The sequence below is a fragment of the Heteronotia binoei genome, chromosome 11 (genome assembly GCF_032191835.1).
Source record: "Heteronotia binoei isolate CCM8104 ecotype False Entrance Well chromosome 11, APGP_CSIRO_Hbin_v1, whole genome shotgun sequence".
NCBI classification, from domain to species: Eukaryota; Metazoa; Chordata; class Lepidosauria; order Squamata; family Gekkonidae; genus Heteronotia; species Heteronotia binoei.
This window is the reverse complement of record NC_083233.1, coordinates 75,845,354-75,916,856: the sequence shown is the minus strand read 5'-3', so window position 1 is coordinate 75,916,856 and position 71,503 is coordinate 75,845,354. Positions and strand designations below refer to the sequence as shown.

The following is a 71,503-nucleotide window of genomic DNA, read 5'->3' as shown; positions in this document are numbered from 1 at the left end:
ATATTTAGTCGGCCTCCTGTACATTGGAACTCTACTTAGTGTACTTTATTTGTAAAATTGTTAAATATTGAGAATGCATCCTACATGTAATGCATCCAACATGTAATGTGTGAGTAATGTGAACTATGCTTTCACCATTAAAGATTGGGTTTTGTAACAAAATGTAGTAATTTTGTCACTATAACCTAGGCAGGTTGTTTTTGATATATAATCCCCAGGTGGGGACAGGGGATCCCCCGGTTTGGAGGCCATTCCCCCACTTCAGGGTCATCAGAAAGCAGGGGAAGGGAGACAAATGTCTGCTGGGCACTCCATTCCCTATGGAGGCCGATTCCCATAGGGTATAATGGAATATTAATCTGTGGGTATCTAGGGCTCCGGGGAGCTATTTATTTGAGGTAGAGGCACCAGATTTTCAGCATAGCATTCAATGCTTCTCAAAACCCCATCCAGATTTCAAAAGGATTGGGCCAGGGGGCCCAATTCTATGAGCCCCCAAAGAAGGTGCCCCTATCCATTATTTCCAATGGAGGGAAGGCATTTAAAAGGTGTGCGGTCCCTTTAAATGTGATGGCCACAACTCCCTTTGGAATACGAGCCCAGATCTCACACAGGCTTGTCACCAGTCATGACTGTATCTGATAACTCATCATCCAGACCTTTAATGGCATAACATGATTTGATATCTACATTTTATATTTATCCTGTGACATCTGATTTCAGTGTTCAATATGTATTCAACAAATAGTATTTGAAGGTACCTTGGTATTTCCTAGTTCATATTGCAGTGGTATGTAGCATTGTGCACTTTGCCCTGGAGGTCTCAGGTTAGCCCAGTTGGGCCCTGGTTACTGCTTTGATGGGAGACCACCAACTCAGTGGTTTTATGACCCAGGGAGATAGCATTGTGAGGGGGCGTGGGAGGGTAGCTTGGCTTCATTGTGATGAGCCACCCTCTGGTTACATTTCCATACTCAGTTTCAGAGCCTGTTGGTGGCCGTCTGTTAAGTTAAAAAATTTACTTGAGACATTCTGATTTCACACTCCTTTAGTACATCTTTGTTTCTCTCTTTTCCCCCAAGGTCCTGTGGTCATAGAGTGTTCACTGACATACACAGACTCCAAATACAGCAGTAGGCAGAGCTGTGGGCAGGACGTGTCGGACCCAGCCCTGCCCAGGGTTCCTGTGGTGTGGAGCTTCCTCCTTGTGAGATGTCTCCCAATCAGTATGTCATACCACAGAGGGGGGATTTGAATGTGGGTCTCCCAGATACTCTGCCGCACCCCCTGGCTTTCACCAGGCACACTGGCAGAGTCTGGTTAAGAGTGGGCATGCCTGCCTTTGCCCTCAAGCCCCTCCAAATCCCAGTTTTCCCTCCTGAGGGGTTCGTTTTAAGCAGGCTTTTCCCCAACCAAAGTAGAGAATCCTCAGCGCATTACAAAAGAGACCATTCCAGGCAGTAAAGAAAGACAAGACCAATGTGATACAGTTAAATTATAAAGAAATTTATTAGATTATATATAAATTCTAATTTCCACCAGTTTAACTCATTGTATCAGTTGCCATCCAACACAGGGCAGCTGACAAATGAAGGCAGTGCAGAGAAGGCGAAAAACCTGGGACCACCAAGCCCCTCAGGCGGGATCCCAGGGGAAAATTCCTTCTCGACTCCAAGAAAGGCAATCAGCTGGAACCAGCCTGCACTGTCAGGTTAAAATGGTGGGGGGCCTCTCTGGAGGACGTTGCAAGCATCACGTGATGCTCAGGTGGGGCCAGAATGAAGATAGGAAGAGAGAGTTGCCTCTCTGGGGGACGTTGCAAGCATCAGGTGATGCTCAGGTGGGGCCAAAATGAAGATAGGAAGAGAGTTGCCTCTCTGGAGGATGTTGCATCAGGTGATGCTCAGGTGGGGCCAGAATTAAGATAGGAAAAGAGTTGCCTCTCTGGAGGATGTTGCATCAGGTGATGCTCAGGTGGGGCCAGAATGAAGATAGGAAAAGAGTCAACTCTCTGGGGGACGTTGCAAGCATCAGGTGATGCTCAGGTGGGGCCAGAATGAAGATAGGAAAAGAGAGTCACCTCTCTGGGGGACGTTGCAAGCATCAGGTGATGCTCAGGTGGGGCCAGAATGAAGATAGGAAAAGAGAGTCACCTCTCTGGGGGACGTTGCAAGCATCAGGTGATGCTCAGGTGGGGCCAGAATGAAGATAGGAAAAGAGAGTCACCTCTCTGGAGGACGTTGCAAGCATCAGGTGATGCTCAGGTGGGGCCAGGATTAAGATAGGAAGAGAGTCACCTCGCTTAGGAGAGGACTGTGCCTCTCTCTGGGATCGTTGCAAGCATCATCCGATGCTCAGTTCTGGCTAGGATGGGCGGGCATTTTTATAGCCGGACATATTATGACCTAGGAGGACCTGAAGCATTATGAGCTTGGGCAGGGTGGCTAGGCTTCATTGTGATTGAAGAAAGAGGCTCAGGTGGCAGAGGTCAGAGCAGCTTACCATCTCCTTTTTAATGGCATTTTTAATTTATTTAATATAAAATCTTACATAGTAGGGATCGTAAAGTATAGAAACAGCAGATGTGCTTTCATGCCTACCTATGCAAACAAGTCACTTCTATAAAATCTAAAGAAGCTTACTACTTAATATTATAACAAAATCAAATCCCTGAATTAAAAAAGGCAACATTTCTTGAATATATGTGTTATAACAACATTATGCATTCTGCAAGCCGCTGGCTGGCTCTTTCTGTGGAAGCATGTGGATCAGTTGGCTGGCTTGGCTTGGAGAAGTGAGTTTTAAAGAAAGAAATGCCTTCTCCAAGCCATCCAATGGGGCAGGGGGTGGGGCGGGGTTTCAAGAGCCACATAATCAATGCTCCCTCCAAGCTGTGGAGTCTTGTGAGCAAAAATGCTACTTTGTGAGCTCCTGGCATTAAAATTGTGAGCGAGTGATTTGGCTACTGCATAAGTTTAGTGTGCTCCGGAGCCATCCTTCCTGAGCCAAGACAAAAATGTGCGAGCCGGAGAATAAAGAACCATGAGCTAGCTCACACTAACTCAGCTTAGAGGGAGCACTGCACACAATATGTGTGAAAGAGCCACATGTGGCTCCAGAGTCACGTTTGGCCACATCTTACCTACAGGATCACCATAAATCTGGCTGCCATGTGACAGCCCTTTCCACCACCACAAATGGCAAATGTTTTAATGCTCCTGTTATTTAAAACACTCAGCCGATATTTCTCAAGGTGGCTTATATTCACTGCCACAGGAGGTGGCGGCGGCTACAAGCATAGCCAGCTTCAAGAGGGGATTAGATAAAAATATGGAGCAGTGGTCCATCAGTGGCTATTAGCCACAGTGTGTGTGTGTGTGTGTGTGTGTGACACAGTGTGTGTGTGTGTGTGTGTGTGTGTGTGTGACACAGAGTGTTGGACTGGATGGGCCATTGGCCTGATCCAACATGGGTTCTCTTATGTGACACAGAGTGTTGGACTGGATGGGCCATTGCCCTGATCCAACATGGCTTCTCTGATGTTCTTATGTGACACAGAGTGTTGGACTGGATGGGCCATTGGCCTGATCCAACATGGCTTCTCTTATGTTCTTATATGTCTCCATTAAGAAAACCTCTCCCCAAAATGAGAACAGCATCATTTAAATCCACAAACCAAGTGATAATACCAACAGCATTGGGATCTCTTATAGCTAATCAGCAAATATGAGTAAGAGAAACCAGCGATGAACATTTGATGTAATTCAGAAAACTCAGGAGCAATAAAAAAGATGGTGCAATTTATGGTTGCACCATAAATGGGAGGGATGGTGGCTCAGTGGTAGAGCATCTGCTTGGGAAGCAGAAGGTCCCTGGTTCAATCCCCGGCATCTCCAAAAAAGGGTCCAGGCAAATAGGTGTGAAAAAACTCAGCTTGAGACCCTGGAGAGCCGCTGCCAGTCTGAGAAGACAATACTGACTTTGATGGACCAAAGGTCTGATTCAGTATAAGGCAGCTCCATATGTTCATATGGTTAATGTAATAAAAGATGCTAATGTATTATAATCATGACAAAAGAGTTAGTCAAGCCAATTAAAATGGGCATCATCGGAATAGCACTGATGCAGAGAAATGCCTTCATCCTCATGCAGAAACCTTTGAAAAATTGCCACCAAACACACGAAGCTGCCTTCTACTAAATCAGACCATTGGTCCATCCAGGTCAGTCTTGTCTCTGCCCAGACTGGCAGCGGCTCTCCAGGGTCTCAGGCCAGTGGAGGTCTTTCACATCACCTCCTGCCAGGGCTGCATTAACAATTAGGCCAAGTAGGCACAGACCTATGGGTCCCCACACCTTTTGGGGCCCCCAGGATGACTTTCTCCCCCAGTTTCTCCCCCGCTTGCAGCCCTCCCAGCCTGCATGAGCAGCCAGTAACTGAGCCACTCTTTGCCTGAATTGCCTGGTGCAGCTGCTCCAGGCGTTGTTGCCAAGTTTGCCTCTCTCTGCCTCTCCCCCAGATTTGTCAAAAGGTGTTTTTACACTGACAGTTTGTGACTCTCTATCACTGCATTGGAATCTCACCTTTTACATTACCTAAAGTTCTCACAACTGTTTTGCATCGTTGCTGCCCAAGCATCTACATTTGTTTCAGTGAGATGAGTTCTGGCGCTGCTGTTGCAACGTTTTTTTCCTCAAAACTAGTTTTGATCCCGTCATTTCTCTACAGGCGTTTCAAACTTGGTTTTTATTATTATTATTATTATTATTATTATTATTATTATTATTATTATTATTATTATTATTATTATTATTATTATTATTATTATTATTATTATTATTATTATTATTATTATTATTTATATCCCGCCCTTCCCACGAAGGTGGCTCAGGGCGGCTCGCAACAGATAGTCAAACATAAAATTACTTGTATTGTAGAAGTTTTCCTGCGTTTTAAGAGGCTCCTCCAAAAGCCACAAGGTGCAGCAATTTGCATGAGAACCGACAGCACGTGAAATTTTTACATATCATCGCTTGCCTCATCTTGTAATTTAAATTTGTATTGTTTTTGCAGTGTTGACACAATTCCCAAGCAAATTGAAACACTTTCAGCAGGAAATATAGAAGTTTGGCTACGCAAAATGAGTGCAGCAAATTCACCAATGTAAAAGGAAAACAATTAAAGCGGAACTGGGGCAGGCGATTTGAAGATTCTAAAACTCTGGATCAAACTGAATGTAAAAACACCCAAAGGGGCTTTTGAGAAGGTGCCTGCAGGCTGCAGGGGGAGCTGTGGGCAGTGGGGCGGGCACTCTGACTCAGAGATAATTTGTGAGGGGGCCCCCAGGATTTTGACTACCTAGGGGCCTCCACAGGGTTTAATCCAGCACTGCCTCATGCTTGGTTCTTAACTGGAGATCCCGGGGATTGAATCTGGGACACCTTCTGCAGGCCAAGCAGATACTCTACCATTGAGCCATAGCCCTTCCTCACTGAATGAATCTAAGGAGAGAGTCTCAAAGCATTTAGAGCTTCAGCAGAAAAGGACTCACCTCTATGCTGGGGATGACTTCCAGCTTTCTGTTCCTGGCTGTTTCAGGCTCCAAAGCTTCCCCTTTGGACAAATGGATTGCCAGCCTCTGGGTGATAAGAAAAAAGGCAAAGCAACTGTGTATAAACTTCTAAAACAATCTTAAGAAAAATACACAATACTTATTACACTCATGACATCACACTAATATACTTTACTGGACTAGACCTTTTAACAGCGTGCTTTGCTGCCAATAGTAAGAGCCCCGTGGCGCAGAGTGTTAATGCTGCAGTCCTAAGCTCTGTTCACAACCTGAGTTCAATCCCCGGTGGAAGCTGGGTTTTCAGGTAGTCAGCTCGAGGTTGACTCAGCCTTCCATCCTTCCGAGGACGGTAAAATGAGTATCCGGCTTGCTGGAGGGAAAGCGTAGATGACTGGGGAAGGCAATGGCAAACCACCCCATAAAAAGTCTGCCGTGAAAACGTTGTGAAAGCAACGTCATTCCAGAGTCGGAAACGACTGGTGCTTGCACAGGGGACCTTTCCTTTTTCCCTCTGCTGCCAATAGTTCACTGAAAGATACTTCTTTGGTTTCCACCTTACTTACATTAGATCTGTAACTGTTCTCATTGCTGTATACACACTCACCCATGGTTTGCATGTTATGAACAGAACAAGATACACTTGGTATTCACTTCATCTGCCTGAGCCTGAAAAGCTGTGGCTTCCACCTGGATCTCATGCACTGCCAATGCAAATTAATCTAGACAACCACCATGGAAAACCGGAGAAATGAAGAAGGACCTTCTCAGGGGCACCATGACAATTATGGAACAGCTTCCTCCGGGAGATGCATTCGGCCCCCTTGACTTTTGATCTTTAGGTGAACATATGAAGCTGCCTTCTACTGAATCAGACCTTTGGTCCATCAAAGTCAGTATTGTCTTCTCAGACTGGCAGCGGCTCTCCAGGGTCTCAAGCTGAGGTTTTTCACACCTATTTGCCTGGACCCTTTTTTGGAGGTGCCGGGGATTGAACCTGGGACCTTCTGCTTCCCAAGCAGATGCTCTATCACTGAGCCACCGTCCCTCCCCTATGGCAGATGGAGATAGTTTTGTTTAGGACCACATTTGATTCAATTACTAGCAGCCCTAAATTGTGATTTTAAAGTTTGTTTTTTTTAATGTATTTTATTTGTATGGCAAGCTGCTTTAGGCTTAGTAGGAGTCAAGTTGCTCCTTTAAGACCAACTTTTATTCCGAATGGAAGCTTTCATGTGCTCTAAGCACACTTCATCAGACGACGAATCAGGTACAGCGAGCAGAGCCACAGATAGCTGGTTACCGGTCGGCGGTGGTTTAGAATGCAAAACGGTACAAATTTAAAATCCAACGACAGAATCGTAAAAATAACAAACGGAGCAAAACTTTGATCTGGGTAGCACGAGCGTGAGAAACCAATGAAACAGTAACGTCAAACTGTGAGAATGTCTGTCAATTTATTTATTTATTCTTCGCATTTATATCCCGCCCTCCCCGCCGAAGCTGGCTCAGGGCGGCTAATAACAATTAAACACCAAACAATAAAACAGTAAGCAAACAATTAAAATTAACAGTCAACTACCAGTTAAACAATTAAAACAATTTAAAACAGTTTAAATGAATTAAAACAATTTTTGGTGCTAGAGCTGGTACCATACATTCAGCGATGTTGGGCATCTGCTTATTGTTGGGCATCTACTACTACTACTAATAATAATAATAATAACTTTTATTTCTATCCTGCCCTCCCCGCCTAGGCGGCTCAGGGCGGCTAACAACACTTACACATTAACATAAATAATAAAACTTTAAATTTAACAATTAAAATTAAACATAAAAACCAGTCAGTTAAATTAAAATACATGATTTTCATTAGACTAAATATATATGAGTATATCTGGCAGCGATAGAGCTGTTATGGCGCTGGTTCTGCCAGTTTAGGTAGTCTTATGGATGGCGGTTCTTACACCAGCAACTCAGCAGTCAGTGTCATTATAGGCTTGCCTAAAAAGGGCGGTCTTGCAGGCCCTGCGGAACTGGCCGAGGTCCCGCAGGGCCCGCACCTCCTCCGGAAGCTGGTTCCACAATGCCGGTGCAGCCGCTGAAAAGGCCCGTACTCTAGTATGTTGGAGTTTGACCTCTCTCGGCCCAGGGATGGTCATTTTGTTTTTACCCACTGACCTCAGTGCCCTCTGGGGTTCATATGGGGAGAGACGGTCCCTTAGGTAGGCTGGTCCTCGGCCATATAGGGCTTTAAAGGTGATAACCAACACTTTGTACTGGACTCGGTAGATAATCACGCTATTGTTATAAGCCTGGGCCAAAATGAGGGCATTTCTTTCTCAAAAGTTTTTCCCATCCAACTAATTTACCTTTTAACATGTAACATACATATAGTTTGCCATTAGAAGAAAAATACACTAGCAATACTTGGGCTTAGTGAGGGGGAAAAGGTAGCTAATAGATATTTTAAATAAAACCGATTTAAAAATTGACAAAATATAAACAAATGTAAAAAGAAGGAAAATGGGAAATGTTTGCTTAACCATCCCTCCATTTTTCCTTCAGATCGAAGGTGGGGATGCTAGAAGAAAGGGCTTCTAAGGATGACTGCACCTGGGGGGGCAGGTTCATCGAGGAACAGGTGTATAAGCCTTTGGACACCTGGATAACTATTCGTTTCCTCCTGGCCGTTTTGCCTCCTTTTGGCAATTTGGAACCATCTCCAAATGAGCCAGGTTCTTTGCCTCCAGAGACGCAAAACTCAAGGAGGGAGGTAGAGTTATGCAAGCCATATGAACTGCTAACAGATTGTTACAAATAATTTTTCTTGTAAAGCGTTAGCCCCAGCGGGGACAGCTAAGGATGTGCTAAGACAAGACGAGCTCTTAAAATTGCTCTCCCCTTCTGGAAACATCAGACAGAACTCTTTCTTATTCACCAGGCAGCAAGAGGTGAGTTGCCCTGAGTGCCAATCTGGATCCCAGGTGAGAAGAAGAGGAAGAAGGGTGTTCTGTGTTTTGCTTTTCCTCGGTTTGGGGCCCTGGAAACAGCAGCAGGACGCAGTTAATAATATTAGGCGGCACACATCCCGATGTCGCCAATACTCCTGGAGCTTACAGTAGGCCCTGTACTAAGAGCGCTGCAAACCCCCAGAGTACTGGCTACATCAGGGGGGAAGTGTGGCCTAATATGCAAAGGAGTTCCTGCTAAAGAACTTCTTGTTGAGGGTGAAAGAGGAGAGCACAAAAGTAGGCTTGAAACTCAACATCAAAAAAACTAAGATCATGGCATCCGGCCCCATCACACCTTGGCAAACAGAAGGGGAAGACAGGGAAGTAGTGACAGACTTCACATTTCTGGGATCCAAGATCACTGCAGATGGTGACTGTAGCCATGAAATTAAAAGACGTTTGCTCCTTGGGAGGACAGCTATGGCAAACCTGGGCAGTATAATAAAAAGTAGAGACATCACCCTGCCAACAAAAGTCCATATAGTCAAAGTGATGGCATTCCCAGTAGTAATGTATGGCTGGGAGAGCTGGACCATAAGGAAGGCTGAGCACAGAAGAATAGATGCTTTTGAGCTGTGGTGCTGGAGAAGACTCTTGAGAGTCCTTTGGACTGCAAGAAGATCAAATCAGTCAGTCCTAAGGGAAATCAACCCAGACTGTTCACTGGAAGGTCAGATGCTGATGCTGAAGCTCAAATACTTTGGTCACCAAATGAGAAGGCAGCACTCACTGGAGAAGATCCTGATGCTAGGAAAGACAGAAGGCAAAAGAAGAAGAGGACGGCCAAAGATGAGATGAGTGGACAGTGTTACTGACGTAACAAACACGAATTTGAGCAGACTTCGGAGGATGGTGGAAGAAAGGAGGGCCTGGTGTGACTTTGTCCATGGGGTTGCAAAGAGTCGGACTCGACTGTGCAACTAAACAACAATATATGGTTCTATTCAGTATAAGAGAAGCCAGCATCTATGTATTTATTAGGAGCATCCACATTATTCATTTTTCCCTTGACACAGACTCCAAACAATATACCTCCCCCTTGCCCCAAACAGAGCCAGCAATATTTAAAAATCCATCAAGAATAAAATTCAAGAGGATTGGATACAGCCAGCTTCACCACTGGAGGAAATGGGAGCAGAGAGTCCCCTTGGACCACCAAATATATTTATGCCAAAGACCATGGGGTTGTGGAAGGATGAGGCTTGCACTGGAATGAGGAGCTCGTTTCCTCTCATGCTTTCCCCAAAAATGACCATGCCTCCCTTCCACAGCTGTTTTGGCTCTTGAAAAGATGTGCAGGGGGAGGGTGCCTTGCCCCGCCATGCTACGGGCCCTCGCAGCATTTTGAAAACATGCCTTGCGGGCTTTAAAACAGCGGTGTTGACATCCCTTGGTGGACATGAGGTTGCTGTCATGTGTAATTTGGCTCTAGTAGCAACAGCAATGGCCCTGAAAAGGACTATCAGGGGTGGCCAATGGTAGCTCTCCAGATGTTTTTTGCCTACAACTTCCATCAGCCCCAGCCATGCTGGGAGTTGTAGGCAAAAACATCTGGAGAGCTACCGTTGGCCACCTTTGGACTATATGTTCTGGACAGCTGCAGTGGAGTTCAGAAGGAGTGACTTTTCCATTTTCACTGCTTGCTCTGTCCAAAAAAGTATCCAGGACTTTATTGTTTGGTACACACACACCTGCACCTGTCTAGTGGTTGGCTGTTTTAAGAATTTTGTTGAGCTTGGACTAGAGATAGGGTGCTTTTTTTCTTCAGCACCATGCCTGCTTCTTTACATCGTTTCGCTAGGAACTGCTGTTAGATTAAAACGTTATCATTCATTTTTATCTTGTTTTGTAATCAGTTTTTTAAAATGACTCAATAGTTTGGTCCTACTTGTAATCTGACTTGAGTTCCATGGAGAAAAGTGGACTGCAAATTAAAATAAATGGTTGAATAAATGCATCCATTCTGTTCCGTCTGATTCATCCTCCTTTTACCTTTCCCGGGCAGCTCTGCATGTACAGACAGCGATTGTATGTGATTCACCCCTCTTTGTTCGTCACCTGTCCTCTTATCTCACTGGTTCTGAATCATTTCACATTTGCTTAAAAACATACACACATTTGTTTAAAACCACACACACAAACACAAAGCTCAACGATTTTTCATACCAGGATGTATGAGTTGTAAATTGTAACAGACATGATGGGGCTGGAGTTAAGGTTGCTACCACCTGTCCAGACTTTGCATAGATCTTTTATATTTCAGGAGCTCTGGATACACTGCAGACAGTGAATTCGTATTTTTTGGTGTATACTCAGGTCCCTCCACATTTCTGTGGTGGTGAAGATGGACAAAAAAAAAAAAAATTAAAGAAAAGTCCCAGCCAATTCTGCACCTGCGTTGTGCCTTGCTCCCTCTTTAATTTGCCATTTGTAGAACGATACAAAAACATTCCAAAAGTTTTGTGAATGTATATTTCTTTTAACAGTCGCCCTTTCTCTTTAAAACATACAACAAATATTAACAAGAGCTTTTAAAAACCACTCTACTGGAGTATCTTTGTGATGTCACGAGCATTTGTCAGTTGACACTTCTGTGGTAAATTTCCAGAACTTTCTCCCCACAGCCCCCTTCAGGCTTGATTCTGAAAGGGGAAACTAGGAAAAGTTTTACTGTATCTCTGTCATTTGTGCATACCTCTTGTCAATTTTAAAAAAATCTTTGTTAACATCTTTCTTCAGGGCTTTTTTTCTGGGGGAATGCAGCAGAATAGAGTTCCCTCTTGAGAGTTCCAGCACCTCTTTTCCCAGGAAAATCGCCCTCTCTTTCTTTAATGTACAGGACTGAACATAATTCTACAAGTACAACAGCAGAAATTTCATACACAGATATGTTTGTTCATAGTCAACGACCAGATCTTAAACCACAAACACATAAAATGCCACGTTAGAGCCATAAGACAATAGTAAAATCATTCATAATACAATATACAGGTATCACTATACTAGATTAAAAAAGAGAAAAAATCTCAACAATCCACTACGTGATCTGTTAAGATTTTCCTAAACCTTACAGCAAGCCAACATATACGCACAGACATACAGACACACACACACACACAGAGACACTGCCATCTTTCCAAACAATCAGGGTCCACAAGGTGGCGAACATAAAAAACACTAAAACTATTACAGTTAAAATACAGTTATACTCATTAAGTTACAAACAGAGTTATACAGTTAAAAAGTTATACATTATACAATATAATTACACATTAAGTTCCATCATTTTCATAGTTGATTCAGTATAAAGAAACAAAGTATTTTATAACTACCCCCGTACAATATCCCCTCAATTCCTTTCCCAGATCTTTAATGTCCACCTGCATGAGGTATATTTTTGTTCATTCTCTCCCGGTCCCATCAATGGAAGGAGTTCACCTTGGTCAAACATAATGAAATAATTGCCCCATTCTGCCACAAGCACCGTGCTTTGTTCTTTGTCATTCATCACCTTTTCTTGGTGGTTCCGGTCTTGGGACAGCCATTTTCAACGGGTGTTAAGTTGTGGCAGTGACAATAAGGGCACAACTGAGGATCCGAAAACACACTGCTTGTTGATCCTGGATTGCTCAGTTGTACTACTGGCTGCCGGAATGAAATTGTTAGAACTGGCAGCTGGGGAGGTTTCCAAACCTCTCGGAGGTGATATTTTTCAAATTTCTTCTTTGTCTTTTCCTCTCTCCATCCTTCTGCAGCAGCATTCCCACCCCAAGTGGTCCAACCTGCCAAAAATCTATGGTGAGAAGCTTCAGATTTCTTCTGAAATTCTTGCTTTGCCCGCAGCAGGAGGCCATACTTGCAGACGGTGTCGTCTGGTGAAAGCCGGAAAATTCTCTGCATGCCCATTTGTCAAACTTTTCACACAGCCGTAACTGCAGCTACTGGACATTCCAGCTGGTCGGGGTGATTAAGAAGTTATCGATCAAATCACCTCCCAGTTTGTTAGTACTAGTTAGCCATAATGGATCATTCAGAGATGTTTATATATGATGCAGTCAAAGGCCTAGCCATTTCTTGGACCCTTTCCTAACGTGTGCAAAGGGGGGAAAAACATGCCAAGAAAACACAACTCTAGTGGTATAGACGAATTATGCAATTAGGGGGGGAAAACGAATTAGGGGGGAAAAACATGCCAAGAAAACACAACTCTAGTGGTATAGACGAATTATGCAATGCTTTAAAAATGTGCATATATTTGTATCTCTTCCCCTACCTCTGTTCACCTTAGCCATAGGGAGGAATCAGCAACTGCATAGGGCCATACAAAGCCTTAATTGCACTGACCCAAATTGCAAATGCTGATCTTTAGAGGAACAGCCCTACTTTGATGTAATGGGTTGGATGTAAATGACATTTTTGTTCCCTTCAGCTAAGAACATAAGAGAAGCCATGTTGGATCAGGCCAATGGCCCATCCAGTCCAACACTCTGTGTCACACAGTGGCCAAAAAACCCAAGTGCCATTAGGAGGTCCATCAATGGGGCCAGGGCACCAGAAGCCCTCCCACTGTTGCCCCTCCCAAGCACCAAGAATACAGAGCATCACTTGTCCCAGACAGAGAGTTCCAACAATACGCCGTGGCTAATAGCCACTGGTGGACTTCTGCTCCATATGTTTATCCAATCCCATCTTGAAGCTGGCTATGCTTGTAGCTGCTGACACCTCCTGTGGCAGTGAATTCCACGTGTTAATCACCCTTTGGGTAAAGGACTTCCTTTTATCCTTTCTAACCCGACTCCTCAGCAATTTCATTGAGAGCCCACAACTGGTATAGTCAGATCCAGAAGAAAATACATTCTATAGGTGTACCCCTGGACAACCTCTGTATGCTAAGTGAAACGAAGGCATTCAGAATCCTGAAACAGAGGATCTTGGATATTGAGAAACAGTCCCTTTGTTCTTCTGGACATAAAACTTGTTCCCCTTTAGCATTTGAGATCTTCCCAGATCATGGACCGCCTGCTGCCTACCTCTCCCAGATTACTTCACCCCAGTTATGTCGCTCTTTTATGTTAGCAAGACTCAATGTTGTACCCTCAGCAGTACCGTCTGGGAGGTGTGCCAACATCCCTTATCAGGATAGAGTCTGCCCATGTAATGGAAGGCACCTTGAAACGGTCGCCCATGTCTTACTTCACTGTGATTTTTAAGGGGAAGAGCGGGACTGGATAATCAAACCTATTATGTCTAATTTTTATGGATTACCTGAAGTGAAGTTAGTTCTTTTTCTGCTATCTGACCAATGTTCTCATATCACAAGCCTAGTTGCAAAGTACCTCTTGGCTGCCATACCAATCTGGGAGCAAAAGACTAGCTCCCCTTCTTAAGAACATAAGAGAAGCCATGTTGGATCAGGCCAATGGCCCATCCAGTCCAACACTCTGTGTCACATAAGAACATAAGAGAAGCCATGTTGGATCAGGCCAATGGCCCATCCAGTCCAACACTCTGTGTCACAGTGGCCAAAAAGAAATATATATATATATATATATATACACACACACACACACACACATTGTTGCTAATAGCCACTGATGGACCTCTGCTCCATATTTTTATCCAATCCCCTCTTGAAGCTGGCTATGCTTGTAGCCGCCACCACTTCCTGTGGCAGTGAATTCCACATGTTAATCACCCTTTGGGTGAAGAAGGACTTCCTTCTATCCGTTTTAAACTGACTGTTCAGCAATTTCATTGAATGCCCAAAAGTTCTTGTATTGTGAGAAAGGGAGAAAAGTACTTCTTTCTCTACTTTCTCCATCCCATGCATAATCTTGTAAACCTCTATCATGTCACCCCGCAGTCGACATTTCTCCAAGCTAAAGAGTCCAAGCGTTTTAACCTTTCTTCATAGGGAAAGTGTTCCAAACCTTTAATCATTCTGGTTTGATCATTCTTGATGTTTGACTGGTTTTTATAGCTGAAACTCCATGTAAATTTGCTATGCTGTATCTTTTATTTCTATGCCAATAAAGGTATTTGGAATTGGAGAGCCCACGAGTTCTTTGAGCTAGCCTCCCTCCTCTCCCAGGACTGGCCCTAGACTGTCTATTACCCTAGGCAAGACTAGCTTCTGGTACCCCCCCTCCACCCGCCCCCCTGCACTGATAATGTCACCAAGTCACATGGAGAGCACCCAATTCGGTGCCCCCAGAACGCCGGCACTCTAGGCGATCACCTAATTTGTCTAATGGCAGGCTTGACCCTGAATGCCCCCTGTCTCTCAGTCTAGCTGGCTGATGAATTGGGTGCTGAGTTTGAAACCCTGCTCAGCCATTTGTTTTCTTAAATCCTTCTCATTCAAAAATCCTTCTCATTCAAAAACGCGCTGTCCTGGTTGGCTCAATCTCATCAGATCTCAGAAGCGAAGCAGAGCTGGCCAGAATTCGTGTTTGGACAGGAAGTCCACAGAGGCAGGCAACGGTTTAAATGTTACATGGTTCTTTGGACAGTAGTTGTGCCGTGCATAGGATGGTTTGCTATCTGTATCACTGAACTGTTTACCAGCACACAGAAGCTGTAAATTGTGGATAGCACTGAAAGTTATTTTCTACAGGAAATGTATGTGTTGTTCTTCTATCCCCAGGTAGGCGCAGGAAACCCCTCGGTTTGGACGCCCTCTCCGCCACTTCAGGGTCATCAGAAAGCAGGCCAGGGTGGGGGGAGGGAAATGTTTGCTGGACACTCCATTATTCCCTATGGAGACCGAGTCCCATAGGATATAATGAATTGATCTGCAGTTATCTGGGGCTCAGGGGGGAGGGCTGTTTTTTGAGGTAGAGGCACCAAATTTTCAGCATAGCATCTGGTGCCTCTCCTCAAAACACCCTCCAGGTTTCAAAAGGATTGGACCAGGGGGTCCAGTTCTAGGAGCCCCAAAATAAGGTGCCCCTATCCTTCAGTTTGGGAAAGCCAGTTTGGTGTAGTGGTTAAGTGCATGGACTCCTATCTGGGAGAACCGGGTTTGATTCCTCACTCCTCCATTTGCACCTGCTGGAATGGCTTTGGGTCAGCCATAGCTCTGGCAGAGGTTGTCCTTGAAAGGGCAGCTGCTGTGAGAGCCCTCTCAGCCCCACCCACCTCACAGGGTGTCTGGCTCCTGAGAGCCAGTTTGGTGTAGTGGTGAAGTGCCCAGACTCTTATCTGGGAGAACCAGGTTTGATTCCCCACTCCTCCACTTGCACCTGCTGGAATGGCCTTGGGTCAGCCATAGCTCTGGCAGGGGAAAGGGCAGCTGCTATGAGAGCCCTCTCAGCTTCACCCACCTTACAGGGTGTCTGTTGCGGGGGGGAGAAGATATAGGAGATTGTAAGCCGCTCTGAGTCTCTTATTCAGAGAGAAGGGTGGGGTATAAATCTGCAATTCTTCTTCTTCTTTCGAAGACCCGCCGCAGCATCCCTTGCCGAGCAGCCCGTGCAGTGTCTTTAACCTCCTGGGGTTTACACTGTGGGAGGCGATGCTTTTATGTCCTTTCTGTTGCTGCTGTCTATTCTCCCGAGCACATGTGGGAAGAGAACACCCACAGATTTCCCTCCGCCCTTGCTGCTGAGATAGGTGACGCTTCTCTGACTTCAGGAAGGCTCGTTTTACAACATCCGGGCTTCGTTTCCCCCCCCTTCCACAAGCCTTTTTTGTGGTGTGCAGCAGTTTAATGCCATTGAGGCCAGAACGGAAGCCAAGGGAGCAGGCATCGGATTCCTGGGAAGAAACCCGGCCTGGCAGCACCCAGACCAAAACCGGAGAGCCAGTTAGGTGTAGTGGTTAAGTGTGCAGACTCTCATCTGGGAGAACCGGGTTTGATTCCCCACTCCTCCACTTGCACCTGCTGGAATGGCCTTGGGTCAGCCATAGCTCTCTTATCTGGGAGAACCGGGTGTGATTCCCCCCTCCTCCACTTGCACCTGTTGGAATGGCCGTGGGTCAGCCATAGCTCTCTTATCTGGGAGAACCGGGTTTTATTCCCCACTCCTCCACTTGCAGCTGCTGGAATGGCCTTGGGTCAGCCATAACTCTGTTATCTGGGAGAACCTGGTTTGATTCCCCCCTCCTACACTTGCACCTGCTGGAATGGCCTTGGGTCAGCTATAACTCTCTTATCTGGGAGAACCAGGTTTGATTGCCCACTCCTGCACTTGCAGCTGCTGGAATGGCCTTGGGTCAGCCATAGCTCTTGCAGAGGTTATCCTTGAAAGGGCAGCTGCTGTGAGAGCCCTCTCAGCCCCACCCACCTCACAGGAGATAGTAGTAGGAGATTGTAAGCCGCTCAGAGTCTCTGATTCAGGGAGAAGGGCGGGGTACAAATCTGCAATTCTTCTTCATTATTTCCAAATGGAGGGATTTAAAAGGTGTGCAGTCCCTTTAAATGTGATGGCCACAACTCCCTTTGGAGTTCAATGATACTTGTCACAACCTTGCTCCTGGCTCCACCCCCAAAGCCCCCAGATATTCCTTGAATTGGCTTGGCAACCCTAGTAGCTGTGTTGGTATGAAAGAAAAAGCCCAGCAGGAATTCATTTGCATATTAGACCACACCCACTGACATCACACTGTTTCACAAGGGGCTATTTTGTAGAAAAAGCCCAGCAGGAAATAATTTGCATATAAAACCACACCCCCTGACACCAAGCCAGTCGGAACTGTTCCTGTGCGTTCCTGCTCTTAAAAAAAAGCTCCGATTCAAGGTATAAGCTTTCATGTGGCATGCACACCAAGTTGGTCTTAAAGGTGCCCCTGGACCAAACTTTGTTCAATTATTTGGTACTTATAAGAGCCCCATTGCACAGAGTGGTAAAGCTGCAGTACTGCAGTTGGAGCCCTCTGCTCACGGCCTGAGTTCGATCCCAGCGAAAGCTGGTTCAGGTAGCCGGCTCCCGGTTGACTCAGCCTTCCTTCCTTCCGAGGTCAGTAAAATGAGTACCCAGCTTGCCGCTCAAACAAATGCTTCTGGAAGTGTTTTCCTTCGATTAGACCCTGCTTAGCGATGGAGAAATGATCCATATTAAAATGCAGTGTTATTCCTCTTCTTGAGTAGTCAGAAGGATTTTGCCAGTTGTTAACTACATAACCTGCTAGCAAAGGGTTTGGGGCTGACCTTGGAGGTTTTGGCTCTGATATTTTAATTTCCAGGCAATTATATACAAGAGTTCGATCCCGGTGGAAGCTGGGTTCAGGTAGCCGGCTCAAGGTTGACTCAGCCTTCCCTCCTTCCAAAGTTGGTCAAATGAGTCCCCAGCTTGCTGGGGGGAAAGTGTAGATGACTGGGAAAGGCAATGGCAAACCACCCCGTAAAAAGTCTGCCGTAAAAATGTTGTGAAATCAACGTCGCCCCAGAGTCGAAAAACAACTGGTGCTTGCACAGGGGACTACCTTTACCTTTATGAAGGCCTTATGCGGCTGCTGCTTACAGACTGGCACTTTGCCCACAGTTTCAGGAGACTTCTGCCCTCCACAGGCCGCAAATCTCATTTTCCGTCCAGCCTTCTGAATAGCAAGATTGAGCCTGGCGTGTTAGCGACTGCAATAGCCGACGTGGCCTTTGTCCTTTGTCAAAATGTTGGATTCTGTATACAATTCCTTTAAAAAAAAGAAGAAGAAAAAGGAAATCTCTTTACAGTAGCAGACTTAAAACCGTGACAGAGAGGGTCCAAAGCAGTTGTTCAGGGAGGTTATTGTGTGTGCTGCCCGCGGGCTCTTTGACATTTATAAATCTGCCAAACTTTTCGGCAGGGTTCCCTGCATACAAATCACCCTCGTTAATTTGCGGGAGGCACTTCGTTTCAGCCCAGGGTGGGATCCCGGGCACCGCGGCCTTGGCACTGACCCGAACTTCAATAAATGTCACCAGGCACACTTTTAGTGGCAGCTCAGCCTCTTTTACGACATATGAAACGGCTGCTGCGCTTCCTCTCGGGCCAGACCCGTGCTGGAGGGTGTGCTTTGTGAGTGGAAGATCTGGGGTTTGATCCCCGGCACCTCAAGTTAAAACCAGGGGTTTCCGTTGCAGCTCAGTAAGGATGCCAGCCTCCTGGTGGGACTTGGGGATTCCCCCGGAATTACAGCACATCTTCAATCTACAGAGTAGGGTTGCCAAGTCCAATTCAAGAAATATCTGGGGACTTTGGGGGTGGAGCCAGGAGACTTTGGGGGTGGAGCCAGGAGCAAGGTTGTGACAAGCATGATTGAACTCCAAAGGGAGTTCTGGCCATCACATTTAAAGGGACTGCACACCGTTTAAATGCCTTTCCTTCATTTGGAAATAATGGATAGGGGTACCTTCTTTTGGGGCTCATAGAAATCGACCCCCTGGTCCAATCTTTTTGAAACCTGGAGGGTATTTTGGGGAGAAGCACTAGATGCTATGCTGCAAATTTGTTGTTCTGAGGATAAAATGAGAGAAACCATGTATGCCACCCTGACCTACTTGAAGTTAGGGTGGAGTGAAAGTGTAAAAGATAGGCATCTCAAAGGTTCTGGGAGGCGTAAAGTCGCAATTGCATGTTTAGGTGATTTATGACCTGCTTTACATCGTAAGATAAGAGCCCCATGGCGCAGTGTGTTAAAGCTGCTGTACTGCAGTCCTAAGCTCTGCTCACGACCTGAGTTCGATCCCCGGTGGAAGCTGGGTTTTCAGGTAGCCGGCTCGAGATTGACTCAGCCTTCCACTCTTCTGAGGTGGGTAAAATGAGGACTCAGCTTGCTGGGGGGGAAGCGTAGATGACTGGGGAAGGCAATGGCAAACCACCCCATTAAAAAGTCTGCCGTGAAAACGCTGCGAAAGCAGCGTCACCCCAGAGTCGGAAACGACCGGTGCTCGCACAAGGGACCTTTCCTTTTCTTACATCGTAAGACTGTCCTTCAGTTTCGTTAACAGGCATTAGAATCACAGAAGCAGAATGGGAAGAGACCTCCAGGGTCATCCTGTTCAACCCTGGCACGATGCAGGAACTCCACCAGTACCTCCTCCCCACACAAGTGCATGCCCTGCTCCGTGCCCAGCCAGAAGATGGCAAAAACCTCCAGGATCCCTTGCCAAACCGGCCTGGAGAAAAAACTGCTGACTGACCCCAATGTGGCAATCAGCAATTTCCCTGGGTGTGTAAGAAAGGGCCACGAGAACTCAGCACTGCTGCCACCCTCCCTGCCCTCCTTTTCATGATCTGCCTAATTCATAGAAACAGCATTGCTGGCAGATAGCAAGCTAAAATAATAATAATAATAATAAACTTTTATTTGTATCCCGCCCTCCCCGCCGAAGCAGGCTCAGGGCAGCTAACAAGACATGGTATCCCATGATTTACATAAAACAATTTTAAAATACAGTTGATACATACATTAGAAAACATACATTACCTCTTTTAAAATACAGTTTTAAAATACCAATTTTAAAATACAGTTGATGCATACATTAGAAAACATACATTAAAAGAGGTAAATAGATCCAAGCGGGCAGCCGTGTTGGTCTGAAGCAGCTGAACAAACCAGGAGTCGAGTTTCACCTTTAAGACCAACCAAGTAAAAATTGGGTGGTTTTAAAGGTGCCACTTGACTCCTGCTTTGTAACAAAAGTAAAGGTGCAACATTTTCATGGCAGACTTTTAATGGGGTGGTTTGCCATTGCCTTCCCCAGTCAGCTACACTTCCCCCCCCAGCAAGCAGGGGACTCATCCCCCCCCCCCATAAGTAATTGTATTAAGAAATTTAAAAAGGTACAGAATAAAAAAAAGAAGAGTCACCAAATAAACTGATACAGCGACGAAATGCTAGATAAAATACAGTTTCAATATAAGCATAACATGGTTTAAGAGTCAGAGTATGCAGATTAAGACTGATTTGTAATCTTTATTCTTATCCCTTTTTATTCCCTATTCCCAATTCTTTGAAACTAATAAAACTTTTAAAACTGGAATTGAATATAAAGCCCTAGAGTATACTCCAGCAACACGTGCAATAAACACTAATGCTCGGAAAGAGTCTGAGAGTACTCAGTCATTGCTGCATAATGTGTATTGGACCTAAAGCAAATACCATAGCACCAGGAATACTATTTAAAACTGGGATTCCAGAAAGAAGAAGAACTGCAGATTTATACCCCACCCTTTTCTCTGAATCAGAGACTCAGAGTGGCTTACAATCTCCTATATCTTCCCCCCCCCCACAACAAACACCCTGTGAGGTGGGTGGGGCTGAGAGGGCTCTCACAGCCGCTGCCCTTTCAAGGACAACCTCTGCCAGAGCTATGGCTGACCCAAGGCCATTCCAGCAGGTGCAAGTGGAGGAGTGGGGAATCAAACCCGGTTCTCCCAGATAAGAGTCTGCACACTTAACCACTACACCAAACTGGCTCTCCCAAAAGCAGGAGCCCCTATCCTTCATTATTTCGAAATGGAGGAAAGGCATTTAAAAGGTGTGCGGTCCCTTTAAATGTGATGGCCAGAACTCCCTTTGGAGTTCTATCCTGCTTGTCACACCCTTGCTCCTGGCTCCACCGCCAAAGTCTCCTAGCTCTAGTCTACACGCTTAACCCCCACACCAAACTGGCTCAATGAATGACGCTGAATGAAACAGATAATAAAAATAGATAGATAGATAGATAGATAGATAGATAGATAGATAGATAGATAGATAGATAGATAGATAGATAGATAGATAGATAGACAGACAGACAGACAGACAGACAGACAATAATTTTTAAAAAGTAAATAATAAAATAAATACAGAGACATAGCTAAATTATAAATTAACATTTATAGAATACATTCTCAAAAGTATATAAAGAAAATACGTAACTATCATGACAGTTATGGGTACTCCTTTTACCAACCTCGGAGGGGTGGAAGGCTGAGTCAACCTGGAGTCAGCTACCTGAACCCAGCTTCCAGCAGGGATCGAACTCAGGTCGTGAGCAGAGAGATCAGACTGCAGTCCTGCAGCTTTGCCACTCTGTGCCACGGGGCTGCTGATAGACATCTAGCCTCTGCTTAAAATCCTCCAAAGAAGGAAAGCCTGTTCCCTTGAGAACTGCTCTAACTGCCACTAGTGGAGCTCTGACCTAGATGGACCAGGCTTAGCCCAAGGTCATCAGATCCCAGAAGGCTACGCAGGGTTGGCCCTGGTTTGTATTTGGATGGGAGCCCACCAAGAAAGTCCAGGGTGGCTGTACAGGAAGCAGCAAGCCACCTCCAAATGTCTCTTGCCTTCAGAACCCCTATGGGGCCCCCTAGATCGTAGCCAATGCACTGCATCCCCCTCAAGGGTTTTTCAAGGCAAGAGATGTTCATAAGAACATCAGAGAAGACATGTTGGATCAGGCCAATGGGCCATCCAGTCCAACACTCTGTGTCACATAAGAACATAAGAGAAGCCATGTTGGATCAGGCCAGTGGCCCATCCAGTCCAACGCTCTGTGTCACATAAGAACATAAGAGAAGCCATGTTGGATCAGGCCAGTGGCCCATCCAGTCCAACACTCTGTGTCACATAAGAACATAAGAGAAGCCATGCTGGATCAGGCCAGTGGCCCATCCAGTCCAACACTCTGTGTCACATAAGAACATAAGAGAAGCCATGTTGGATCAGGCCAGTGGCCCATCCAGTCCAACACTCTGTGTCACATAAGAACATAAGAGAAGCCATGTTGGATCAGGCCAGTGGCCCATCCAGTCCAACACTCTGTGTCACATAAGAATATAAGAGAAGCCATGTTGGATCAGGCCAGTGGCCCATCCAGTCCAACACTCTGTGTCACATAAGAACATAAGAGAAGCCATGCTGGATCAGGCCAGTGGCCCATCCAGTCCAACACTCTGTGTCACATAAGAACATAAGAGAAGCCATGTTGGATCAGGCCAATGGGCCATCCAGTCCAACACTCTGTGTCACATAAGAACAGGGCTCTTTAGCTTGGAGAAACGTCGACTGAGGGGTGACATGATAGAGGTTTACAAGATAATGCATAGGATGGAGAAAGTAGAGAAAGAAGTACTTTTCTCCCTTTCTCACAATACGAGAACTCGTGGGCATTCGATGAAATTGCTGAGCAGACAGGTTAAAACAGATAAAAGGAAGTACTTCTTCACCCAAAGGGTGATTAACATGTGGAATTCACTGCCACAGGAGGTGGTGGCGGCCACAAGCATGGCCACCTTCAAGAGGGGGTTAGATAAAAATATGGAGCAGAGGTCCATCAGTGGCTATTAGCCACAGTGTGTATGTGTGTGTGTGTGTGTGTGTGTATATATATATATATATTTGGCCGCTGTGTGACACAGAATGTTGGACTGGATGGGCCATTGGCCTGATCTAACATGGCTTCTCTTATGTTCTTATGTTCTTATGGATCAGGCCAATGGCCCATCCAGTCCAACACTCTGTGTCACATAAGAACATAAGAGAAGCCATGTTGGATCAGGCCAATGGCCCATCCAGTCCAACACTCTGTGTCACATAAGAACATAAGAGAAGCCATGTTGGATCAGGCTAGTGGCCCATCTAGTCCAACACTCTGTCACACAGTGGTAAAAAAAGAAAACCAGGTGCCATCAGGAGGTCCATCAGTGGGGCCAGGACACTAGATGCCCTCCCACTGTGCCCCCCCAACCACCAAGAGCATCACTGCCCCAGACATAAGAACATAAGAGAAGCCATGTTGGATCAGGCCAATGGGCCATCCAGTCCAACACTCTGTGTCACACATTGGTAAAAAAAACCAAGTGCCATCAGGAGGTCCATCAGTGCGGCCAGGACGCTAGAAGCCCCCCCACTGTTGCCCCGCACAAGCACCAAGAATACAGAGCCTCACTGCCCCAGACACAGAGTTCCAACAATACGCTGTGGCTAATAGCCACGGATGGACCTCTGCTCCGTGCGTTTATTCAGTCCTCTCTTGAAGCTGGCTATGCTCTGTCACACAGTGGTAAAAAAAGAAAACACAGGTGCCATCAGGAGGTCCATCAGTGGGGCCAGGACACTAGATGCCATTCCACTGTGCCCTCCCCAAGCACCAAGAATACAGAGCCTCACTGCCCCAGACATAAGAACATAAGAGAAGCCATGTTGGATCAGGCCAATGGCCCATTCAGTCCAACACTCTGTGTCACACAGTGGCCAAGAAAACCAGGCGCCATCAGGAGGTCCATCAGTGGGGCCAGGACACTAGAAGCCCCCCCACTGTTGCCCCGCGCAAGCACCAAGAATACAGAGCCTCACTGCCCCAGACACAGAGTTCCAACAATACGCTGTGGCTAATAGCCACGGATGGACCTCTGCTCCGTGCGTTTATCCAATCCTCTCTTGAAGCTGGCTATGCTTGCAGCCTTACGATCCGATCCCAGGGATAGCAAAAACCAGTGTGCACTCTCCTCCTGGGGTCCCCAACAGGTGCCCGCAGGCCCCAGGGCGCGCAGGGGTGTAGCAGGCGGCCGGGCAGTTAGGCAGTCTGGGAGAGAGTGGGAAGGGCGTTGGCCCATCCAGTCCAACACTCTGTGTCACACAGTGGCCCCAAAAAATCCAGGTGCCATCAGGAGGTCCATCAGTGGGGCCAGGACACTAGAAGCCCTCCCACTGTGCCAGGGCCAGATTAACAATTAGGTCAACTAGGCACTGGCCTATGGGCCCTTATACATTTAGGGGCCCTGGGCTGGCTCCCCCCTTCCATTTCCCCCCTGCTTGTAGCCCTCCCAGGCTGCTCGCACAGCCAGCAACTGAGCTGCTCTTTGCCTGACTTGCCTGGTGCGGCTGCTGCTGGCATCGTTGCCAAGTTTGCCTCTCTCTGCCTCTCCCCCACCCCGCCCCCCTCCCGATGTTTTGTCAAAGGGGCTTTTGAGAAGGTGCCTGCAAGCATTGGCAGACTGGCCTGGGTGCCAGCTTGCCCAATGGCGAGTGGCCCCCCTTAAACATTAGACGATGTTTGAAAATGTCCTTTTAGCAGCTTGAAAATAGAAGTTCCAATCTTCGTACTGTAATGCAACCAATGCAACTAAAATTCACGGCAGCTATTAAATATTTACATTTCATATCTCCTGACGCTGCCAGTAAAATGTACAATACATGTACGCTTGCAAGCAAACCTTTTACTTGCACCTTTCCCCCCCCCCCCCCCACTTCTGTTTTGTTTTGGAAATGTTATTTATTTCTTATCCAAACGAAACGGCAGCCTCACAATTGCGGGCGGGCCAATATTTTCAGACCCAGTCCGCCGCTGCCTGCAGGTGGGGAAGAAGTGGGGCAGGCGGCAAAGGAAAAGGCAGGGCGCGCTCTCCTCCCGGAGTCCCCGAAAGGCGCCCGCAGGCCCCGGGGCGCGCAGGGGTGTAGCAGGCGGGCGGAGGGGCGAGTGGGAGGGGTCTGGCGGGAAGGCCGGGCCAAGTTCTCCCTGGCGGCCGGCGCTGGAGGCGAGCCAGGCGGCAGCAAGAGCAGGAGCGACAGCCGCCGCCGCCGCCTCAGTCCGCTCGCAGCAGCCGCAGCCTCCGGAGACGCGCCGCGGCCTCCCCGAGCCAGCCCAAGCAAGCAAGCAGCCAGGCGCCGCAGCCGGAGAAACGTAAATGGCCGCTGATCGGGGGCGGTTTGGGGGCAGGGGGCGGCGCGGCGAGGCTTTTTGCAGCGGGGGGCGCCCCTGCCTGGCCCAAGCGGCGCCCCTTGGCGCTGGAGAGCCCTTCCAGCCCCGCCGCCCGGAGGAGGCCGACAACCAGCCCGGCCCTGCGCCCCTTCCTCCGCCTTCCCGGCTCCGAGGGGCCTCCGGGCGGCGCGGCGAGGCGAGGCGCGGGGGGAAGGCAGGCGGGCAAGGCCGGCGGCGCAGCCGAGGGAGGGAGGGAGAAACCGGGCTCGAAAGGCGCCTCTCTCGAGGAGCTGGAGGAGGGGAGGGAGCCCGGCGGCCCCCTTCCCCTGCGCTCTGCGGGCGCGCTCTTGGAGAACCGGCCACGATTCCGGGGGCGGATTGGCCGGGCTGTTCCGCAGAGAGCCCCCCTGCGCCCTCCCTTCTCTCGCCTGGATTTTTTTTTTGGGGGGGGGGGTGGGTTTCGGGGAAGGGGTGCGCGGTCGCTTCTAAAGCTGACTCTTTTGGGGGGAGGGTGGGGGTGTAGAATCCATCAACATGCCGGTCGTTTTGAAATCCGGAAAGTTGTGCAGGACATTGCACGGTTGTGCAGGACACAACCAGTGTTCCCTCTAAACTGCAGAGTCTTGTGAGCAAAAACTCGACGTGGTGAGCTCCTGGCATAACAGCGGTGCGCTCCTGGCATGAAAGTGGTGAGCTGCTGCATCAGTTCGTGTGCTCTGGGGGCCATTTCTCTGGAGCGAAGACAAAAATTGGGCGAGCTGGAGGCTGAGAATCTGTGAGCTATTCTCGTGCGAACTCAGCTTAGAGGGAACACCGCTTGGGAGCGAAAATTCTACTTGGTGAGCTACTGGCATTCAAGTTGGCAGCGAGTACATCGCTGGGTGTGCTCTGGGGCCATTTCTCCTGAGCGAAGACAAAAATGGATGAGAGCCGGAGGCTAAAAATCTGTGCGCTGGCTCACGCGAACTCAGCTTAGAGGGAACACTTGATTACAACTGGTTGCCATAGAAAAATCTCCCCCTTCCCCCAGCCCCTTTTAATGGAGGAAGGGGGGGAAGCAAAGGAATAGAGAAGGGGTTTCTTCCCTCTTTTGGGAGGCCCAGCAAGGGACCTCTTCTGCTCTGCCCAGTTGTTAACTATACGGCAAGGTTAATAAGAACATGCACCCCCCCATCACCTAGTTGGCCCTCTTCAGAAATATGTTCCAAACGCCCTGTTCCTGCGGTCTTGTGAATGTTTCCATTGATAAGTAGAGATTTTGCGCTTTTCGTTTGCAGAAAGTGTTTTCTGAGTTTTCGACCGCATAAACATTGTATGCAGCTTTTCGGATTTAAAAACGACTGGTGTTTTCTGGAGTGCTTCCCCCCCCCCCCTTTTACAATCTGGCCTTCGGAGCCTAAAGTGGAATTTAACGTTAACGTTTCTATTCCATGCCATGACTTGGGGGGCCAGGGCTGACGCTTGGGCAAAGAGACTGAAGCTGGAGTTGAATTCCTCAGACAGCAGCCTCTCCCCCCCCCCCCATGTGGCATGGCAAACCCCTGTGGAAAATTGTGCAGCTTCAAAAAAAAAAATAGCTTGCAATATAGCACGGGGGGAGGGGAGGGCTTTGCAGAGGGATGTCCACCTACTGCGAAATCCTTCTTTAGCCATTTTTGAGGGAGACAGAAATACCTAATGGGAATTATTTTTTTTTTAAAAAATCTCATTGCTTTGACAGCGTTTTTCAGATCCCGGCTTGCAACTTTAGCAAAGTACATATTGATTGGTTGCATGCGCTGTTGCTTTGCTGCTTATCTGTGGGTCTCAAGAGGAGGAAAGCCAGCTGCACTGGGGGGGGGGTGCTGTTTTAGTCCACTGATGCTCTTGTCTTGCATGATCCATCGATTAGTCATTAAGGTGCCGCTAGACCAGGGGTGGCCAAACTGCGGCTCAGGAGCCACATGTGGCTCTTTCACAAATATTGTGTGCCTCTTGAAGCCCCCACTGCCCTGTCTCTTTAAATCACTCTGCCAAGTCAAGCCAGCTGACAGCTTGGAGAATACATTTAAAGTTGCTTTCTTTCCACCTCCCTCCCTTGCAGCTCTCAAACATATGAAGTTTATTCTATGTGGCTCTTACGTTGAGCAAGTTTGGCTGCCCCTGCGCTAGACTCCAGTTTGTTTATCTGTCATAGCAGAAGGCCTGACAGCTAAGGACACACTTTATGCATTGGACGAAATGACCCATAGTCCGCAAAACCTTACGCGTCAGGAGATCGGCTAGTTTGCAAGGTGCCACAAAATCCTTTCTTCCTTTTCCTTCTGGTGGTGGAAAGGGCTGTCAAGGCACAGGTAATTTACGGCAACTGTGTCGGGTTTTCAAGACAAAGAGACATTCGGAGGTGTCTTGTTGTTGCCTGCCTCTGTGTAGCAGACTGCCCAGGAAGTCCCTGGCTGCTATGCAGAGGCAGGCCATGGCAAACCACCTCTGTTCATCTCCTGCCTTGAAAACCCTACAGCAGGGGTGGGGAACGTCAGGCCCAAGGGCCGTTTGCAGCCCTCGAGATCACTTGGTCTGACCCTTGGGAATTGCTGGGTCAAGCCGAACCACATGGCGGTCTCCCTGGGGCTGGTGAGGATCGTGGGGACCAGCCGCACTGTGCAGCAGTCCCCCCCCCACACACGGGGCCTGGCTGGCTGGCTGGCAGGGATTGCAGGGCCCAGCCACACTGCGTGGCCTCTCCTCCTTTTTTATTTCTGTTCCTTCCTTCCTTCCTTCCTTCCTTCCTTCCTTCCTTCCTTCCTTCCTTCCTTCCTTCCTTCCTTCCTTCCTTCCTTCCTTCCTTCCTTCCTTCCTTCCTTCCTTCCTCCCTCCCTCCCTCCCTCCCTCCCTTCCTCTCTCTCTTTCTCTCCCTCTCTCTCTCTGTGGAGCCTGAGGGATGGGCATTGTGAAGGGCTGCTGCTGGGGTATGTGGATGCCATTAAAGGTCTGCTGGGAGCAGCTGGAGTTTTTGCATGAAGGGAGGGATGCACTTGATTATCCCAGATGGTGTGGCCAAAAATGCTAATATTAGGGGATGTGGTCTAATATGCTAATGAGTTCCCGCTGGGCTTTTTCTACCCAAAAAAGCCCTGAACCTAGGCATTTGCCTTGGGCAGCAGGCCGGAGAGAGGGTGCACCAAATTAGGCTCACCCCGCATGACTTCAAAAAGAAAAACAGTTATTTGCATTAATTTTGCTGCTCTGAATCATTCTCCCTTGGCGGAGCACTGTTTTTTAAGTTGATAATATTGTATGGCCCGTGAGTGATGTTATAAATACCCAAATGGCCCTTGGAAGAAAAAAGGTTCCCCACCCCTGCCCTACAGGGTTTGCTGTAAGTCAACTATGACTTGACAACACTTTCCAGCAGCAACTTAACACAAGTGCAAGGTTAAAAAAGGCAAAGGTAGTCCCCTGTGCAAGCACCAGTCGTTTCCGACTCTGGGGTGACGTCGCATCACGAAGTTTTCATGGCAGACTTTTTACAGGGTGGTTTGCCATTGCCTTCCCCAGTCATCTACACTTTCCCCCCAGCAAGCCGGGGACTCATTTGATTGATTTCGGAAGGATGGAAGGCTGAGTCAACCTGAGCCAGCTACCTGAACCCAGCTTCCACCGGGATCGAACTCAGGTCAGGAGCAGAGAGCTCGGACTGCAGTACTGCAGCTTTACCACTCTGCGCTATGGGACCTCCAAATCCTTTTCGGTTGATCTGGGCTGGGTGGCTCAGGCTGGCCCAGTCTCATCGAATCTTGGAAGCTAAGCAGGGTTGGACCCTGGTTATTATTTGCACAGGAGACCACCAAGAGCGCCAGGTCCCATTTAACCTTGAACTTGCCCACATAACCTTGTACTTGTGGTCTCCCATCCAAGTACTAACCAGGGTCGACCCCGCTTAGCTTCTGAGATTTGTCCAGCCTGGGCCGTCTGGTCAGTTGGCACTCCCTTGCCTTCAGTTCCCCACTCTCCCCTTCTCAGGGCTTCTTTTGTAGCAGGATCTCCTTTGCATATTACGCCACACCCCTCTGATGTAGCCAATCCTCCAAGAGCTTACAGGGCTCTTCGTACAGGGGCTGCTGGAAGCTCCAGGAGGATTGGCTACGTCAGGGGGTGTGTGGCCTAATATGCAAAGGAATTCCTGCTACAAAAAAAAGGCCCTGCCTCTTCTTCACCTGAATTTTGCAGGATTGATGGAGGAAAAACCCATTACTTACAGGGCTGGTTCTGCCAGCCACTAGGCAAATTAGTCAATTAAAAAAACCGCTAAGAGGCACCATAAATTTAAAGTGACAAAACAGTGAAGGTCAGTGGTGTTCTGACCAAGAACCTTGAAATCTATTAGATATTTCTTGAACGTTGTTGGTTTTCTATGAATGTATTGTAAGAAACTGGGTTCCAGTGAAAAATAAGCCTCCAGACTGAAGAAAGACGGATGAAACGTCTTGATATCTAGAACAGACGTCTTTGGAAGGGCATCCTTTAGCTCTATGAACTAAATACTGGAATATGGATATTCCTTTGTGATTGGAAAGTGCGTTGAACTGCTTTTGCACTGACTCGTGGGAATATCCTTTTGAAGCATGTTTTTGTTCATTTGAAGTTCTGTGTGCAAGCCTGGTCAGAACACCACTGACCTTCGCATTACAATGTTTTGTCATTTAAAATTTATGGTGTCTCTTAGCGGTTTTTTTATTTACACATTTGTACACTAAAATCCTATAGTTTCGCTATACTCCTTTAAGGAAACTAGGCAAATTAGGCAATTGCCTAGGGCAGGGGTGTCGAACTCATTTGTTATGAGGGCCGGTTCTGACATAAATGAGATCTTGTCGGGCCAGGCCATGTCAGGCCGGGCCATGTGTATATCTATTTAAGATTAGATAGCAGAGATGTAAACTTTATAAAGAACACAGTAAAAAACAAATATATATTTTTAAAAACTTAAAACATGCTTTAAAACGTTAGCACTCATTGGTCTTAAAGATGCTTTCTTTGTATTTCTACTATGGGATCCAGGGAACTGGGCAAAGGAAGCTCTGGCTCTTTCCTTCCCTCCCCAGGCTATCGGGGGGGGGAGCCTCAGCCAATAGAAGGAAGAGAGGCTTGGCTCAGTAGCTTGGCTATGCAGTTGAGCAAGCTTTGCAAAGCAAGCTGTCATGCAGAAAGAAGCAAGATATAGGAAGCGGATGACAGCCAGTTGCTTGGGGGCCTGATAGGAGCCTTCCAGGGGTTTGATTTGGCCCCCGAACTGCATGTTTGATACCCCTGGCCCAGGACATTGGCCTTCTGGGTGCCCCCCATGTGACTCAGTGACATTATCAATGTGGGGGGTGGGGCAGAAGTTAGCCTCGCCTAGGGTGCCAGACAGTGGCCCCGGTTACTTACACTTGCTCTCTCTGCTTCTTGCAACAGGATCAGCTGGAGCCGGGAAGAACGACGGCCTCAAGTCACAGGAGGTCCCGGGGAGAGCTGGAGCAGAGGGGGCTGACAGTGGACCCCTTTGCATGCCCCGCCTCTGCTTGCCTCCCTGCGAGAGGAGGTGGATTTTCGTCGGCTTGGCTGCCTTCGCCCTCACTTTGCCCCCCAGTCATGGTGGGCCACCTTCAGCTGCAAGGAATGGAAGACAGCCTGAAAGAGAAGAACCGAGAAGGTTTGCTGGATAGCCCGGATTCTGGGCTGCCTCCCAGCCCTAGTCCCCCCTTTTACTCCTTGTCTCCAGGCATCAATGAAAACCGAGCTGGGGGCAGCGCAGCCACAGATATCCCGGGACATGGGCACCGGAAGGATGCCAAAGAGGGGAAAGTGGTAAGGTTTATTTCTTCAAGGGAGGGGTTTTCGGGCACTGGCGAGGGGGGGGGGGGCACGAGAGACTGAGATTGCCCCCAATGATCTAAAAGGATATTATAACGTTGGGGAAAGTGCAGAAAAGGGCAACTAGAATGATTAAAGGTTTGAAACACTTTCCCTATGAAGAAAGGTTAAAACGCTTCGGGCTCTTTAGCTTGGAGGAATGTCGCCTGCGGGGTGACATGATAGAGGTTGACAAGATTATGCATGGGATGGAGAAGGTAGAGAAAGAAGTACTTTTCTCCCTTTCTCACAATACAAGAACTCTTGGGCATTCAATGAAATTGCTGAGCAGTCAGGTTAGAATGGATAAAAGGAGGTACTTTTTCACCCAAAGGGTGATTAACAAGTGGAGTTCACTGCCACAGGAGGTGGTGGCGGCTACAAGCATAGCCAGCTTCAAGAGGGGATTGGATAAAAATATGGAGCAGAGGTCCATCAGTGGCTATTAGCCACAGTATATATATGTGTGTGTGTGTGTATATATATTATGTGACACAGAGTGTTGTACTGGATGGGCCACTGGCCTAATCCAACATGACTTCTCTTATGTTCTTATGTGACACAGAGTGTTGGACTGGATGGACCATTGGCCTGATCCAACATGGCTTCTCTTATGTTCTTATGTGACACAGAGTGTTGGACTGGATGGGCCATTGGCCTAATCCAACATGGCTTCTCTTATGTTCTTATCTAGCACTGTGGTGTTTTGTTGGGAAGGCACCCCTTGGAATTATCCTCCCATTTTTGGCACATTCTTCAATTTAAGCTGGGCAGAAATGCTCTTAAGAATTCTGTGCGGGTCAGAAGTGTGCTGTGTTAACAGAGGTGACTCGTGCATAGGTGCCTTCCTTGATATTGCCTGAGAAATTAAGTGTGCAATCCTTAGGATGCTTTCTTGAGAGGAAACTTGAGCAGGGTACTGAATAGACCTGTGGAGGATTGCTCTTGATGTCTACAGACGTTCCTACATGCACATATGAACAGGGGTTGTTTTGTAGAAAAATAGGTGGTGGAGCTAATTAGCATAACTCATTAGCATATGATGCCCCCCCCCCAGTCAAAAGCAACCTGATGCAGGCGAGATCCAGTCAGCTCAAGCAGGCCTCGCTCACCTGGGGCTCCCCTTGCCCCCCCCCCCCCCGTCAAAAGGCCAGCGAGCCACTCACCACCCAAAATCGCATAAGTGGAGAAAGGGTGGTGCGGGCTTCTCCGGGGGTTAATGAGGGCTTCTGGGGGCGTGGCAAAGCCCCTGGTGGCTGGCTGGCTGCCCGCTCCCCTAATCCAGGGATTGTTATGCAGCTGCACCTTCTATTCAATGGACAAGGTAGGTGGGGAGGAGGAGGGGGAACCCTCAGAAAGGTTCAGGAGCTGTGCTTCTATGAGCTCTTGCTGAATTCAAGGCCTGGGCATGAAGAAGAAGATGATATTGGATTTATACCCCACCCTACACTATGAATCTCAGAATTTCAGAGCGGCTTACAATCTCCTTTATCTCTCCCCCCCCACACACACACACAACAGACACCCTGTGAGGTAAGTGGAGCTGAGAGAGCTCTCCCGGAAGCTGCCCTTTCAAGGACAACTCTGTGAGAGCTATGGCTGACCCAAGGCCATTCCAGCAGCCACAAGTGGAGGAGTGGGGAATCAAATCCAATTCTCCCAGATAAGGGTCCACGCGCTTTACACCAAATTGGCTCTCCATGCATGCGTGCACGCACCCCCCCCCCAAGAAAAACGTTGCCTAGGCAACTTATCAACATGTACTAATTTTTATATACCAATACCCAAAAATGTGGGGGGGGAACCCAAACTCGTGCCTAATTGGCTGGAGATGGTTTTTACACAAGCCACTGTGTTAAGGGCTTTCATTGCAAGTCTGTTCAGACCTGTTTTGAAGCCCAGACAACAAGATAAACTTTGCGTACTGAAAAGCAAAACCTACAAGACTTCAGCAGCTCTTTACAATCTTTGTTGGAGCAGAACAGGCCAAGTCAGTCAGGAAGGCGATAATATCTTAAAGAGTGCGAATGTTGCATTTTACTGTTTTCCTCTGCTTTTTTCTAGCACTAAGGAATGAATTAGAGATGATTTTATTCCTTTGAAAACTGAGTTGCAGGGTTGGAAATGTTCCCTGGAGCCTGATTTCCCAGGCGTCCGGTTGCTAACGCACCTAGAAATACAATGTGGTTCCTAGGAACTAAAATATTTATTTGCTTCTGCACAAGGTTGGCACAGGAATGGTGGAACGGGATTCCTAAGAAATAGAACTATTCCCACAGCTCTGCACAACAGCATAATTGTACGAAGGATATTGTATTGTGAAGCTGAGGTGTGTGCGAAAAGTGCGGTCAATTTGCAGCCAATTTTGGGGGTCTTACAAGGTTTCCGGGCAAGAGCTATTCAGAGGTGGCTTGCCATCGCCTGCCTCTGCGCATTGATCCTTGATGGTCTCCCATCCAAATACTAACCAGGGCCAATCCTACTTAGCTTCTGAGATCGGACAAGATTGGGCTCTCTTGGGCCATCCAGGTCAGGGTGCGAAGCTGGGACACATAGAATCATAGAGTTGGGACACATAGAATCATATAGTTGGAAGGGATCTCCAGGGTCATCTAGTCCATAATGCTGGAAGCCCACAAATACCTCCCCCTAAATTCACAGCATCTTCATCGCTGTCAGATGGGCATCTAGCCTCTGTTTAAAAACCTCCAAGGAAGGAGAGCCCACCAACTCCCGAGGAAGCCTGTTCCACTGAGGAATCGCTCTAACTGTCAGGAAGTTCCTCCTAATGTTGAGCCAGAAACTCTTTTGATTTAATTTCAACCCATTGGTTCTGGTCCTACCTTCTGGGGCCACAGAAAACAATTCCACACCATCCTCTAGATGACAGCCCTTCAAGTACTTGAAGATGGTGATCATATCACCTCTCAGCCGCCTCCTCTCCAGGCTAAACATCCCCAGCTCCTTCAACCTTTCCTCACAGGACTTGGTCTCCAGACCCCTCACCATCTTCGTCGCCCTCCTCTGGACCCATTCCAGCTTGTCTATATCTTTCTTAAAATGTGGTGCCCAAAACTGAGCACAATACTCCAGGTGAGGTCTTACCAGAGCAGAGTAAAGTGATACCATCACATCATGTGATCTGGACACTATACTTGTGTTGATACAGCCCAAAATTGCATTTGCCTTTTTGCGACCGCAGCACACTGTTGACTCAAGTTCAGCGTATGATCCGCTAAGACCCCTTGATCCTTTTCACACACTTGCTAAGACAAGTCTCCCCTATCCTATAACTATGCATGGGATTTTTCCTACCGAAATGCAGAACTTTACATTTATCCCTGTTAAAATTCGTTTTATTGGTTTTAGCCTATCTTAATTGCTTCACCTAGAAGTATGTTCCATTGAGTGGACAGGGTGCTTGTGTATGCCACAGGGCCACAAGGCAAGCTTGCAGAATGTGGCACCGACTTCCTGAAAATCTCAGCCTTTGTTAGTTTGTTTTTTTTTAAAGGGAGGAGCACTTTCTAGGCCTTGTGGCTGCAGAGATAAATTTAGGCGATGTCTGGTGAATTGCAAGGGTCGGAATCAGTGTTCCCTCTAGGTTGAGTTAGTGTGAGCTAGCTTACAGTTTTTTAGTCTCTGGCTCACACATTTTGGTCTTAGTTCAGGAAAAACATCCCCAAAGCAAACTAATTTCGGCAGTAGCTTGTCAGAGGCTCACAAAGTAGAATTTTTGCTCATAAGACTCCACAGCTTAGAGGGAGTATTGGTTGGAAGGATAGCAGGGGCGGTGGTGGATTGTAGCAGGAACTTCTTTGCATATTAGGCCACACACCCCGATGCAGCCAATCCTCCTGGAGCTTACAGCAGGCTCTGTAAGCTTTTGGAGGATTGGCTACATCAGGGGTATGTGGCCTGTTTGGTGTAGTGGTTGTGCGAGCTCTTACCTGGGAGAACCGGGTTTGATTCCCCACTTCTCCACTTGAGCTGCTAGAATGGCCTTTGGTCACCCATAGCTTTGACAGAAGTTGTCCTTGAAAGGGCAGCTGCTCTGAGAGCCCTCTCAGTCCCACCCACCTCACAGGTTGTCTATTGTGGGGGGAGAAGATGTAGGAGATTGTAAGCCCCTCTGTCCTTGAAAGGGCAGCTTCTGGGAGAGCCCTCTCAGCCCAACCCACCTCACAGGGTGTCTGTTGTGGGGGGAGAAGATATAGGAGATTGTAAGCCACTCTGAGTCTCTGATTCAGAGAGAAGGGCGGGGTATAAATCTGCAATTCTTCTCTTCTAATATGCAAAGGAGTTCCTGCTACAAAAAAACCCAAAACCCTGTAGCTGAGTAAGATTTTCATTGGTCAGAGTACACACCACAATGAGCTTCTGGTCTTGCCTGATGACAAGAAGATGTACAGCAAATTATGGAAAATGATAATTAGGCAAAGGGGCCTGGCTGGCAGGAGGACCCAGTACCCTTCTGCCCACCTTTGTGCTGGCTAAGGAGGAAACAAGAAGTGTTTGCTTTCCATTTGAACAGCAGAATTCCCCCTGTCCTCTAGCACAGGGGTGGCCAAACCTACTTATCAGAAGAGCCACATAGAATAAACGTCTGATGTTTGAGAGCCACAAGACATGAAAGTCAGATGTCTGAGAGCCATAAGACATTAAAGTCAGATGTCTGAGAGCCGCAAGACATGAAAGTCAGATGTTTGAGAGCTGCAAGACATGAATGTCATATGTTTGAGAGCCACAAGACATGAATGTCAGATGTTTGAGAGCCAGAAGGCATGAATGTCAAGATGTTTGAGAGCCACAAGACATCAAAGTCAGATGTTTGAGAGCCGCAAGACATGAATGTCAGATGTTTGAGAGCCGTAAGACACGCAAGAAGGAAGGAAGGAAAGGTGGGAGGGAAAGCAAATCGATAGAGAGGGAGGGAGAGGTGGAAAGAAATTTAACTTTAAATGCATTCTTCAAGTTACCAGCTGGCTTGGCTTGGAGAAGTGATTTAAAGAGAGAAATGCCTTCTCCAAGCTGGCTGACAGGGTGGTGGGGGCTTCGAGAGCCACACAGTATTTGTGAAGTAGCCGCATGTGGCTCCTGAGCTGCAGTTTGGCCACCCCTGCTCTAGAACATGTCCACTGCCCTCTGATGTTGGGGACATTCCCAGCAGAGGAGGGCATGCACACACTGCACCTGGCACCGAGTGGTTGGAAACTGGAGGCAGGCATTTTTCTGCAAAGGTAGGCACTCTGCCTCCCTGCCCTGCCCTCTCCCATGTAAGCATCCATTTAAGTGATTAAGTATTTAAGTGATTAAGTATCCCATTTAAGTGCCTGAATTCAGACAAACCAGCATGCTCTTAATAAGAACTGATTATGCAAATGTATATATAAATAATGCTAAGAATTCTGCTGTAGGGGAAGGAAGCTCAGAAATTTGGGATTGTTTTGGAATGCAAAAGATTCCCTCCCACCCTTTACGGACAGAGGATTTTCCATAGAATAAAGAACAAGCCGGAGTTACGGTAAATAGAACAGAGCCACACTGAGCGCTTTAACTCCTAACAAAGAAAAAAAACCCTCCAGAACCTCCATGTTCAGAGGCACTAAACCTCTGAATCCCAGAGCCAGGAGGCAACATCAGGGGAAGGCCTCAGCCTCTCTGCCCTGTTGTTGGACTTCTAGAGGAGCTGGTTGAGGCCACTGTGTGAGACAGGATGCTGGACTAGATGGACCCTCACTGGTCTGACCCAGCAGGGCTCTTCTGAGGGGAAGGCCTCTGCCCTGTTGCTGGCCCTCCAGAGGAACTGGTTGAGGCCACTGTGTGAGACAGGATGCTGGACTAGATGGACCCTCACTGGTCTGACCCAGCAGGGCTCTTCTGAGGGGAAGGCCTCAGCCTCTGTGCCCTGTCGTTGGCCCTCCAGAGGAACTGGTTGGCCACTGTGTGAGAGAGAAGGTTGGACTAGATGGACCACTGATCTCATCCAGCAGGTCTCTTCTTATGTTCTTATAGATAGATTCATGGAGCGTAAGTCTATCAATGGCTAGTAGCCACGGTGGCTGAGGGGAACCTCCACATCTGATCCTCTGAATCCCAGAACTGGAAGGGACATTAGGGGAAGGCCTCAGCCTCCATGCCCTGTTGTTGGCCCTCCGGAGGAACTGGTTGGCCGCTGTGTGAGACAGGATGCTGGACTAGATGGACCGTTGGTCTGATCCAGGAGGGGCTCTTCTGACGTTATTATGAAGGCCTTGGCCTCTGTGTTCTGTTGTTGGCCCTCCGGAGGAACTGGTTGGCCACTGTGTGAGACAGGAGGCTGGACAAGATGGACTCCTGGTCTGATCCAGCAGGACTCTTCTGATGTTATGAAGGTTTCAGCCTCTCTGCCCTGTTGTTGGTCCTCCAGATGAACCGGTTGGCCACTCTGTGAGACGGGGTGCTGGACTAGATGGGCCACTGGTCTGATCCAGCAGGGCTCTTCTGATGCTATGAAGGTTTCAGCCTCTCTGCCCTGTTGTTGGTCCTCCAGACGAACCGGTTGGCCACTGTGTGAGATGGGGTGTTGGGACTAGATGGGCCACTGGTCTGATCCAGCAGGGCTCTTCTTATAGGTGGAGAATATCCTGTGGATTTGTACATTTTTTAAAACATGGATATTCTCCCTCCCACCCCCAGTAGTTTTCTGGTCATTGTGACTGCAGACATAGGAATAAAATTTGCAGACAACGATTGGAAAGGATGCAGGTGGGGTTTGTCGATTTACTCACTTATTTAAGAGTTGTACTTCCTTTGGGAAAATCAGGGCAGTTTTCAGGGGACTTGCTGGAAATCTCTCCCATGTGCAGGCACTGAGCAAGCTGAAACCTGTTGAGATTTTTAAAACAAAGAAAAAACCACTCCACTGCACTGTCAAACCCATTTCTGGTTTAAGTTTTTTCCACTTTTTGCAGCTCCCGTGGATGTTGGCAGGAAACCAAAGCATGGCAGGCTGGAGACACCTTATGTGGTTTTACTCAAATCAGTTGATAACTTATTATGGTTATGGACCAGCTGAATAAAAGAGACATGAACCGAATGGTTAAAAGCCATCTAAACCAGCAACTATCCTTTCATCTTATGCCAGCGAGTTGCATACAATAATTGTGCAGTGTATCAAGAAGGGCTTTTCCCTTAATCCTCTGGTACTGCCACAGGGGGCCAACACAGAGAAGGGCCTTTTTCTGTAAGGCACCAGCTTTATTTACCAAGGCAGGGGACACTCAAAAGGACTAAGAGCTTTCATTATATCACAGGGTTTTTTTTAAATTGTAGGAAGTTATTGGTGGAAAGCATTGCTTTTCTTTGTCTCCCTCTGGAGACAGAAGACAGAGACAAAGTGACCATCTCAGTTTTAGACTAGCACAAGGGTGGCCAAACTTGCTTAATGTAAGAGCCACATAGAATAAACGTCAGATGTTTGAGAGCTGCAAGACATGAACGTCAAATGTTTGAGAGCCACAAGACAGGGAGAGGGAGGGAAGGTTGGCAGACAGGCAAATAGATGGAGAGGGAGAGGTGGAAAGAAAGCAACATTAACTTTAAATGCAAGCCAGCCAATGGGGCGGTGGGGGCTTTGAGAGCCACACAATATGTGTGAAAGAGCCACACGTGGCTCCTGAGCCGCAGTTTGGTCACCACTGGACTAGCAGCTGACATTGGGGGGGAAATAGATAAGATGTCATGGCCTTGTCTCTCCCATCAAGCCTTCCAAAGTTCTGATAGTCCAGCTGAAATCTTCAGTGTTTTGAAGCGTGCATTCACAGATCACACCTACACGAAGGAGTGTGTTTTATTTGTGCAGCTGTTGTGTCCTCATTTTAAACCTTTTTTCTTGGGACATCAGCGTGAGGCCCAGAAAACCAACATGAAAAATCTGGGGACAAACACACATTTCCCCCTCCATTGTTAAATTGCTGGAAAACATCTGCCTCTCTAAATTGCTGATATTTTCACTTCTTTGGCACCACACCCTCTCTGTTCTCTCGGAAGCAGGGGTGAAAAATGTCCAGGGCCTTAGTTGAGGCTTACAACGATAAGAGTGAGGTTGTGCAGGGATGCCTCTGGGAATCCATTGAGAAAGAATCAGAGAAGATCACGGCGATCAGTTCAAAATGTGGCACGTTGGGTTGTCTTTTCAGACTCAGCATCCCAAGCCTGTCCACCCACAGACTTTAGAAGCAGGACTTGGAGCTATTTGTTGTTGTTCAGTCGCACAGTCAAGTCCGACTCTTTGTGACCCCACGGACCAAGTCACGCCAGGCCCTTCTGTCTTCCACCATCCTCCGAAGTCTGCTCAAATTCGTGTTTGTTACATCAGTAACGCTGTCCAGCCATCTCATCTTTTGCCGTCCCCTCCTTCTTTTGCCTTCTGTCTTTCCCAGCATCAGGGTCTCCTCCAGCGAGTGCTCCCTTTTCATTTGGTGGCCAAAGTATTTGAGCTTCAGCTTCAGCATCTGACCTTCCAGGGAACAGTCAAGGTTGATTTTCCTGAGGACTGACTGATTTAATCTTCTTGCTGTCTAAGGGACTCTCAAGAGTCTTCAGTACACGCTGTTAAAATGCAAAATCTAGAGGAGATGTTTGAATCTTGACTTCCTTTTGAGTTAAAAAAAAAAAAAAAAAAGGTTCCAGCCCTCAAGATTGTGGAAGTGGGAAGCCAGGTCTGCATGGCAGCCAAGAGCTAGAGGGGCTTTTGGCAGACTTCCAGTGGTCGGGGTGGAACGTATATCCCTGGCACAGACATTTCGTCCCCGCCGTTATTCTCCTGTGCCTCCCCTCCATCTTGCCAGAAAACCTCAGATCCTGCACACAACACCCCCCACCCCCCACCAACGAGAATACATTACCCATTATAAGTAACTTTATGAAAATTTGCTTGCTTTCCATAATTTATTCTGAGTGGCGCATTTGTGTTTCCTTGGCTTGCAGTTTGGATTCCTTGGCATGGGACACGGATACTTTTTTTTGGCCAGGAGCAATGCACAGCTCTGGCGCAAGAGACCACTGCGTTGCTAGAATTTCAGGCCTTCGTCTGTTTGTGGTTATTGAAAACGCCGGTGGCAGCTTTGCTTCTTTTTTTTTTTAAAGTTATATATGCGAGTGAATGTTTGCGTGTGTGCGGGCACGCTATCGGGGCTTGCCAGAGATTCAAGAAACTCGCAGTCTGCTAGCTGGACTTCTTAGGGAATCTCAGCTGGATGAAATGCCCTTTTCCTTTTTGGTGAGCTGGGCTCCCAGATCAGCTGGGAAAGGTCCAGAGAGCGATTAAAGGTATGCTACCAGTCTTAAAATGGAAAGGGGGAGAAGAAAAGCTGTTATTTCCTTCTGGCGGCTGGTCAGAAGCTGCCCCGCGGCTTTTCCAGTGGAAGCAGTTCGTTTTGCTTTTTGACAGTGCCACATTCTGGTGGAGGGAGAGAGTCAGAATCCCTTGATAAATCTGTCTGCACCTGCAGAAGAACAAACAGGAAACAAAGAAAGGTTGCCTGGGGGAGAGGGAGCGAATAACAAAAAGGTTAGGAGAAATTCCTCATCAGATCAGCACAGCAACAAAACAAGGGATTTTAACAGCACTAAGGTTTCAGAGGCGTTACTAGCTTTTAAAAATGTTTACTAGTCCATCCAGGGTTGCCGAGAGCCACCGTGGGTCCTTGGGCAAAGATTCCATCTGGGCCTCCTCCCCGTAGGACCCTGATCCAAACCAAATATCATAACAAAACAAAGGACTGTTAGCATGCGTCTGTAGTAATAAAAGGATCCACATGTCCTTCTGCCAGTCCGTTTGTGGCAGGCATAACTCATCCGAAAATACAAACTAGGAAAGTTAGAATTGGGCCACCGGCTTCAGGGTGATCATGGGAATTCCAGGGCCAAAAGTGAAAGGAACTGGAATATCTTGGCCCAGGTTATCTCCAGACACTCCCCCCCCCCTTCCCCGTGCTATTTGCAATGGAAACTAAATGTACTGTACTAAACTGTCAGCTAAACTAAACTGTAGTGTACTTAGTGGGAACTAAATTGTAGTGTGCTCAACTGTATGGTTAAAGTCTTGGACAAGGATCTGGGAAACCCAGGTTCAAACCCCATTCATGCTATGGAAGCTGGCTGGCTGATCTTGGGCCTGCCACTCCCTCTCAGCCTGGCCTACCTCACATGGTTGTTGTAAGGATAAAAGAGAGGAGAAGGGAATGATGAAAGTTGCTTTGGGTCCCCCTTGGGGGTAATGGTGGGATATAGATAAATAGAACAAGTGATGTCAGACTAACCTGATCTCTTTTTTTGAGAAAGTGACTACCTTGCTGGATCAGGGAAATGCTGTAGACATCGTTTATCCTGATTTCAGTAAGGCTTTTGATAAGGTTCCACATGCTATCCTTGTTGACAAGTTGTTAAAATGTGGTTTGGATCCTGTTACTGTTAGGTGGATCTGTAACTGGTTGATAGATCGCACCCAAAGAGTGCTTGTGAATGGCTCCTCATCCTCTTGGAGAGGAGTGACAAGTGGAGTGTCTCAAGGATCTGTGCTAGGGCCTGTTTTGTTCAACATCTTTATAAATTATTTGGATGAAGGAATAGAGGAAATGCTTATTAAATTTGTCGATGATACTAAATTGGGAGGGGTTGCAAATACAGTAGAAGACAGAAACAGAATCCAGGATGACCTTGACAGGCTGGAAAACTGGGCTAAAATCAATAAAATGAATTTTAACAGGGATAAATGTAAAGTTCTGCATTTAGGTAGGAAAAATCCAATGCATGGTTAAAGGATGGGGAAGACTTGTCTTAGCAGTAGTATGTGTGAAAAGGATCACGGGGTCTTACTGGATCATATGCTGAACATGAGTCAACAGTGTGATGTGGTGGCTAAAAAGGCAAATGCAATTTTGGGCTGTATCAACAGAAGTATAGTGTCCAGATCACATGATGTGATGGTATCACTTTGCTCTGCTCTGGTAAGACCTCACCTGGAGTATTGTGTTCAGTTTTGGGCACCACATTTTAAGGATATAGACAAGCTGGAACAGGTCCAGAGGAGGGCGATGAAGATGGTGAGGGGTCTGGAGACCAAGTCCTGTGAGGAAAGGTTGAAGGAGCTGGGGACGTTTAGCCTGGAGAGGCAGCGGCTGAGAGGTGATATGATCACCATCTTCCAGTACTTGAAGGGCTGTCATCTAGAGGATGGTGTGGAATTTTTTTCTGTGGCCCCAGAAGGTAGGACCAGAACCAATGGGTTGAAATGAAATCAAAAGAGTTTCCAACTCAACATTAGGAAGAACTTCCTGACAGAGCGATTCCTCAGTGGAACAGGCTTCCTCAGGAGGTGGTGGGCTCTCCTTGGAGGTTTTTAAGCAGAGACTGGATGGCCATCTGACAGCAATGACGATCCTGTGGATTTAGGGGGAGGTATTTGTGAGTTTCCTGCATTGTGCATGGGGTTGGACTAGACGACCCTGGTGGTTCCTTCCATGATTCTATGAAAAGTAGGTGTGAGTGAAGTGATGGGTGTTAGCCAGCACTGTCCAAAGTGGGCATTTCCCTGTTTTAATGGGTGCTTTGGTTTGACAATGGTATGGACAGCTAACAAGATTGCTGAAAATAGTGTCTGCACATCTTTGGACCCTGACAGTGGCTTCTCTCCAGCACATCAACATGTGCTCATAAATAAAAGCGTGCTTGTACTAGCCTTTCCCCTCTGTCTTTTCCCTGTTCTGCAGCTGCTGCACTAAAGTCCAGATTCCTTTTTTTAAAAAAAACGGGAGAAGTCAGTTTCTGGCAGGAAATGGTGAGGAAGAGCCTGGGAAACCTACTGATCTGTTGGCTGGGCCTCAGGCAGCCAAATGTGTGAGAAGAGAAGGACAAGTTCTAGCAAGATAGGGACCCAATTTGGATGGACTGCTGGTTCCTGTTTTAGCATCTGGAGTTGGCTAAAAGCAATAGAGTTAGTAGAACAAGCACTGGAGTTGCAGTCAGATAAGATGGTCTACATCGTCGTTGGAGTTTTAGTCTTCTTTCGAGTGTCACTGCCTTTGTAAATTAAGCTGGTGTCTTGCAGAAAAATGGCCTTTTCTGTGGTGGCACCCTGCGCTGTTGGTTCGATAACAGGTGCTGCTCGAGGCTGCCAAGCCTGATTGGCGTTCAGACTGTGCTTAGGAGCTACAGTTGCAAATGCTTCTTTCCTCCACTAGGCGTCTTCAAACAAGTGGGACGTGCCCAATAGGGCTTCCCAAACTTATAAGGCACAAGGGTTTGGGAATCTATACTGGGTACAATGCTAAGCATGTCTACTTCCCTTTTATTTAGTAGGGCTTACGTCCAGGAAAATGTTCTTTGGATTTCAGCCACAATGTCTGAAGTTAAGGCCTTCTCCACAATCCCTGTGCCTCTGCCTGCCGAGATGAGATGGTTGGTGACCAGAAACGGGGCTTATTTTGGTGGTGGCATCTCACCTATGAAATGTCCACCCGTCCCTCTTGAGGCCCACCTGGTGCCTACCCTGTTCCACAGCACCGACAATCTCAATGAACTAACATACCTGAAACCAGAAGCATCAGAATAACTAGAACATCGATGTGCATTTTGGACTTTTAATGACTATAAAATGGAAATGATTTCATTGTACGTTTTGTTTTTAACATTTTATGTTGTCTTTATCTGTTGTCAGCCACCCTGAGCCCATCAGGGGAGGGTGGGATATAGATCTGATTAAATAATAAATAACTCATTTTTTTTAGGTGGTAGGCCAAACGCATTTATTTTTGCCTGGGATTTTAACAAAAGGCATTTGATCTTTTAAAATTGTTTTTTACGGCCTGCTTCTAGCCCGAGGACCGTTTTACGAGGATAACTTTATGCTGTTAAATGTTTCAAGGTTTTATGCGTGTGTGTTTTTGCTCTAAAGGGGCTTTTAATGGCTGGGTTGTTATGGTTTGTTAATGTTGGTGATTTTATGCTTTTGTTTAGGACTGTAGCACGGGTTACTCGGTGATCTGCTTCAAACAGGTCTCTGGAGAAAAGGCATGTAAGTTTTATGAATAAGGAAGCCACCTGGGGAATGAGGGAAGCAATGTTGGATGCCCCAGCGCTAGGATTGCAAGGATCCCTGTAAGGACTAGAGATCTGCAATTATAACTGTTCTCCAGACTATAGGAATCAGTTCCCTTGGAGAAAGTGGCTGCTTTGGAGGATGGACGGTATGGTATTGTACCCCATGGAGGTCCTTCCTATCTTCAAACCCTGCTCTCCCATTGCTGTACCCCCAAATCTCCAGGAATTTCCTAACCCAGAGTTGGCAACTGTATCTGGCTCATGTGAGAGGGTTGAGGGTCAAGACAGCACTGATGGGAATGAGGGCAAAGGGCTGTGCCCCCCCCCCCCAATCCTTTATTTGAGGCCATTGCATCTCTTCGCTTCATCACAAAACCAGCCATAGAAAAGAGCAAGAGTCCAGTTGTACCATAAAAAGGTAAAGGTCGTCCCCTGTGCAAGCACCAGTCATTTCCAACTCTGGGGTGATGTCGCATTACATTTTCATGGGAGACTTTTGAATGGGGTGGTTTGCCATTGCCTTCCCCAGTCCTTTACACTCCCCCCCCCCCAGCAAGCTGGGTCCTTCTTTTCTCGACTTAGGAAGGAGGAAAGGCTGAGTCAACCTTGAGCCAGCTACCTGAACCCAGCTTCCGCCGGGGATCGAACTCAGGTCGTGAGCAGAGAGTTTGGACTCCAGTACTGCAGCTTCACCACTCTGCGCCACAGGGCTGCTTAGCTGTATCATAAAGACCTTTCTCGAGTCACTCCTCACTTCTTCAGATATGCATCTGAAGACGGGAGCATGGCTCAGGAAAACTCCTGTGTTGCCTCAAATTTTGTTTAGTCTTTAAAGTGCTCTTTTCAAGTGCTACAGACAGACTAACATGGCTTTCCACCTTGATCTGAAACCAGCAATGGCACCCTGATTGTGGGGTCTTCTTCCTAAACAGACTGGAACTAGGGATTATTATGATTATTATTATTAGGCCTCAGACTAAAACACCCACATTTTCAACAGGAATAGCTGACAGCGATTTCTTGCTTTTTTAGGATTACGTTGCCACTTGTTCTTCTTACTTGGCTGTAAATTATTGGTGGTATTTTGTACTGGGGATGTAGAATGGTGATGAAACCTGATCACATCAAAGCTAAGCAGGGGCAGCACTTGGATGGGAGATCACCAAGGAAGATTTTACTGAGGAAGGCAATAGCCAACCACTTCTGCTTAATCATAGAATCATAGAGTTGGAAGGCACCTCGAGGGCCATCTAGTCCAGCCCCTTGACAATACAGGAAATTCACAATTCCTCCCTGCCCTCCTTCTCATGATCTGCCTAAATTCGCAGGATCAGCATTGCTGTCAGATGGCCATCTAGTCTCTGCTTAAAAACCTCCAAAGAAGGAGAGCCCATCACCTCCCAAGGAAGCCTGTTCCACTGAGGCACCGCTCTTAAGTGTCAGGAAGTTCTTCCTAATGTTTAGTCGAAAACTCTCTACGGGGTTGCCAGAAGTCAGCTGTGACTTGATGGCACTTTAGACATACATTTTCAGGGCTTTTTTTGTAGCAGGAACTCCTTTGAAGAAGATGATGACATCTCCCCTTCCTTGGGATATAAATCCAATATCTTCTTCTCTTGGGGGGATCCCCTCACCCCTGATGTGATCCAATAACTGAATAAGAGCACTTTAAAGACGTAAATATATATACACTATTTCGATGGCCGGTGGAGAGTTCGCCATACAGGGCAATCTTGGGAAGGCGGTGGTTTTCCATCCTAGAAATATGCCCCGCCCAGCGCACCAAAGAAGAGGTACAAGGACTCCTTGAAGAAATCCCTTAGCACCTGTCACATCAACCATCACCAGTGGTCTGACCTGGCCTCAGATCGCAAAGCATGGAGGCACACCATCCACCAGGCTATCTCTTCCTTTGAGAACACACGCATAGCTGGTCTTGAGGACAAACGGAGACTGAGGAAGAATCGCACTGCTACAGGACCAACCCTAAATCAGACTTTTCCCTGCAGCCGCTGTGGCCGGACCTGCCTGTCCCACATTGGTCTTGTCAGCCACCAGCGAGCCTACAGCAAACGTGGACTATTGCACCCTTCTTAAATCTTCGTTCGCGAAGCCAAGCCGAGAGAGAGAGAGATATATACACACACACATAATGTAACTGATTTTACTATTGTACATCGCCCTGAGCCTGGTGGGCGATCCATCAAATATAGTTAATAATAATAATTAATAATAATAATCTACATGATCCCCAAGTTTTAAACTCCATCAGTTAATAACTAACACCACCGATTAACTGTCATGGAGGATAATTCTATCCGTGGCTACTAGCCATACACAGCCATGAGGCGGCTGCCCGGGGAGAGGGTGCCAGTTTCAGCTTTCTTCCCACCCTCGCCCTTGATGAGGGAAATTTATGAGCTTGACAGTAGTGGCGCAGTTTGCAGAGCGCACCCCACCACCGACTGCTGTAGCTTTGCCTTGAGACCCTGGAGAGCCGCTGCCAGTCTGAGTAGACAATACTGACTTTGATGGACGGAGGTCTGATTCAGTATAAGGCAGCTTCATATGAACCATATATGCTGGACTAGATGGACCCTCACTGGTCTCACCCAGCAGGGCTGTTCTGATGTTCTTTTCAGGGGAAAGCCAAGGCCTCTCTGCCCTGTTGCTGGCCCTTCAGAGGAACTGGTTGGCCACTGTATGAGACAGGGGGTTGGACTAGATGCACCCCCACTGGTCTGACCCAGCAGGGCTCTTCTGAGGGGAAGGCCTCAGCCTCTCTGCCCTGTTGTTGGCCCTCCAGAGGAACTGGGTGGCCACTGTATGAGACAGGATGCGGGACTAGATGGACCCTCACTGGTCTGACCCAGCAGGGCTCTTCTGAGGGGAAGGCCTCAGCCTCTCTGCCCTGTTGCTGGCCCTCCAGAGGAACTGGGTGGCCACTGCGTGAGACAGGATGCTGGACTAGATGGACCCTCACTGGTCTGACCCAGCAGGGCTCTTCTGAGGGGAAGGCCTCAGCCTCTCTGCCCTGTTGTTGGCCCTCCAGAGGAACTGGGTGGCCACTGTATGAGACAGGATGCTGGACTAGATGGACCCTCACTGGTCTGACCCAGCAGGGCTCTTCTGAGGGGAAGGCCTCAGCCTCTCTGCCCTGTTGTTGACCCTCCAGAGGAACTGGTTGAGGCCACTGTGTGAGGCAGGATGCGGGACTAGATGGACCCTCACTGGTCTGACCCAGCAGGGTTCTTCTGAGTGGAAGGCCTCAGCCTCTCTGCCCTGTTGTTGGCCCTCCAGAGGAACTGGTTGAGGCCACTGTGTGAGACAGGATGCTGGACTAGATGGACCCTCACTGGTCTGACCCAGCAGGGTCTTCTGAGTGGAAGGCCTCAGCCTCTCTGCCCTGTTGCTGGCCCTCCAGAGGAACTGGGTGGCCACTGCGTGAGACAGGATGCTGGACTAGATGGACCCTCACTGGTCTGACCCAGCAGGGCTCTTCTGAGGGGAAGGCCTCAGCCTCTCTGCCCTGTTGTTGACTCTCCATAGGAACTGGTTGAGGCCACTGTGTGAGACAGGATGCTGGACTAGATGGATCCTCACTGGTCTGACCCAGCAGGGCTCTTCTGAGGGGAAGGCCTCAGCCTCTCTGCCCTGTTGTTGGCCCTCCAGAGGAACTGGTTGAGGCCACTGTGTGAGACAGGATGCTGGACTAAATGGACCCTCACTGGTCTGACCCAGCAGGGCTTTTCTGAGTGGAAGGCCTCAGCCTCTCTGCCCTGTTGCTGGCCCTCCAGAGGAACTGGTTGAGGCCACTGTGTGAGGCAGGATGTTGGACTAGGTGGACCCTCACTGGTCTGACCCAGCAGGGCTCTTCTGAGTGGAAGGCCTCAGCCTCTCTGCCCTGTTGCTGGCCCTCCAGAGGAACTGGTTGAGGCCACTGTGTGAGGCAGGATGTTGGACTAGGTGGACCCTCACTGGTCTGACCCAGCAGGGCTCTTCTGAGTGGAAGGCCTCAGCCTCTCTGCCCTGTTGCTGGCCCTCCAGAGGAACTGGTTGAGGCCACTGTGTGAGACAGGATGCTGGACTAGATGGACCCTCACTGGTCTGACCCAGCAGGGCTCTTCTGAGTGGAAGGCCTCAGCCTCTCTGCCCTGTTGTTGACCCTCCAGAGGAACTGGTTGAGGCCACTGTGTGAGGCAGGATGTTGGACTAGGTGGACCCTCACTAGTCTGACCCAGCAGTGCTCTTCTGAGGGGAAGGCCTCAGCCTCTCTGCCCTGTTGTTGGCCCTCCAGAGGAACTAGTTGAGGCCACTGTGTAAGAAAGGATGCTGGACTAGATGGACCCTCACTGTTTTGACCCAGCAGGGCTCTTCTTAGTGGAAGACCTCAGCCTCTCTGCCCTGTTGCTGGCCCTCCAGAGGAACTGGGTGGCCACTGTGTGAGACAGGATGCTGGACTAGATGGACCCTCACTGGTTTGACCCAGCAGGGCTCTTCTGAGGGGAAGGCCTCAGCCTCTCTGCCCTGTTGTTGGCCCTCCAGAGGAACTGGGTGGCCACTGTATGAGACAGGATGCTGGACTAGATGGACCCTCACTGGTCTGACCCAGCAGGGCTCTTCTGAGGGAAAGGCCTCAGCCTCTCTGCCCTGTTGTTGACCCTCCAGAGGAACTGGTTGAGGCCACTGTGTGAGGCAGGATGCGGGACTAGATGGACCCTCACTGGTCTGACCCAGCAGGGCTCTTCTGAGGGGAAGGCCTCAGCCTCTCTGCCCTGTTGTTGACCCTCCAGAGGAACTGGTTGAGGCCACTGTGTGAGGCAGGATGCTGGACTAGATGGACCCTCACTGGTCTGACCCAGCAGGGTTCTTCTGAGTGGAAGGCCTCAGCCTCTCTGCCCTGTTGTTGGTCCTCCAGAGGAACTGGTTGAGGCCACTGTGTGAGACAGGATCCTGGACTAGATGGACCCTCACTGGTTTGACCCAGCAGGGCTCTTCTGAGGGGAAGGCCTCAGCCTCTCTGCCCTGTTGTTGGCCCTCCAGAGGAACTGGGTGGCCACTGTATGAGACAGGATGCTGGACTAGATGGACCCTCACTGGTCTGACCCAGCAGGGCTCTTCTGAGGGGAAGGCCTCAGCCTCTCTGCCCTGTTGTTGACCCTCCAGAGGAACTGGTTGAGGCCACTGTGTGAGGCAGGATGCGGGACTAGATGGACCCTCACTGGTCTGACCCAGCAGGGCTCTTCTGAGGGGAAGGCCTCAGCCTCTCTGCCCTGTTGTTGACCCTCCAGAGGAACTGGTTGAGGCCACTGTGTGAGACAGGATGCTGGACTAGATGGACCCTCACTGGTCTGACCCAGCAGGGCTCTTCTGAGGGGAAGGCCTCAGCCTCTCTGCCGTGTTGTTGGCCCTCCAGAGGAACTGGTTGAGGCCACTGTGCGAGACAGGATTCTGGACTAGATGGATCCTCACTGATCTGACCCAGCAGGGCTCTTCTGAGGGGAAGGCCTCAGCCTCTCTGCCCTGTTGCTGGCCCTCCAGAGGAACTGGTTGGGGCCACTGTGTGAGACAGGATGCTGGACTAGATGGACCCTCACTGGTCTGACCCAGCAGGGCTCTTCTTATGTTCTTAACTTGCTAAGGTTTTGGAGTTGATAAAGCTGCCACCTAAAGCTGTAGCTTGCTGGGGTTTGTTGTTTTTTTTAATCACAAAGAGATCGCTGTAGCAGTCTTCTTCTGCCGGTGCTGCTTTGCTTCAGGGTTGAAAGCAGGTCAGGACTATGCAAAACTTCCTTTCCCTTTAGGGTAGGATATGAGAGGCACATCAGATAACTGTTTTCCATAACATTTTATGCATAGCAGCTGTTGTTGATAATTGCAGGGCAGAAGATGTTGATTAAAAACGGGCTGAAATGTGCATTTGTTAAAAAAAAAAAAAAAACGCTTCTGGCAAAATCTCAAAAGCAGCTGTTAGAAATATTGAAGGAAAAGACGGAGCAGGAGGATTAAAAAAATTTCTCCCATCCTGAAAACAGGTGCCCTGATTTAGAAATATGTAGTAAGGAAGCTTGCTTTTATCCCATCTAAGGAATTGGGCAATTCTTGTATGTAGAGACTTGGCGTATGCACAAAAAGCTCTAGCTTGGAGCAAGTATACCAGGGGTGGCCAAACTGTGGCTTGGGAGCCACATGTGGCTCTTTCACACATATTGTGTGGCTCTCCAAGCCCCCACCACCCCATCGGCCAGCTTGGAGAAGGCTTTTATAGTTGAAGAAGAAGATATTGGATTTATATCCCGCCCTCCACTCCGAAGAGTCTCAGAGCGACTCACAATCTCCTTTACCTTCCTCCCCCACAACAGACACCCTGTGAGGTGGGTGGGGCTGGAGAGGGCTCTCACAGCAGCTGCCCTTTCAAGGACAACCTCTGCCAGAGCTATGGCTGACCCAAGGCCGTTCCAGCAGGTGCAAGTGGAGGAGTGGGGAATCAAACCCGGTTCTCCCAGATAAGAGTCCGCACACTTAACCACTACACCAAACCGGTTCTCCAGTTTGCTTTCTTCCCACCTGTTCCTTCCTCCTCCCTCTCCCCATCTCTTTGCCCTCCCTCCCTCCCTCCCTCCCTCCCTCCCTTCCTTCCTTCCTTCCTTCCTTCCTTCCTTCCTTCCTTCCTTCCTTCCTTCCTTCCTTCCTTCCTTCCTTCCTTCCTTCCCTCCCTCCCTCCCTCCCTCCTCTCAAACATTCAGTCTTCATGCCTTGTGGCTCTCAGACATCTGACATTTATTTTATGTGGCTCTTACTCTAAGCAAGTTCGGCCACTGCGGATGTATACTATGCCTCATTGATCTCAATACATCTGACTCGGAAGTAAGTTACTTAGAACCAGCCCACGTGATCAGTAAACTCTGAAGCTGATGGCAAACCATGTTATTTAGGCTATAGAGATCAAAGTTCTGGATTCCGCCCCCCTCTCTCTCTATCTCTATCTCCTATCTCTCTCTCTCTCTATTATCTAGCTGTCTGTCTATATCTGTCTCCTTGCATATAGGAAACTAGTATATGGGATGTGTCTGCGTTGTGGCGGAATGCGGCTGCAATGCCATTGTTTAGCTATTGTGTTTGTAGATGCAGATGTCTGGCTAATCATGCATATTTTGTCTATGAGTCTTACAAGTATCCTTTTTCTCACTGAGTTATGTGAAACACTTGGACGTTCAAGGTCGTACTCTCAGACACTGTCGCTTTTTTGCAGCTAGTTGTAACTGGTATGAATGGTGGGGGAAGGGGTGTTGCTTCATTGGTAGAAAGAAGGTGCTTTTTACTCAAATGAAACAACGGTCTGAACCAACCTATATATCTGATTGTTGATACTTGGTTCCTCGGTTCTATCAAGACAAAGTCTTGCCTGAACACAACTTTGTTAAATGAATAAAGCTTTCCATGATTAAACAAACACAGAGCTCATCGTTAATGAAGACTTGACAGTAAAAGGTAAAAGTAGTCCCCCTGTGCAAGCACCAGTCGTTTCCGACTCTGGGGTCGCATCACGACGTTTTAATTGCAGACTTTTTAACGGGTTGGTTTGCCATTGCCTTCCCCAGTCATCTACAATTCCCCCCACTCCAGCAAGCTGGGGACTCCTTTGCCCGACCTCGGAAGGATGGAAGGCTGAGTCGACCTCGAGCCGGCTACCTGAAAACCCAGCTTCCGCCGGGGATTGAACTCATGTCATGAGCAGAGGGCTCCGACTGCAGTACTGCAGCTTTACCACTCTGCGCCACGGGGCTTATTCACAGGAGGTAAAGCCAGCCACAAAAAATGGCTGCCACAGCTTACCTTCAGCCACTCAGTGAAGATCCTTGTGGTGTCAGCTGCTGCCAAGGTAAAGGTAGTCCCCTGTGCAAGCACCAGTCGTTTCCGACTCTGGGGTGACATTGTATCACGACGTCTTCATTGCAGACTTTTTAATGGGGTGGTTTCCCATTGCCTTCCCCGGTCCTCTACGCTTTCCCCCCAGCAAGCTTGACGGCACCAGCTTTTGAACGTCTGAGCTCCTTTTGTCCCACACAAGTAGGAATGGAGATGCGCTCAAGAATCCTCATTGTGACTTGCATGTATCGCAGGGGGCTTTGGTCCTCGAAAACTATAATATAGTGGGATGTTACCCTTAAGGTGGCTACTTTAATCTTTTTAGCATCAAAAATAAGGAAGACGATAACCACAGCCATCCATACAAGACTTTTGGCCAAGTTATAGTCTTATTCTGTCACGTTGTTTTATTATTTATGTTTTAAATCTTGTTCATGGTTCTGGATTGTACTGTGAATTTTTTTTTTTTCATGTTTTAATTTTTATGGCTAGAAGTCAGGGCTTTTTCTGAACCGGAACACACCGGAATGCCGTTCCAGCTGGCATGGGCAGCTTTCCTGCTGACTAGACCAGCATTCTAGCTCAGCCCAGGTAGCTCCCCCAGCTAGCTGGCGGGGTTCAAGGAGGCCAGCTGCGCTTGCGTGGGGGCCTCCTGACTTCCCACTGTCCCGTGGGGTTCTGGGAGGCCAGTCGCACTTGCACACTTGTGCAGAGGCCTCGTGACTTCCCACTGTCCCACGGGGCTTGGAGAGGCCAGCCGCGATTGCGCGGGGGCCTGGCAACATCCCACAGGGCTCAGGGCCAAGCTGCAGAACGTAGGCTTCCTGGGAGTCAGCAGTTTTACAGGTGAGTCACTCCCATCCCCTTTCTTTCCGTTTCGTTATTTCTTTTCCATTCTTTTATCTTTCTTCCTTTTTCCCCTTCTTTCTTTCACTCCTTCCCTTCCTTTTCTTTCTTCCCTTTCTCTCTCTCTCTCTTTCTTTCTCAATTTGTTTCCAACTGTCTCCCCTCTCTCCCTTTCATTCATTCATTATTTCTTCCTGTCAGTTTTTCTTTTTCCTTTCTATTTGCTTTTATTCCCCCCTCTCTCTGTCAATCAGTTTTCTTTCTTTCTTTCTTTCTTTCTTTCTTTCTTTCTTTCTTTCTTTCTTTCTTTCTTTCTTTCTTTCTTTCTTTCTTTCTTTCTTTCTTTCTTTCTTTCTTTCTTTTTCCCCCTCTTTCTGTCAGTCAGTCAGTCAGTCTTTCTTTCTTTTTCTTTTTTTGCCAGTGATTTTCATTTGTATTTCATACAGTTTTCTGGAAACAAGAACTGATACAATGAGCAAGTGAAACTAGCTGCACTCTCAAGGGGAAAAATTCCCTTCTCTCATTTTAAAACTACACACAACATTTAATCTGTTGAGGACAGTTTCTAAATTAACCTCTACTCTGAATTTTAATTTAATCTAGATCAGTAGTGGCCAAACTTGCTTAATAAAAGAGCAACATAAAGTAAACATCAAATGTTTGAGAGCCACGAGACATGAACATCAAATGTTTGAGAGCCGCAAGGCAGGCAAATAGATGGAGGAGGGGAAGGAGGTAGAAAGAAAGCAGCTTTAACTTTAAATGCATTCTCCAAGCCAGCCAATGAGGTGGAGGGGTCTTCAAGAGCCACACAGTATGTGTGAGAGAGCCACATGTGGCTCCCGAGCCACAGTTTGGCCATCCCTGATCTAGATGTATGTGTACTCAAGCTGCAGCATCAACTCCTAAGAAGTTCTCTCAATAAGAGACAAGAATTAGAAGTTCTCCTCACCTGCCGTAACAGGCAGCGCATTGCTGTTGTGGATAAGCAATTTGAGCATAGGGCCCCACCGGTGTTCCCTCTGAGTTAGTGTGAGCTAGCTCACAGTTTTTTACCCTCCGCCTCACACATTTTTAGCTCAAGGGAAATGGCCCCAAAGCAAACTAATTTATGCAGTAGCCCACAACTTTAATGCCAATAGCTCACAAAGTAGAATTTTTGCTCACAAAACTCCACAGCTTATAGGGAGTATTGGTTTGCAGGTGGTGATGAATAGGTGGTGCAGGTGGTGAATAGGTTTGCAGGTGGTGATGAATAGGCTTTGAGATTGTGTTTGTCTGTTACTGTGCAAATGGCATTACAGGGACTGAATGTTTGTGCTTAGAACAGTGTGTACAAACCAGAAGATGTGTGTTTATTTATATCCATTTATACCTCACTTTTCTCCCCAGTGGAGCCTCAAAGTAGATTACAACATTTCCCCCTTCCATTTTATCCTCACAACAACCTGTCAAGTAGTGTGTGCGGTTGTGTCATCCAGCAGGACTCCACTGGACGTTAAACCTGGGTCTAATCTGACACTCTTAAGCACTATACTTTCTGTCTAGTACCCCCCCTGTGAGGCAGAGAGAAGAATCTGGTTCTTGGGCAGCCTATGCCTACATTGGTCTGTGTGAATGGCTGGTTTGCACATGAGCACACTGTTTGGTGATGGATGAGCACATTCCCAAGGTATACGGCTACAGTTTGCCACCATTCATTTGTGCATCTGATTTGCCAGCAAAAACACCTGAACATTGAACAAAATGTCAGAATCTGTCCAGTGCGCAGAGGAACCAAGAGTTGTAATTGCATGGCATCATGAACCTACTGCAAATGTGTTCTTTATATGCTTAAAAGCTGGGACTGGCTGCTGTGTGTGTGTTGCAATTATCCTGCAATACAAGCTGAAATGTTGTAGCATTTATTTATTAAAACATTTATATCCCATTTTTTTTATCATAGTTCGGCAGCTTACAATTAACAAAACTATTCATGGTCTGACTTATGCTTGCGATGGGAGAGGGGGGGTGTCCCATAGATGGTTTTTAATGTGCTCCCCCCCTTGTAAGTGGTATATTAGTGTGGGAGCTACAGAATATTTATTGCTTGCCAAAATATTTCACTTTCAAGAAAAATTTCAGGAAATAAAAAAGATTGTGCAGCAGCTCAAAGCTGCTTTTATTCTTGCATGATGCACATTCTGAGATTCTCTCAATATTGTGTAACTTCAAAAAATGTTGACCTTTTATGACTGAACTCTTCTGCATTCTGATACTTATTGAGCACAGAGGATTTTGCGTAGAGAATTATGGTTTCAGGGAGTATCATAATGTTCCGCTAGCTGGAGCTGGACAAGAGCAACCTGTGGCCTGTGATTTTGCGGACTCTTTCTCATTTTCAAAATTGCCACAGTCCCACTTTTAAGGAGGTTGATTTCAAATGTGTCCTTGAAATCAGCATCTGTTTCTGTACAGGGGCCTCCCAAGCAATATTCCCTCGAAGCTGTGTAGTCCTGTGAGCTAGAATTCAATTTTGTGAGCTACTGGCATTAAAGTTGTGAACTACCGCATACATTAGTGTGCTCTGGGGCCATTTTCCCAAGCTAAGACAAAAATGTGCGAGCCAGAAGCTAAAAAAACTGTGAGCTAGCGCACACTAACTCATCTTAGAGGTGAATGTGACTGGATGACCATACTTCTGGTGATGTCCGAGGTGTGGCCTAGCATGCAAATGATGGTGATGTCAGAGGCATGGCCTATTATGCAAATGATGATGATGCCAGAGGTGTGGCCTATTATGCAAATGATGGTGATGTCCGAGGTGTGGCCTAGTATGCAAATGATGGTGGTGTTAGAGGTGTGGCCTCACATACTAATGAGTTCCTGCTGGGATTTTTTTTTTTTACAAAAAAAGCCCTGCTAGAAGTAAACTGTATACTTTGGGGGGGGCGGGGTTGTTGAGTTGTTATGGCCTATGGCTACAACAATAAAATACTTAGTGGGTCCAGTGCGATGAAGAGGCGAGGTGGTAGTGATCATGGTCTTTTTATTAAGCGCAGCATAGTACAGGGCTGCACTCTAAGACTGGAGAACTGGATCAATGGGGCCAACTATATACAACTCTGGGTTCCCATGCAAGCACGTGATTGGATCATTCAGATCAGCAGGGGGCCCGTGATTGGAGCAGGGCAGGAGGGATTTGGATCCTACTGCACATTGTTTCCGAGTCCCCAAGCTCAGCCTTTCTGGCTCCAATGAGCCTAGCAGGAATCCCCATATAAGTCTTCCCCGTAAATTCACAGGATCTTCATTGCTGTCTAAATAAAACTTTGCTGGTTTTAAAGGTTCTACTGAACTCCTACTTCGTTCCGTTGCTTCACACCAACATGGCAAAGTTTTATTCAGATAGCAATGAAGATCCTGTGAATTTAGGGGGAGGTGTTTGTGAGTTTCCTGCATTGCGCAGGGGGTTGGGCTAGATGACCCTGGAGGTCCCTTCCAACTCTTTGATTCTAGGATTCTTCACTTTGGTCTTCATCAGGGGTGGTTTTGTAGAAAAATAGGTAGTGGGGCTCATCCAGGGATTGGTATGCAGCTGGACCTACTATTCAATGGACAAGGAGGTGGAACTCTCAGAAGGAGGAGGGGGAACTCTCAGAAAGGTTCAGGAGCTGAGCTCCTGTGAGCTCCCACTGAATCTGAGGCCTGGTCCTCATACACAACATCAACTTAGGCCTCAAAACTCTTCATGGTCACCGCCCTCAAAACAGGCTGTCGTGAAGGTTCTGCAGTGCCTGTTCTGCACGCCATAAAACCTGTTTACCCTTTGCAGAGAATCTCCGCTTACAAGCTCGAGGTGGCTCCTTTGCCCCTGACATGTTGCCCGTCTCTTGTTCAAGACCCGGGAGCCCAGAATGTCTGTTCAGAATGAAGACAGCAAAAGGCAGCGATTAATCTCCACCATGTCAAAAAATTTGCTCTCCGGGGCCAGCGGTAGGCTGTGCCATACGGTTTTCATTGATGCAGTGCAAAACCCAGAAAAATCTGTGGAACAGGGGAAGGGCTTGTCTGCTGAGCTCAGCTGGAGGGAAGCCTGCGGTTCATTTTGGTTTGCCTCCTTGCAGGTCCTTTGGAAAAAAAAGAATGAAAGAAAGAAAGAAAAAAGAAACCTTTGGCTGTTTCAGCGCGTTCTAGTTGGGCAGGCTCCGCAGATGGGAGACCAGGGAGGTGGGAGGTGAGGTGAGGAAGTGCAGCCCGTAAAGTCAAGTCTTGGTCCGAAAGAGAATAGATTCAGCCCAGGCCTCAAATGGTTTTTACAGTCGCTGAATGGGTGAAATCCACTAGAACTCCGTCGTGTGAAAGAATGCAACATCAACGCCAATAATCTGACCAAAAATTCTTCCAGTCCAGAGTCCAGATTCTGTTTCTGAGGTGGCAGCCAGCCAGACAATTCTGGAATGCTCCTGGGCATGAACGCAACAATCTTTCTCCTGTTGTTTATGCACAGCACATCGTACTTAGAGGTACACTGCCTCTGGACATGGAGGTTCTGTTGAGCTGTCCTGGCTAACAGCTGCTGTTCTTCGTGAGAAAAGGGTCTATTCTACAAGTGTCAGGAAACTGGTTTGCTAAAAGTGGGGTAATGGAGGAGTGACCTTTGGAGGTACCTTTAAGGCCACCAAAGTTTAATTGAGGGTATAAGCTTTTCTGTGCATGCACACTTTTTCCTGATACGCTGAAACAGACTTTCTCAAGCCTCACAAATAGGTACAGAGAGGGTGGGTTGAGTTAGTTGCCAGGAAAGGCTAGTTAGAGTTAAAATTCATCTCGACTCTTCTTAACTAGCCCTTCCTGGCAAATAAAAACCCTGCACATACGTAAGGCTTGAGAAAGTCTGCTTCCGTGTATCTGAAGAAGTGTGCATGCACACAAAAGCGTACACCCAGAATTAAACTTTGTTGGTCTTAAAGGTTCTACTGGACTTTGTCTTACTTTGTTCTAACGCTTCAGACCAACACAGCCATCTACCTGAATCTGCCTTCTTGTAACTGTGCAAGTCTGTTAGGGTTCTTGTGTCTGCTTCAAACCCCACGACAGGTCCTACAGTAAACATCTCATAATCTTGCAAAGCCTTAAAACTCCTGATTCTTCCGCACGCCTTTTCCTCGTAGATCCCATACCTTCTTCTGAATGCCTCCACGTCAGAAATGAGGCCTCGGATGTATCCTGTGTTTTTTGGCGAGAGCATAGAGGTCAACCCCGAACCGGCGCAAGAAATTAGGTAACGTACGGATTTTCTTTAGCGTTTCCTGTATGGTGCTTTCGCCCCTGCAAAAGATTAGCGGTGTTTATGAATAGGCTGAGGGGTGGGCGTTTTAGCTGCAGTGGTGGGTGGCAGTGAGAGAGCAGGGCAGCTGAATTCCTTAAAAAAAGCAAACAAGGGAGAGCAGCTAGGGTATGTGTGTGGAGTGGGGGAGGTTGTAGATTCCACATTGAATTTATCTCAGATTTGAGGCAGAAAATGATTGCCAGCTGGAGAGCTGCTCGGTCTCAGGAGTCGGTGGTCTCAGCCCATCTCCCAAGGAATGTAACATTCCCTGTGCAGTTCAGCTGGCCGTGGTATCCTGCACCCAGAACATTTGTAGTTCAACAGGCACATCTTTGGGCCAGGCAAGATTTGGCAAGATTTGTGACTTGCGTTGCAAAACGAATGGGTGGCTTATGGCAGTAACATACGTGAGGTTCTTGGAAGACGGAAACTTGAAACAATGCAAACGCTCAACGCTGTGAATGACCTCTGCATCTCTGCATATGTCTATCCAGGGCTTTTTTTGTAGCAGGAACTCATTTGCCTATTAGGCCACACCCCTCTTATGTAGCCAGTCCTTCAAGAGCTTACAGGGCTCTCATTACAGGGCCTACGGTAAGCTCTTGGAGGGTTAGCTACATCAGGCCTAATATGCAAAGGTGTTCCTGTTACAAAAAAAGCCCTGTGTCAATCCAGACTCCAAATTAACTGCGCACATTTAAAAGCAGCTACACAAGATCTAAGCCCTGACTGTAAAGGCCCAGGCTAGCCTGATCTCATCATATCGTGGAAGCTAAAGAGAAGAAGAAGAAGACGACTGCAGATTTATACCCCGCCTTTCTCTCTGAATCAGAGACTCAGAGTGGCTTACAATCTCCTGTTGTAAGGAGGGTCATGCATTGTTAGTAACGGGACAGAGACCACAAGGAAAGTCCAGGGTTGCTATGGAAAGGTTGGCAAGGGCAAACCACTTCTGAATGTCTCTTGCTTTGAAAATCTCCTATGCGTTGGCTGTGAGTTGATGGCACTTCCCACCACTGCATAAGATCTAACGTTATCTGTGATGGCCATTAAAACTCTGTGTGGTATAGCAGATAGCATGTAGGAGTCAGACAGGAGAAAGCAGAGTTCAGATTCCTTCCTTCATAAACATAAGAACATAAGAGAAGTCATGTTGGATCACACCAATGGCCCATCCAGTCCAACGCTCTGTGTCACATAAGAACATAAGAGTAGCCATGTTGGATCAGGCCAATGGCCCATGCAGTCCAACACTCTGTGTCACATAAGAGAAGCCATGTTGGATCAGGCCAGTGGCCCATCCAGTCCAACACCCTGTGTCACATAAGAATCTAAGAGAAGCCATGTTGGATCACGCCAATGGCCCATCCAGTCCAACACTCTGTGTCACATAAGAACATAAGAGTAGCCATGTTGGATCAGGCCAATGGCCCATCCATTCCAACACTCTGTGTCACATATGAACATAAGAGAAGCCACGTTGGATCAGGCCAATGGCCCATCCAGTCCAACACTCTGTGTTACATATGAACATAAAAGAAGCCATGTTGGATCAGGCCAATGGCCCGTTCAGTCCAACACTCTGTGTCACATAAGAACATAAGAGTAGCCATGTTGGATCAGGCCAATGGCCCATCCATTCCAACACTCTGTGTCACATATGAACATAAGAGAAGCCACGTTGGATCAGGCCACTGGCCCATCCAGTCCAACACTCTGTGTTACATATGAACATAAAAGAAGCCACGTTGGATCAGGCCAATGGCCCATCCAGTCCAACACTCTGTGTTACATATGAACATAAAAGAAGCCATGTTGGATCAGGCCAATGGCCCGTTCAGTCCAACACTCTGTGTCACATAAGAACATAAGAGAAGCCATGTTGGATCAGGCCAATGGCCCATCCAGTCCAACACCCTGTGTCACGTAAGAGAAGCCATGTTGGATCAGGCCAATGGCCCATCCAGTCCAACATGCTGTGTCACACTATGGCCAAAACCCTGTCCTCTCAGGAGGTCCACCAGTGGGGGGTCCGCCAGAACTCCAGAAGCACTCACACTGTTGCCTCCGAAGCACAAGAATACAGAGCATCACTGTCACAGACATAAGAACAGAAGAGCTGCCATGTTGGATCAGGCCAATGGCCCATCCAGTCCAACACTCTGTGTCACACAGTGGCCAAAACCCAGGTGCCATCAGAAGGTCCACCAGAACTCCAGAAGCCCTTGTACTGTAGCCCACCAAGCACTAAGAATACAGAGCATCACTGCCCCAGACAGAGTGTTCCCTCTGTTAACAGTCACTGATGGACCTGTGCTCCATATGTTTATCCAAGCCCCTCTTGAAGCTGTCTATATTAGTAGCCCCACCACTTCCTGCACTAGAGAATTTCACATGTTAATTACTCTTTGGGTGATGAAGCTCTTCCTGCTATCTGCTCATTAACTTAATTGGTTCTTGTATTGTGAGAAAGGGAGGAAAGTACTTCTTTCTCTGTCTTTTTCAACCCATGCATAATAATGAAACCTGCCAGATGATCTTGGTGTAAACACCACCCTCAAGCCTGAACTTGTCTCACAGGGATAATCTTCTCCATGCTCACCTTTCTGAGATTCTCAGAAGAAAGCTGAGGTAGAAATTAATACACAAGAGCTTTCTGTGGTCTCTTCAGATATCTTCTGGGCTTAGGCACTGAAACCAGGGCTTTATTTTTGTAGCAGGAACTCCTTTGCATATTAGGCCACACACCCCTGATGTGGCCAATCCTCCGGGAGCTTGCAGTAGGCCCTGTACGAAGAGCCCTGTAAACTCTTGGAGGATTGGCTACATCAGGGGTGTGTGGCCTAATATGCAGAGGAGGTCCTGCTACAAAAAAAAAGCCCTTTCTGAAAGCACGCTAAGTCATGGCTCTTCCAAGGCTTCTCACTAATAATAATTACATTCTGTTCAGCTGCAGCCAACTAACGTTGACCCCCAGGACTGTCAGGTTTTCAAGGCAAGAGATGGATAGAGGTGGTTTGCCATTGCCTTCCTCTGCATAGCAACCCGCATCTTCCTTGGTGGTCTCCCATCCACGCACTAACCATGACCGACCTTGCTTAGCTCCCAGTGTCCGGTGAGATCATGCTAGGCTGGGCTGTTGGGCCTCTGTGCTCTTCATGACCATCACCAGGGGTGGAATTCTAGCAGGAGCTCTTTTGCATATTAGGCCACACATCCCCTGATGTAGCCAATCCTCCAAGAGCATACAAGGCTCTTTTTTGGAAGCTCTGGGAGGATTGGCTACATCAAGGAGTGTGGTCTAATATGCAAAGGAGCTCCTAGAATTCCACCCCTGATGGTCACGAAAACAGAAGTTCCTGAATTTCCCTCCCTCTCCTCTTCTGTGTGGCAAGCAGGGATTTTTTTTTTGCAGCAGGAACTCCTTTGCATATTAGGCCACACACCCCTCAATGTAGCCAATTGTCCTGGAGCTTACTGTAAGAAAAGTTCTGTAAGCTCTTGGAGGACTGGCTACATCAAAGGTGTGTGGCCTAATATGCAAAGGAGTTCCTGCTACAAAAAAAGCCCTGGACATCGCCACCAAATCTTGCCTAGAAATTTTAAGATGAATTTGAAAGTTTTCAGCTTGGAAACACCTCCCCTCCCCCCAAATCAAGGGAGTTCCAAGGAAAGAGAGACCGATTCCCCACTAGCCTTATGCCGCTCTCGCTCTCCTCTTCTCCGCGGCGCTTCCGTCGGATTTCACACTATCTGCCCCGGGGCTACACCTCGCTCTGCCTCTTTCGTGCAGCAAACAAGATCCCATAAAAACCGGTTTCTGTTTGCCGCGCGAAAGAGGTGAAGCGAAGTGGTGAAGCAGATAGTGTGAAATCTGACGGAAGCCCCAGTGGAGAAGAGGAGCGTAAGAGCGGCACAAGGCTAGTGGGGAATCGGTCTAAGAGAGTTTGATAAAAATTGTAAACTCTCTCGCTACGTTTTTGGCCCTTACTGGTTAGGAGTGGCATACTGTGCTATCCAAAGAAGGAGGATGGTTAGCTGTTACTAAAATCAAGGTGCCATTATGGCTTCCCACCCCTTTCATCATAGCACAATGTAAACAGGACCCCTGTACCGTTTTAGAAGGGAAGAGAGGTTGTGCTCAGTGGTTAAATCTCTGTTTGGCATGCAGAAAGCTCCTGATTCAATCTCTGGCATCTCCAATTAAAAGGATCAGATCATAGCTGATGTGAAGGACCTTTTCCTGAGAGCCAGGAGAGCCATTGCCAGTCTGACTAGACCAGGGGTGGCCAAACTTGCTTAACGTAAAGAGCCACATAGAATCAGGCCTCAGATTCAGTGGGAGCTCACAGGAGCACAGCTCCTCAACCTGAGAGCTCCACCTCCTCCTTCTGAGAGTTCCACCTCCTTGTCCATTGAATAATATGTGCAGCTACATAACAATCCCTGGATGAGCTCCGCCACCTATTTTTCTATAAAATGACCCCCGAGTAGAATAAATGTCAGATGTCTGAGAGCTGCAAGATATGAACATCAGATATTTGAGAGCCACAAGACGGATGGAAGGAAGGAAGGAAAATAGATTGGGGAGGGAAGGGAAAGGTGGAAAGAAAGCAACTTTAACTTTAAATGCCTTCTCTAAACTGTCAGCTGCTTGGAGAAGTGATTTAGAGAGAAATGCCTTCTCCAAGCTGGCTGATGGGGCAGTGGTGGCTTCAAGAGCCACACAATATGTGTGAAAGAGCCACATGTGGCTCCTGAGCCACAGTTTGGCCACCCCTGGACTAGACAATACTGACCTTGATGGACCAAGGATCTGATTCGCTAAAAGGATCTGATTCCATGTGTTTATGCGTACCCCGAGAAATCTCAAAATAGTCAAGCAGCAGCTAGGAAGGATGTTTTTCCAATTGCCGTCGAAGGCTTCTGTTCTTTGCACCAAACGGCTTGCTGGCCTTGGAGCCCCAGCTGTGCAAAACTCATTAAAGCATATTGCGTTACGTGTGCCGCTCTGTGGGCCAAGCCTCCTCCGGGGTGTTGGCAAATGCTGCGCGCCACACCCAGTGTTTAATCTTTTTATACACAGAGCTGCAAATTCCTCAGCTGCTGCTGGTTGCGCCTCAAAGATCTGGAAGCAGCAAACCATGCAAAACCCCAGCGGCAACCTGGCAGTCAGGGGCATTGCATCTTCCAGCTTCTTTGAAGGCCGGGCTGGCTTTCATGGTCTGTAAAGGATGCTGCTTCAAATTGGGCATGCAATAAAAATATATATGCGTGAACTTAAGCGAGATGCATCTAAGGTATCGATTTGGGGAACTTGCAGAGAGAACTTCTAGAACACTTATTACAGTCCTGGGGAAATGTACAAGGGGCCACCTGTACATTCACAAATCCCTTGCATTTGTTAGGGAATAACACAAGCAGGGGTGGAATTCTAGCAGGAGTTCCTTTGCATATTAGGCCACACACCCCTGATGGAGCCAATCCTCCAAGAGCTTAAAAAAAAGAGCCTTGTAAGCTCTTGGAGGATTGGCTACATCAGGGGTGTGTGGCCTAATATGCAAAAGAGCTCCTGCTAGAATTCCACCCCTGAACATAAGGACTTTGTATCACTTACTTGATAGGAATTTGGTGCCTTCTGGACACACACACTGACTCCTTTCTGTTTGCGATCACGGCATGCAGAGAGAAGTGGCTGTAGCCTTCCCCATGGCTGATTTTGTGGTCTTAAACTGTCCCATGGAACTCCAGCTAGCTCTGTTGCAAAACTTATGTGTAGTAAGTAAAGCAGGGCTTGAATTCAGCAGGAGCTCACAGGAGCGGAGCTCTGGAACCTCCAGCCAGGGTCTGCATGCGGTGGGGAGTTCTATCCCCGCTGCACACAGATCCCGGGGCGTATGCAAAAGAGATATGCTACTGAGCTCCTGAACCTTTCCCCCCTACAAAATGTTCTCTGAAGTTAAGCAGTTTTTTACAGTGGAGCCAGTTGCAGCTCCATGGGGCAGCTTCAGAATGGGAAAACAAACTTGGAGGACTTTGTAATGCATTAATGGAAGCGAAGATGTAAAGGTTTTGCTAGTTTAAACGCCAAGCCATATAACAGAAACAATTCCCCCCCAGTACAGGTAAAAAAGTTGCAGTCTTAAAAAACTCTGGATTTATTCCATTCGATTGAAATAAGCCCTCCTTAGCCATTGACTTGCTTGTTGAAGTGCTATGGAATGCTTAAAAGCATTCCAACTTCTCTGGAGTTTAAAAAACCTGTCAGCACCCAGAGCAGATGTGGCTGACAGATGGGGTTCGTGCTGGTCGGTGGGAAAGTCTCAAGCAAGAAAAAAGAATAGCCAGCTGTATGGAATTGAGACTTATTATTATTATTTGTTTATTCCATCCATTCCCCCATGGGGGCTCAGGGCAGAGTACATCAGAGTAGATTACATCAATATAAATAACAGGACAATCACAATAGAATTACAATAAAAACACAATAAAATCAGTTCTGATAACCAGTTAATAGTACAGTAGGATGGTCCAACAGGGTGGTATAACAAGATAGCACTGCAGTGTGATTTAGTGGGTGGGGGCAGCCAATCTAACACGTAGATGCCCACTGCCTCATCCGAAGGCCTGGTGGAACAGCTCCGTTTTACAGGCCCTATGAAAAGCTGACAAGCCAGGTAGGGCCCGGATCTCTATAGGGAGCTGATTCCACCAGGACTGAGAAAGTCCTGGCCCTAGTAGAGGCAAGACGGGCATCTCTTGGGCCGGTGACAGTCAGAAGATCTTGGGAGGCCAAACAAAGCGACCTCTGGGGCATATATAGGGAGAGACAGTCCCGCAGGTATGTTGGTCCCAGGCCGCGCAAGGCTTATGTGCATGGGAGTAGTATGAGAATGAGCTGTGCAAGCAGCGTGTCTGAGCATGCAGAAAGTTCCAGGTTCAGTCCTCAGTACCACCAGTTAAGAAGGTGAGGGTCCTCTCTGCCTGGGACCCTGGAGAACAGGTGCTGGGCAGGGTAGATGTGTGATGTAACTCAGTAAGGCAGTTTCATGAATTAATATATTGTTTTTAATTGGATGCCTTTTATACCTTACCTGCAGGTGTATTCACACACACTAAATTCCATCAGTTAGCCTCCCCTGAAGTGACATCATGTCTTACTATAGTGCTATCTTGCTATTACCACCATCGTTTTATTTTGAGCCTGTACTCGTTTATCCTCTAGGATGTGCCCTTTCCGCCTGCGATTCACTTTATTGTTTTACTGTTCTTATTGGTTTAATTTTAATGTATTGTTTTAACTCTGAATGGTAGGTTTTTATTGTTATTACTGCATGTTGTGATCCGCCCTGAGTCCGTTTACGGGAACGGGTGGAATATAAGCCTACTAAATAAATAAATAACGCAACTGGATTTTTACTGTGTAAGAATAGCAAAATCCACTTGCTAACAGTTGCCGTGTGGAAACACCCAGCCTTAAAGATGGGACGGGTCAGGAGGAATTGAAGTGTAACAATTAACATGGCTTTCTGCCACTTGTGTGTGTGCAGGTGCAACTCTGAGGTAAAATATGGCTCCGAGCGACATTACAAGGACGACATATTCTATTGCCCGATCCCCACTGTCACTACCTACAGCGAGACCGTCATCGCCGCCCCCAACTGCACGTGGCGGAACTACAAGTCTCAACTGATCTTTGAGCCACGCCAGAAGCCCCTCCGGTTCCAGAGCACAACGATCATCTTCCCCAAACATGCAAAGAACATTTACCGGACCACGCTCAACTGTAGCCTGGGATGTGCCAAGCGCTGGTTTGCCTCAAGTGTCCAGCTAGAGCTCTGTGAGGAAAACAGCCCCTGCCTCATCTACACCGGGAACCTTTAATACAGTATTCCGCCTGCGGGGGGGGGGGGGGGAGGAACTCTTAACCAAAATATAAGGCTTCGGCCTGCACTGGAGGCAAAGCTCTTTCAACACTGCCAGCTTTTGGCTGAGGCCCTCCATGCCCCACCAGCCTGGGCCATTAATTCTTACACATGGCCCTGGCAGTACACAGTTCAAATGGTTCCCCCCCCTCCCCGCTACTCAGAGAAGAAGCCAAAGGAGAGATTTGTCTTCATATTTGAAGCAGCTAAGGGCTGGGGTTTTTGATTCTCCTCACTGTGAATCCACTGTGCTCAGTTCACACTTCAGTGTAAAGCCTTTAAAAGTTGCCTTAAAAAGTGCTGTTCTTATAATTTTGTGAAGGCCTCCCTGTAGGGCATAAAATTTGGCCAAGCGTTTCCTTGGAGAGGACGGTTAACATCAAAGACAGCTGTCTCACTAACAAGATATCAGAGAGATCATGGTGAGCCATATGGAACATTAGTCTCATCCTAAGAGCATGTTAGGATGGCCAGTGGTCACAGTTAACCCATAAATAATGGGCCATGAAGATGACAAGGGAAAGGCAAACAGGGATTGCTGAATCAGGAACCAACTGTTTATGTTGCCTTAGGAAATAACTGCATACATAGAAAAAGCCAAGAAGAGAATTCATTTCTAGGGTATTTGTAACACAATCATGGGAAGCTAAGGGTAATGTTGTATAGGGTAAGAGTTTTCAGGTGAATTTGTTCCTGCAGGAAGGCTGTGTTTTTGACAATCATTCGCTCTAAATAATTGTAAGCTGGCAGCTTTTAAAAACAGTGTATAGGACCAATTTGTTTTTTTTTAATGCTTTGTGATAAAGGACTGGAAAACTCACAGCAGGGTTTCCCGAATGCAGAGTTTGGTTCTGTGGGAATGTGAGGAGTTGGGGGAAATTGGACTTGCTTGGACTTGTAATGTCACAAATGAGGTAAATTGATAAGATAGGAAGAGGGTAAATGAAGATGCAGGAAAGGGGGAAGGACCTGGACTTGGAAATTGTGGCTTAATCATGCATGATGCATTGTAATGAAAGGAAATCATGCAGTGGTCCACTCGCCGTTATACTGTCTAGGAAAACTGTGCTTTGGAATGGGGAACGATAAGCAGTTAAGCCAATTGCAGATCCAGTGTGCAACAATTACGGTATTCAATTTCCATTATGTCGATAAGAAAGAGTGCAGTTCTGAGTGGAGAACAATATACATTTAAAGCCAACTGTGCATGCAATTCGCAACTGTGATTCAGAAATTGGGAGAACGGACTATGGCAGGAATTGCATGTCTGCATAAATGTTTGGAACACTGATGCTGGTTTGTAAGAATGCAGTAATATCCTTGAGGATAAATAGGGAATTTTCAAATATCCCAAGAGTCACGTAGACCCAACTGGTTTGGTAAAACCTGGTCTGCAGGTGAACTCAGTTCCTTGTATGTAGCTTGGAAAGGATCCAGCTGGAGTCATCAAGAAGCTTGCCCATGTGAATCCGGAAACTTAATTGAATGATTTCTTAAATATCGGTTAAAAACCAGGGCTTTTTTTGTAGCAGGAACTCATTCGCATATTAGGCTACACCCCCCCTGATGTAACCAATCCTCCAGGAGTTTACACTAGGCTCTGCAAGAAGAGCCTTGTACATCAGGGGGGTGCAGCTTAATATGCAAAGGAGTTCCTGCTACAAAAAAAGCCCTTAAAAACCAAATAGGAAAATCTGTGTAACAAAGGGAACATTATCAAAGATTTCAGGTTTTCACGGCTGGTAACATCATTAGGATTTGTAGAATCTTTCGGGCTCAAGTGCCGTGTTCTACTGGAGAAAGACTCTACTGGAGAGTCTGGAAGGAAAACTTTCTCCAGTAGAACACGGCATTTGAGCCCGAAAGATTCTACAAACCCTAAAGGGAACATTCCCAGATTATGTCTCCGCAATCCAGCCCATTCTAGCCAGACTGCTTTTGTTTGCATCCAAGGCTAAAACCCTGTTCACAATTTACACTAAACGAATGCACATCCTGCCTGGACACGCATCTATCTGTCGTTAAGAAGCCAACGTGTGTTCACTTTACAAATAAAACTAAGGACTAGAATCGTAACTGTGTGGTTTCAGCTGTACATGCACTGAACGTAACATGAGAATTACTCAATGCGTGTATGCAGAGCAAGCAAGTGTACATTGTATATGGATGGTACATGCGATTTGTGCAGCTTGTGAACAGAGGTTAAGAAAACCTAGTGAGGCCTTAATTTTGTATATAGATCCAAGCGGGCAGCCGTGTTGGTCTGAAGCAGTAGAACAAAGCAGGAGTCAAGTTTCACCGTTAAGACCAACCAATTTTTATTCAGAACGTAAGCTTTCGTGCGCTCTCTAAGCACACTAATGAAGTGTGCTTAGAGAGCATTCGAAAGCTTACGTTCTGAATAAAAATTGGTTGGTCTTAACGGTGAAACTTGACTCCTGCTTTGTTCTACTTAAGTTTCGTATGTCAGGTTATTTACTTAAGTTTCGTATGTCAGGATAAATACCATGAACTTCTTGTTTTGATGGTGCTGGGCAAAATACAACTCCAGAGTGCTCCTAAAACACCAAACAAACAAAGCCTCTGACAGATCTTTTGACAAATCTTTTAAATTCATTGGTAAAAATGTGTTTGGTTTCAGTTCCAGGTCGGGGGTACATAATATGTATACATAGAGGATAGTTGAAGAAGATGATGATATTGGATTTATATCCCGCCCTCCACTCTGAAGAGTCTCAGAGCGGCTCACAATCTCCTTTACCTTCCTCCTCCACAACAGACACCCTGTGAGGTGGGTGGGGCTGGAGAGGTTCTCACAGCAGCTGCCCTTTCAAGGACAACCTCTGCCAGAGTTATGGCTGACCCAAGGCCATGCTAGCAGGTGCAAGTGGAGGAGTGGGGAATCAAACTCAGTTCTCCCAGATAAAAGTCCACGCACTTAACCACTACACCAAACTGGCTCTCACCAGGGTCAGCCCTGGTTTAGTGTTTGGACGGGAAACCACCAAGGAAATCCAGGGTTGCTGTGCCTACGCAGACCACCTTTGAAGGTCTTTTACCTTGAAAACTCTACAGGGTTGCCGTAAGACAGTTTGCAATGATGGCTTCTCCAACTTATCTATAAGGGTTGAATACATACACCCAGAGCTTTTTTTGTAGAAAAAGCCTAGCGGGAACTCATTTGCATACTAGGCCATACCCTCTGACCCCACCATTGTTTTGTGCAGGGATTTTGGGTAGAAAAAGCCCAGCAGGGACTCATTTGCATGTTAGACCGTACCCCCTGACACCATGCCAGCCGGAACTGTGTTCCTGCTCAAAAAAAGCCCTGCGTACAACAATTTTAAAGGTAGCAACTTACCATTGTGTGCGTGTATGTGTTGTGCACCACTCACTCATCTGAGATGTTCACACAAACAGCAGAAGAGGCCATAATGCTTATCTTTGGATTGTTCCACTCCAGTCTGCAGGCAGAAGACCACAGGGTTAAATGGGGTGTGGGTGAATGCTGGTAAGAATGTTAGATGTGTATATTTCTTTGCACCTAAGATGTGTTCAGAAGCTGCACTGAATGTGTATAGATGTTGGACAAGCAGGCACAATCCCATTCCCAGCTTTCCTTGGAGAAACACGTGAATCATAGAGTTGGAAGGGACCTTCAGGGTCATCTAGTCCAAACCCCTGTACAATGCAGGAAACTCACAAATGCCTTCCCCTAAATTCAAAGGATCTTCATCCTAAATTCACCACAGGATCTTCCCCCTAAATTCTCAGGATCTTATTGAACCATCCTGCAATATGTAAATAACGACTTAGTAAGGCACTTGTCTATATCATTCTTTGGTGATTTTATGTGCAAAGTTTGAGTTTGTTTTTTAAATATCGAGGCTCTTTCAGTCATGCAGTTCCTAATGCACCTCATCTTTTTTGGTGTGAACTAGACTCCACTATGTAGGAGTTTAACTTTTCTTTTGCACTTGATGAGGAAGCTGGGGAGTAATAACATCCATTTCACCACACAGGACAATCACTAAATAGTAAACCGACCATTTGCTGAATATTTGTCTGAGTTCTCCTTGGGGGTTTTCGCACTGACCTTAATCGGCAGCGACGCCCCTCTTCACCGCGCAGGATCTGCGCGGATTTCGCACCAATTGCCGCGGAGCACCCGGAAGAGCCGCAAAGTTCCGCGGCTTTTGCGGCGCAAATGGAAACCGCCAAAAAACAGTTTCCATTTGCGCCGCAAAAGCCGCGGGACTTTGCGGCTCTTCCGGGTGCTCCGTGGCAATTGGTGCTAAATCCGCGCAGATCCTGCGCGGTGAAGAGGGGCGTCGCTGCCGATTAAGGTCAGTACGAAAACGCCCCTTGTGTAACATCCTGCTATATGATCAGTGTTCCCTCTAAGCTGCGGAGTCTTGTGAACAAAAATTCTGCTTTGTGAGCTTCTGGCATTAAAGTTGTGAGTGAGTGATTTGGCTACTGCATAAATTAGGTTTGCTCTGGGGCAATCCTTCCTAAGCTAAGACCAAAGTGTGTGAGCCGGAGGCTAAAAAAAATCGGAGGCTAACTCACACTTAACTCAGCTTAGAGGAAACACTGTATGTGATGAGGAAAATTTCACCTTACATGTATAAATTTACCTCACATGAGAAATCTGGCATGAGTGTGTGTGGGGAATGAGGGACATGGAAATAATAACATGCACCTTGTGTAACATCCTGCTAAGTGATGAGAATTTTACCTCACGAGTACAAATTTACCTCACATGAGAAATTTGGTATGAGTGTGTGGGGGGAATGAGGAACATGGGGATGATAAATTCCTCCACTGTATAGGAAAATATAGAGAACAAGTATAGGAAAATATGGAGAACAAGTTTACTAAGTGGTACTTACACAGAATAGGACTGTTCACAAGATACCTCTGGGGAGCATTGGGAGGAAGGGAAGTGCCCATACTCTACTCCTTTGGTAAAACTTGTGAACAGAATCCACATGCATAGATGTTTGCCTTGTCTGCACAATTTGGAACCCTTGTTAATGCAGGATTCTGATGGTGTGTTAAGGTATGTTCACAAATTTTATTGAATGCCTGTAATTTAAGGCTACTGGGTACAATTCCCCCCACATACATGCGCTAACTCTCCCTAAGTGTATCTTGTGAACAGGCCTTTGGTAAGTGATTGTCTTTGTTCACACTGTTTGACATCCTGGGAAATAGTGTGTGGAGAAAGTGTGTGGAGAATTTTACCTCACATTTTTACATTTACCTCACAGCAAAAAACTCTTAGGGAAGGAGAACGGCAAAATTTTCCTGACCGCTTGGCAGGACAATATGAAATGAGGGCACCCCCCCCCCCAAAAAAAAACCCACACATGCATTTTTGTTGACTTTAACAAGAGT

General features: G+C 47.4%; 1 protein-coding gene across 1 annotated transcript; it reads left to right on the top strand.

Annotated features, from left to right (window-relative positions):
* The first annotated feature begins 30,633 nt into the window (after nt 1-30,633).
* Nucleotides 30,634-66,920, top strand: RFLNA (refilin A). Its single transcript, XM_060249409.1, has 3 exons — nt 30,634-31,021; nt 58,018-58,127; nt 65,726-66,920. Exons 1-3 carry the CDS (start codon nt 30,806-30,808, stop codon nt 66,057-66,059), a joined length of 660 nt encoding a protein of 219 aa, XP_060105392.1. The 5' UTR covers nt 30,634-30,805; the 3' UTR covers nt 66,060-66,920.
* Nucleotides 66,921-71,503: the final 4,583 nt, after the last annotated feature.

Bases quoted from the DNA above. Each gene is read 5' to 3' on its own strand.
- RFLNA (XM_060249409.1), top strand. From the start codon at position 30,806: ATGGTGGGCCACCTTCAGCTGCAAGGAATGGAAGACAGCCTGAAAGAG. The intron at 31,022-58,017 runs GTAAGGTTTATT...TTTTCCTCGTAG, and splicing joins ATGCCAAAGAGGGGAAAGTG to ATCCCATACCTTCTTCTGAA. The intron at 58,128-65,725 runs GTAACGTACGGA...GTGTGTGTGCAG, and splicing joins GAACCGGCGCAAGAAATTAG to GTGCAACTCTGAGGTAAAAT.